General features: G+C 47.5%; 1 protein-coding gene and 1 pseudogene across 1 annotated transcript; both read right to left on the minus strand.

Annotated features, from left to right (window-relative positions):
- Nucleotides 1–30,632: 30,632 nt before the first annotated feature.
- On the minus strand, nt 30,633–36,463 carry LOC136541626 (probable cellulose synthase A catalytic subunit 6 [UDP-forming]). Its single transcript, XM_066533609.1, has 12 exons — nt 35,735–36,463; nt 35,533–35,635; nt 35,274–35,439; nt 34,356–34,622; nt 33,915–34,260; nt 33,689–33,826; nt 33,426–33,551; nt 33,114–33,326; nt 32,737–33,025; nt 32,369–32,565; nt 31,935–32,285; nt 30,633–31,844 (listed from the first exon to the last, which is right to left on the minus strand). The coding sequence occupies exons 1-12, from the start codon at nt 36,236–36,238 to the stop codon at nt 31,260–31,262; spliced, it is 3,285 nt and encodes a 1,094-aa protein (XP_066389706.1). The 5' UTR covers nt 36,239–36,463; the 3' UTR covers nt 30,633–31,259.
- A 3,739-nt stretch (nt 36,464–40,202) lies between these two features.
- Nucleotides 40,203–42,744, minus strand: LOC136543688 (probable methyltransferase PMT9; annotated as a pseudogene).
- Nucleotides 42,745–71,215: the final 28,471 nt, after the last annotated feature.

Genomic DNA, 71,215 nt, shown 5'->3' on the forward strand with positions numbered 1-71,215 from the left:
GAGAGGCAGGGGTCCCTTAGTCAACATCTTCATAGAGCTACTACATCTCAATACATTACACCAAAGACACATGACGTAGGGTATTACGTCGATCAGATGTTCCAAACCAATCTAAATCGTTGTCTCTACGCCTTGTGTCACCATCCGGTTCCTATCACGCGCACCTCCACCGATCAATCTACCTTCATGGGTGAAAGGATCAAGATGCCCAAGAGGGGGGGGGTGAATTGGGCTAATTTTAAATTTTCTTGCAATAATCAAATCCTACGGATAGCCCAATTAACCCCTTATGCCTAGAAAAGTGTTTCTATCAAACTAACGCACAAAGGACTTGTAACCTATGTTCCAAACTTACTCTAGCATGACAATTCTATGAATGTAAAGACAAGTATTGAATTGCTCAAAGTAAATACTCAAAGTAAATGCTCAAAGTAAAGAGAGAGAGGAACGCGGCGATGTTTTGCCGAGGTATCGGAGAGTCGCCACTCCCCACTAGTCCTCGTTGGAGCACCCGCGCAAGGGTGTAGCTCCCCCTTGATCCGCGCAAGGATCAAGTGCTCTCTACGGGTTGATTCTTCGACACTCCATCACGGCGAATCACCCAAAGCCGCTCACAACTTGAGTTGGGTCACCCACAAGCTCCGTCGGGTGATCACCAAGCTCCCAATCACCACCAAGCCGTCTAGGTGATGGCGATCACCAAGAGTAACAAGCACGAACTATCACTTGACCACGTGAAGCCTAATGAGAAGATGGATGCACACTTGGCTACTCTTGATTCACTAATGAGGCTACTCTCTTGGATTCTCAAATCTCAATCACCTCACTAGGACCTTGCTCTTCTTGGCACTCACAAACGTGTTTCTCAGCTGTTGGAATGAGCAAAAGTAACTCCACACACGAGTGGAGCTTCTATTTATAAGGCAGCCTGAAAAATGAACTGTTATGAGCTTCTGCGGGGTGACCGGACGCTCCGGTCATGTTGACCGGACGCTCCGGTCAGTTCAACCCATGAACCAGTAATAATGAGTTGACCGGACGCTGGCAGGGTCCGATCACCACTGATCGGACATGTCCGGTCGCATTAAACCCTTACTGGAACCTTACTGGACTCGACCGGACGCTGAACCCTTAGGGTCTGGTCAGTACTGACCGGATGCGTCCGGTCGCAGATTCCCTTCTCTAGAACCTTACTGGAGTCGACCGGACGCTGCCTTTCAGCGTCCGGTCACTTGACCTCTCCAGCGTCCGGTCGCACCGAACGCAGACTGCTAATCAAATGAACTGACTAGACCCTGCGGCCAGTGTCCGATCAGCATTTGACCCTCCATTCACTTCCAACTCTCGAACATATGTGAATGAAGTTTGCTTCAAAGGATCTTAGGCATTCATAGGAGCTACCTAGAGCTAGTTTTAACAAGTGTGCACCACACCTAACTCACTAGACTCAACTAGGTCAAGCTACCCGTCCATACCCCCCTTAATAGTACGGCCAAAGGAAAAACAAAGTCCTAAACTACTCTATGTGTCTCTCCAACTCCAATCGACACTTAGAACTAGTCATCCTTAACCTTGTCGTCTATCCTTTGAAAACCGAAATGATTTCCATCGTAGGGGCATGACCACCTTGATTTGCCCAATCGATCTCCATTACCATGACCTAACTAACTTGTCTCTGCAAAACACACGTTAGTCATAGTAATCTTGTATTGTCATTAATCACCAAAACCCAACTAGGGGCCTAGATGCTTTCAATCTCCCCCTTTTTGGTGATTGATGACAATACCACCTCGAGTATATGAAAGAGTGAGGTTTTTGACGGGCTTGGTTCATATAAGCTTTTGTCGATAAGAACAAAAGTGTTAGTCAAGCTTATATGACCCAAGCCAACACAATGTACTCAAAGGATATGAATTAAGCATGAGTATGAGTAACAAAGCTCATTTGCATCGAAGTATAAACGCGGAAGCAACGGCAAATGAGCATAACACAAGTGATATGACATATAAATAATGTAAAGTAATGAGCACACATGTCATATATCACAATCACGTAGATAGCACTATCACATAGATATAATAGTATGCATGAAAGTAACACACGAATGCATAATAGTAATAGTGTATCACACAGATAAAACTCCAAATGTATATAATAAGCTAATGCTAGATAACTAGCTCCCCCTAGATCACGCTCCCCCTGAGTCTACATACTCGAACCCTCTCCCCCTTTGGTGTCAAACACCAAAACCTAAGGGTCGGTCGGTAGGGCTGCAACAGATGAGTCGGGCGCTGAAGTACGTGGAGCAAGCTGGAACTGGGCACCATCATCATCTGACCCTAAACTCTGAACAGACTGACCCTCTGTAGCAGGAAGTGTCGCTGAAGCGGTCTGGGTCTGAGCTGGGGTAGGTGCTGCCTGTGAAGCTGCTAGTACGTCTGTCATAGGATCTGAAGAGGCGATAGACGAGGGGAGCCTCTGAGTAGTCACTGCGACTGGAGCTGTTGTACAAGGACCAGTGGTATGCATATGAGGCAGTGTAGGCATGCCAGTTAGCTCGCTGAAAGATGCTCCAAGACTCCTGGAGACTGACGTGTCAGGCACAAATAGCGAGGGTGACTGCTCCGGTGAGAAACCCATGTGATATGGAGTAAATTGTGGGGCAACCACCGGTGAGGACAACCACTAGGACACCTGAACTATAGGTGAGGCAAACTGAGCTGGAGGTTGTCCCTGACTCTGAAGCCCACTAGGCTGTATAGCTGGAGTTGCCGAAGTGGTGGTAGGCTAAGCAAGCTGGGGCGAAGGCTGTGGCAGTGGGGCCCCAAGTGCTATCACTACATGCTGCATAAAGCCCATAAGCTGCTGCTGCATGAGTGTCTACTGCTGATGCATCTGCTGCTGTTGCTGCTGGAGAAGATGTTGCTGCCTCTAGAACTCGTCCTGACGAGCCTGGAACTGTGCGAAGTTGGTAGCGGTCTCCTATGCCTGTCGTGCCTGATCCTGCTGCATCCGCTCAAGAATGGTAATCAATGTGGGGTCTGTCTATGATGCTGGTGGAGCTGAGCTGGAACTGCCGGCCTCTGCATCATGTCTGCGTGGAGGCATCTGAGGAATTGGTAGATAGTCATCATCCGAACTATCACTAGACTCGGTCATCCCCTGCTATGCCTCAAGCTGCTCCTCCTCTATAGCGGCTATGCCTCTAATGATCTTGTCCTGCTGAGCTGCTGACTCTGGAACATCTGGAGATGGCTGGGCTGAGCGAGTGCCTGTGGAGTGCTGTGTCTGATCCTCTGTGCCTTGTTATATGCGGGAAACTCTGTGGTGGCACCCTTGTACTCTGCAACCAACTCAGGGGTCCTGACGTGCACACACTGGAGCATCAAGAATGTGACCCAATGTTCATAAGGATGCTGTCTATGACCCTTGAAGCCCTCAACAATAGTATCCTCCATCTCTGATAGAAGGAGGTCCCAAATGTCGAACACGGTCTACTGCATCAGGGCATTAAGGAGCCAGAGCTATAAGCGAGTTAGACCCTCCCTGTATCCCAACCTGGGAAGCAGTGTCCTCCTAATAATGGCCTCTAACACTCACGCTGTAGGAGTCAGGTCACTGGGGTTCCTGCTCGACCCCTCACCAAAGGGCTCCTTGAAGCAATGTCGCACCAGATCTGTAGGGGGCACCAACCCTCCATGAGGACGCCTGGGAGGCTCCTACTATCCATAACATACCTCATGCAATTTGATAGGCTGATCTTGTAGTCTCAGTATCTCCTGGGCCCTGAAACTCATCACCCTATAATCTCTGTCGTTGAATGCAAAGTGAATGAAGTTGTGATGCAGATCAATGTAGAGTGAAGCATAAAACTGCCGAACCCAAGATGGTACATATACTCCTGTCCAGCCAATTAGATCTACGGGCCCTGGCAAATATGACAAGTAGGGGCAGATGTGCTCTCCAGCTACTGCCATAATAGACTCCAAACTGTAGACTCTCTGAGATCTGAACACTGCCCCACTGTTGAGATAGGCATTATAGAAATCCTCCTGGAGCGGCATGTAGAACCCCTCTGCTGCTCTCTCATCCCTCCTCGGAGGAAACCACACATCGAACTCAACCAATCTCAACTGGTGAACCTGTCTGGCTGTGGCGGCCCTCAAGTCGAGGTGTACCACTGGAGGCGGACCCTGTGGTCTGGGCGGTGGGTGTGAACCCCTGCGCTGTGTAGCTGGCCTCAGTGGAACTGTAGCACTAGTATGACCAGAGTGGCGTAGCTAGGGTGCCAGCTTGGTCTCCTCGGCCTGCTAGCCCTCCTGAGTCTCCTGAGCTGGCTGAGGCTCTGCTGGTGGGGGCGGCTGCTGTGCCTCCTGCTGGGACTCCCCCTGAGGTCGAGCCTCCTCAATAGCCAGTCGACGTCCTACCATCATGACAGTCCTAGGTGGACCACCATGACGACACTCAGCCTCCTCAACTGCTGCCCTCTGTGCTGGTGTGAGTTGTGGATCTGCTATGACAACACCACTGTGAGCGCCTCCTCTCTCGGCACGCTCTGCGGCCTCTGCGATAGCTGCTGCTCTCGCCGTCTTTGCGTTGGGGTACTTGCGCTTCTTGGATGTCACCTGCTTCATTGCTTTGCCTTTCGGTCCTGCAAGCTTGTGAGGCGGGGGCCTCTGGTCATCATCACCTGGACCACCACCAACGTTCTTGGTGCGGGCCATCTGATCTGACAAGAGGATGAACTGCCGCTGATGAAGATCAACTGTCAAACTAACACTCCCGAGGCTTGACCTCGATCCTTACTCGCGAGCTTGGCTCTGAGTTGACTGCCAACTGCCACAAGAACCTCAACGGCACCGACTCGCTGCATGATAGAATAGATGGATATACGAATAAATACAATATATCTAATAGATGCGAATGACCTAGGAAGCAAGCAATGTAGGTGCGAAATTGAGACAATGGGCAAACTACCTGACGATCAGCGATCCGGGAAAAGAAAAAACATCGCGCGGGGGAACCTTGGAACCGGCTAGGGTTAGGGATCGCGAACCACTTCGAAGATTTCGGCGGCCCTAAATGATTTAGGTCAATGCATTGAGATTTGAACTAGGTCATACGCGAAGCAATTTGAGAAAACAGATTTGCCCTTACCAACAAGGAGGAAGAGCTAGGGCACGGCAGCTGCGCTCGGTGCTTGAGGGCCGATGGTGGCACACGTGGGCGATGAAACCGTGGTGAAGTGCTCGGCTGTGGGATCGACTCCGGCGGCGCGGTGGCGAGCGAGCCTGGCGGATGAGGTGGCGCGCGAGGCTGGCGGATGCGGTGGCACGCGAGGGAGTTCGGCACAGGGCTATGGTGGCGCGGCGAGCTACGGTGGCACGGTGGCTTGGGCGCGGGAGCGGCGGTGCTAGCTAGGGCTCGGCTGAATAGGTTAGCAAGGGGTACGGCCGATTGAAATAAATAGGTCCCCCAACGCGACAAGAAAGGAAACGGAAAAGAGTCCAGAGACCACGTGAGACCCACTGACCGGACACTCTGGTGGTAGCGACCGGACGCTATCACCCAGCGTCCGGTCGATTCCAGAGAGGTCCAATTCCTCTAGAATCGGGACCGGACGCGTCCGGTGGTCCATGACCGGACGCAGGCAGGGTCCGGTCAGTACAGCCTGTTCTTCCTTCAATCGACCGGACGCTGGATCCCTTCCTGACCGGACGCACAAACGTAGCGTCCGGTCACTCCTTCACTAGCAGTTCACCTCCTGTGAACTGACCGGACGCTGGACAGCAGCATCCGGTGCACCTTTTCCAGTAAATCTTCAAAGTTCCTTCGCGCTGCCTGTTCCCAATCAAGTCCCAACTTGAGTAAGATCCAAATGAACACCAATTAGGACTGATGTGAGTGACCTCTCTCAAACCCTCATATTTTTCAAAATATTTTGCCTTAGGCTATTATTCTTTTTAAGAAAATAGGCAATAAGAGGGCAAATGGAACAAAATGACAAAACAACATTCATGCATATGCAATACTTGTAAGTAAATCTAGTTGCTTGTCAAGTTTGATCCAAGGTTAAGCTTCTTCACACGCTTTTCGGCGGTTATCTTAACCATATTAGACAAGCCCTATATGCATTGCCAAACATTAAACATGTTGTATATTACAATGAATGCAAGGGACAACACAAGCTTAATTTTTAGTGAAGTTGCTAAAGTCAAGTACATTGAGCTCATTTCGCAATTTACAAAATGTAGCCTCATCTAGCGGTTTAGTGAAGATATCCGCTAATTGATCTTCGGTTCTTACACCTTCTAGTGATATATCATTTTTAGCAACATGATCTCTTAGAAAGTGATGGCGGATATCTATGTGCTTGGTGCGAGAGTGTTGAACCAGATTATTTGCAAGTTTTACCGCACTTTTATTGTCGCACAAAAGAGGTACTTTTTCTAGAACTACACCATAGTCTAGCAAAGTTTGTTTCATGTATAATATTTGTGCACAACAAGCACCCGCGGCAATGTATTCTGCTTCGGCGGTGGACAAAGCCACACTATTTTGTTTCTTAGAGGACCAAGACACAAGTGATCTACCAAGCAAATGGCACCCTCCGGATGTGCTTTTTCTATCCACTTTGCATCCGGCATAATCCGAATCGGAATAGCCAACTAACTCAAATATAGCTCCTTTGGGATACCAAAGGCCAATGCTTGGTGTGTGCTTAAGATACCTAAGGATTCTTTTTATGGCAATTAAATGAGTTTCCTTAGGACTAGCTTGAAATCTAGCACACATACACACACTAAACATGATGTCGGGCGTATATGCGGTTAAGTATAACAAGCTACCAATCATAGAACGGTAGAGAGTTTGATCAACCGGGTTACCTCCCTCATCTAGGTCGAGATATCCATTGGTAGGCATTGGTGTCTTGATTGGCTTACATTCATCCATCTTGAATCTCTTGAGAAGATCTTTTGTGTATTTCTCTTGAGAGATGAAGATGCCTTCTTTCATTTGCTTGACTTGAAAACCAAGAAAGAATGTAAGCTCACCAATCATGGACATCTCGAACTCTTTTGACATCAATTCACCAAACTCTTTGCATGAGTCTTCATTTGATGATCCAAAGATGATATCATCAACATATACTTGACAAATGAAGATATGCCCATCAAGCTTCTTGGTGAATAGTATAGTGTCGACCTTCCCTATGGTGAAGCCCTTCTCAATGAGGAAGTCCCGAAGGCGCTCATACCAAGCTCTTGGGGCTTGCTTAAGCCCATATAATGCCTTGGACAACCTATAAATATGATTAGGATATCTAGGGTCTTCAAACCCGGGAGGTTGATCAACATAGACTAGTTCATTAATAAAACCATTTAAAAATGCACTTTTCACATCCATTTGATATAGTTTCATTTCATGATGTGATGCATATGCAAGAAGGATATGGATGGCTTCTAATCTTGCAACCGATGCAAAGGTCTCTCCAAAATCCAAACCTTCAACTTGAGAGAACCCCTTTGCAACTAGTCTTGCCTTGTTCCTCACAACAACACCTTGATCATCTTGCTTGTTGCGGAACACCCACTTTGTTCCAATGACTCTTGCACCTTTTGGTCGCTCTTCAAGAGTCCAAACTTCATTGCGAGTGAAGTTGTTTAACTCTTCATCCATGGCATTTATCCAATCTGGATCTTTAAGAGCTTCTTCTACCTTGGTAGGCTCATAGCAAGAGACAAAAGAGTGATGAGCAATAAATGAAGTAAGTTTTTGAGATCGAGTCTTTACTCCCTTTGATGGACTCCCTATGATGAGATCTTGTGGATGATCTTGTAGGAGAGGTGTCTTTCTTCTATTGACCACTTGGGGAGGAGGTTGTGGAGCATCAACATCTTGTGCTTGTACCACCATTTGCTCATGGGAGATATGAGTATCTTCATTTTCTACTCTCCCATCTTTTTCACCATCTTGTGGCACACTTGATGAAGAGGGTTGGTTAATGACTTGTACATCATCTTCATCATCTTTTGGCTTGATGTCTCCCACCGGAATATTCTTCATGGCCTCCCTCAATGGTTCATCACCTACATCATCAAGATTCTCATGTGCTCCTTAGGAGCCGTTAGATTCATCAAATTCCACATCATATGTTTCTTCAACCAAGCCGGTGGCATAATTAAATACTCTATATGCATTGGACTTCGATGAGTAACCAACAAGAAAACCAATATCACAACGTCTTTGGAATTTCCCTAGGTGTTGCCGCTTCTTGTAGATGTAGCATTTGCAACCAAACACCCTAAAGAAGGAGACGTCCGGCTTCTTCCCATTGAGCAACTCATAAGGTGTCTTGCCAAGAAACTTTTGAAGGAATAGGCGGTTTGATGCATAGCATGCGGTGTTGATTGCTTCCGCCCATAGAGCTTCGGGGGTGTTGTACTCATCTAGCATTGTCCTTGCAAGAGTGATCAAAGTCTGGTTCTTTCTCTCAACTACACCATTTTGTTGACGAGTATAGGTTGCGGATACTTCATGCTTGATCCCAACTTCATCACAATAGGCTTCAATGTTTGTGTTGTCAAATTCTTTCCCATTGTCACTTCTAATCTTCTTGAGCTTCACTTCAAATTCATTTTGAGCCCTCTTGGCAAACTTCTTGAAGCAAGATGCAACTTCGGATTTGTCATGAAGGAAGAACACCCATTATACCTTGAATAGTCATCCACAATCACAAGACAATAGAGATTCCCTCCCAAACTCTTGTATGTTGTTGGTCTAAATAAATCCATGTGTAGGAGTTCTAGCACTCTTGTGGTTGACATGAAAGCTTTGGTTGGATGAGTGTTTGCAACTTGCTTGCCGGCTTGACATGCACTACAAAGCTTGTCTTTCTCAAACTTCATATCCTTCAACCCTCTCACCAAATCATTCTTCATAAGCTTCTTGAGTGAGCTCATCCCAACATGAGCAAGTCTTCTATGCCATAGCCACCCAAGTGTTGTTTTGGTGAATAGGCAAGTCTTCAAATTTGCATCTTCGGAGGTGAAGTCAACTAGATATAAGTTGTTGTATCTAAATCCATTGAATATCACTTGATTGTCATCTACCTTGGATACAACAACCTCCTTCTCGGTGAACAAGCATTGGAAACTAAGATCACACAATTGTCTAACGGATAGCAAGTTGAAGCTCAATGAAGCAACATATAGCACATTGGAGATGGAATGATCATTTGATATTGCCACTTTGCCCAATCCTTTAACCTTGCCTTTTGAGTTATCTCCAAATGTTATTTTCTCTTGTCCATCTACCTCTTCATCTAGTGAGGTGAACATACGAGGATCACCGGTCATATGTTGAGTGCAACCACTATCAATAACCCAATGACTTCCACCGGTCTTGTAGTTCACCTACACACAAGAGATTCAAGCTTTAGGAATCCAAACTTGTTGAGGGCCCTTCACCTTCTCAACAAGTGACTTAGCCACCCAAATCTTCTTAGGCCTACTCTTGTTGGGGGGTCCTAAGAACATGACTTTCATCTTTCCACTAGAATCTTTTCTAAGCATGTAGTGAGCATTGAAAGCAAAGGGTCTAGCATGCTTGGGCAAGGGTTGTGGCGGTGGAGTTTGACACTCATGAGCAAAATGGCTTTCTTATCCACACTCAAAATATCTCTTTGGCTTTGGCTTTGGCTTTGATTGTTGATGTTGAACTTGAGCCTTCTTCTTCTCTATACTTGCCACATATCCAATGCCACTTCTATCCATCTTTATGATGGTGTTAATGAGTAGCTCACTTTGGAGATGCTTGCCTCTAGCAAACTTGCTCAATCCAATCTTGAGATGCTCTTTCTCCAACTTGAGCTTCTTATTTTCTTCTTTTAGAGCATCATCTTTCTTTTCTTTCTTGAGCTTCTTGTTTTCTTCTTTTAGCTTCTCATTCTCAAGGATCAACTCTTTGTCATGATCAAGAGTTTCTAGCACAATGATGTTGTGGCTTTTCATCTCTTCAAGATCTTTCACGAGCTTCTCATTATCACTCTTGAGCTTGACATACTCATCATAGTCATTGCACTCAACCACTTGCTTGCCTTTGCTACTAGATCCATGCTCAATGCTCTCATCAATTAAATCATCACATGAAGTAGCTATATCAATCTTGACAACATGGTTAGTAGCATCATGTGGCTCATTTGGTAAAAATTCTTGAGCAATAACAAGAGTATCATGATTAATCTTAAGAGTAGTATATTCATCTTTTAGCTTGTTGTGGCTAGTGATGAGTTCATTGTGCACCCACTCAAGTTTATCATGTTTATCTTTAAGCTCTTTCTTGGAAGATTTGAGCTCCTTGAGTTTGGATGATATAGCATCATTAGTTTCTCTAAGCTCATCATTAGCCTTTTCCAATGTATCACACTTAGCTAAGAGTGAATCATTTTTAGCATCAAGCTTTTCATTTGTAGCTCTACTCTTTCTAATGATTTTAGTGTGTTTTCTTAGTATTTTGACAAGATCATCATAGGTAGGTGAATCATCATCATCGCTATCGCTATCATCATCACTAGCTTGCTCATCATCACTACTATCATCACTCTTAGTTACCTTGCGTTCACCCTTGGCCATAAGGCATAGGTGTGTAGAGGATGATGGCGATGGAGGCGATGAAGATGCAAGATCAATAGCAATAGCGGCCACCTTCTCATTGTCACTATCATCATCGGATGATCCACTTGATGAATCAATGTCTGTGAGCCAATCATCGACAATGTAGGCCTTTCCACTCTTCTTCTTCTTGTGGAAGTCCCTCTTCTTGCCATCTCTCTTCTTGTATGGCTTGTTCTTTTTCTTCTCATCTTCATCTTCATTGCTTGAGTCATCTTTCTTGCCCTTGTTCTTGTTCTTGAACTTGTCTTTCTTGGGCTTCGTGCAATGATGAGCTAGATGGCCAAGTTCGCCACAATTGTAGCAATCCATCTCGGATATTGGCTTTCTTCTTGAGCTAGTGAAGAACTTCTTCTTCTTGCCATCACACTTGATGCCACTTTTGTTTAGCTTCTTTAGCATCTTGGCAGTTTTTCTCACCATGAGAGCAAGGCTTGCATCATCAACTTCATCATCACTTGAGCTCTCATACTCAAGCCTTGCTTTGCCCTTCTCTTGACTAGCTTTGAATGCTAAGTCCTTTTCTTTCTTCTTGTTAGAGGATGAGCCATCTTGAGGTGTGATGTGCATGTACATCTCATGAGCATTGATCTTTCCCAAGATTTGTGTCGGTGTAGCGGTGGAAAGATCACCTTGATGAAGCACGATCACAATATGCCTATATTTGTCAATGGGGAGGACACTCAAGATCTTTCTTACAACATCGGATGGTTGCATTTGAGTGAGTCCAAGCCCATTGACTTCCTCTACAAGAACATTTAAACGAGAATACATCTCATTAGCACTTTCTTTGGGAAGCATCTCAAAAGAATTTAGCTTTTTGATCACAAGATGATAGTGTTCCTCACGCTCACTCTTGGTTCCCTCATGGAGCGCACAAACGTCCGACCATAGTGCATGGGCGTCTTTGTGGTTCCTTACACGGTTAAACACATCTTTACAAAGGCCTCTAAAGATGGTGTTTCGAGCCTTTGCATTCCATTTTTCATAGTTAACCTCATCGCCTTGTAAGTTAGTAGCATCCCGAGGTTTTGGGAAGCCTTGTGAGGCGGCTCTAAGAATACCAACATCTAGAGCTTCTAAGTATGCCTCCATGCGAATTTTCCAATATGGAAAGTCATCTCCCTCAAAGATAGGAGGAGGTCCATCCCCGTGAGACATCTTGCTCTAAGCGGTTAAGCTTAAAAACGTGAGCACGAGGCTCTGATACCAATTGAAAGGATCAAGATGCCCAAGAGGGGGGTGAATTGGGCTAATTCTAAATTTTCTTGCAATAATCAAATCCTACGGATAGCCCAATTAACCCCTTGTGCCTAGAAAAGTGTTTCTATCAAACTAACGCACAAAGGACATGTAACCTATGTTCCAAACTTACTCTAGCATGGCAATTCTATGAATGTAAAGACAAGTATTGAATTGCTCAAAGTAAATACTCAAAGTAAATGCTCAAAGTAAAGAGAGAGAGGAACGCGGCGATGTTTTGCCGAGGTATCGGAGAGTCGCCACTCCCCACTAGTCCTCATTGGAGCACCCGCGCAAGGGTGTAGCTCCCCCTTGATCCGCACAAGGATCAAGTGCTCTCTACGGGTTGATTCTTCGACACTCCATCACGGCGAATCACCCAAAGCCGCTCACAACTTGAGTTGGGTCACCCACAAGCTCCGCCGGGTGATCACCAAGCTCCCAATTACCACCAAGCCATCTAGGTGATGGCGATCACCAAGAGTACCAAGCTCCGAATTATAAGGCAGCCTAAAAAATGAACTGTTATGAGCTTCTGTGGGGTGACCGGACGCTCCGGTCATATTGACCGGACGCTCCAGTCAGTTCAACCCGCGAACCAGTAATAATGAGTTGACCGGACGCTGGCAGGGTCCAGTCACCATTGACCGGACACGTCCGGTCGCATTAAACCCTTACTGGAACCTTACTGGACTCGACCAGACGCTGAACCCTTAGGGTCCGGTCAGTACTGACCGGACACGTCCGGTCGCAGATTCCCTTCTCTGGAACCTTACTGGAGTCGACCGGACGCTGCCTTTCAGCGTCCGGTCACTTGACCTCTCCAACGTCCGATCGCACCGAACGTAGACTGTTGATCAAATGAACTGACCGGACCCTGCGGCCAGCGCCCGGTCGCACTGGGGCCAGCGTCCGGTCAGCATTTGACCCTCCATTCACTTCCAACTCTCGAACATATGTGAATGAAGTTTACTCCAAAGGATCTTAGGCATTCATAGGAGCTACCTAGAGCTAGTTTTAACAAGTGTGCACCACACCTAACTCACTAGACTCAACTAGGTCAAGCTACCCGTCCATACGCCCCTTAATAGTACGGCCAAAGGAAAAACAAAGTCCTAAACTACTCTAAGTGTCTCTCCAACTCCAATCGACACTTAGAACTAGTCATCCTTAACCTTGTCGTCCATCCTTTGAAAACCGAAATGATTTCCATCGTAGGGGCATGACCACGTTGATTTGCCCAATCGATCTCCATTACCATGACCTAACTAACTTGTCTCTGCAAAACACACGTTAGTCATAGTAATCTTGTATTGTCATTAATCACCGAAACCCAACTAGGGGTCTAGATGCTTTCAGTGGGATACCCGTCGGAGGACTGCCGAACATTTTTTGTCGACATAAGAGGATTTGAGGAAAACATATCCATAGCTTTTTGAGTAAGCATCGTTCGAATCTCGGGGACAAGATTCATTTTAAGGGGGTAGAATTGTAACACCCTAAAATTTGCATGATTTTAAAATAGGAGAAATGATTTAATTATGTTTTTTGTGAGCATTTAAATTTAGGAAAATAATAACTTTGTTAAAAATAAAATCAAATATAGGTCCACAAACATGTATGTGCATTCATGTTGCTGCATATTATTTTTGTATTGTGTGGTTTGAAATCAAACTTCAAATTGATTTGAATTTGCAATTAAAATTTTCTTTGGAGAATTAGAAAAGAAAAGAAAGAAGAAATTCTCTCCCTCTCTCATTCATGGCACTGTTGGCCCAGTTGGCCCACCCTTCCTCCACAGGCCTAGCCGCTCTGCTCGGCCTTTTCTTCTCCCGCGCTCAGCAAGCCAGACCAACTTGTCGTCGAGCTGTTCGCCTCACGGAGCGCCGCGTCGTCTTCGTTCGCTCTGCACCACGGTAAACCGCCTTAGTGAGTTTGCCCTCCCTTCCACTTTCTCCCAGTGCCTTCGGTTTGCTTCCCCATGGTCCGTAGGCCATGTTCTAAGTGTGCCGCTCATCACTAGGCATGGCGCCGCCGCTAGTTCACCGTCGACAGCCTTTCCTTGCTCCCATCTATTCTGAACCGTCCATCATCGATCCAACGGCTCAGATCACGTAATACTGATTCGACCGGGAGATTTGCAAAAGAGCCCCCGCAAGATTATATGTTTTAACCTACGGTCCAAAGCGTATTCCTAAAATATGTTTTCTTCTTTTGACAACGTAGTTTCTTCGGTTTGATCCAAAATATGCTTTTCAGTTATTTATAGTTTTGCCACTAAGCTTGTTTTAGCCCTAAAATCTTCGTTTTAACTTCGATTTGATCCGTTCAAGTTGCGTTAGATTTGTAATTGCGTAATCTACATGTTCATACTACTACTGTTAGGTATGTTGTCAACTTTTAAAATTCGAGGTTAGATTTAATCTATTATTTTAATAAAGGAAATCTCGTTTAATTAATAACTTCTTTGTTTTAGCTCTGATTTTTGTGATCTTCATGTCTGTGTGTTCATAGCGAGACGTAGATTAGTTTTACAAATTTTTCATCTTGATTTTATGCTATTGGTGTACTGTTCTAATCTATAGTCATTGTTTGCTATGCATGATTGCTTCTAGATGCTTGTATGTTGCTGTGATTATCGAGTATAGACGGTGAGCAATTCGTGGGTGATCAAGAATACTACTTTGACGAGCAGGATCAGCAGGAACACTTTGTTCAAGGCAAGTATAGCATGTGATTATCCTTGTTTCCAATCAACTTTAATACATTTAGTTCATGTTGCATGTGTCACCTTGATAGGGATTCTCTAGAATTGAACTTATACCTTGTCTCTTATGGGATATGCATTGGGTAGCATTGCTAGTGCTCAATTAAACCATGATCTCATAACTTGACTAATGTTATATACAATAAACATTAAAATATGACTTTTTAGCAACTTGAAAATAGAGGGCTGGAGTGTTTAGCTACTTTCTAAATGCTTCAGATTCCTCTCCCTAAGGACTTATCTGTAAGTGATCATCCGGGACTTACAGTACAACTGTGAGGACCACATGGCTCTAGCTTTAGCTCAGTATGATGACCTTTTCTAGCTTGTTAGATGTTATCTTTATTGGCGTAAGAATGACTTAACGAATCGGGTATAGTGCGGCCTCTGTCCCCTTGTGTATAGGCTGTGCGTCATTGTGCCATCGGAAAGGGGGGCTCTATATTTGTTTGCCGGGCGAATCTAATGGTCCTAACTTGTTAGATGAACCTTTAAAAGGCTTCATAGTGAACTCTGCCTGCGCGCCTTGGAAGTGTTTTGAGAGTAATTAACCTGGGCATATGTGTCGGTGTTTCGGACAGGGGGTCCTCAACCGACTAGTGAATTTGTTCTGCGTGCTCCTAATTCCGGATGGTGATGCAAAGAGACACAAGATTTATACCGGTTCAGGCAATCGGTGCCCTACGTCCAGTCTGAGAGATCAAACTCGTATTCCTTGCACCGAAGTCCTCGTAGTAGGGGGTTACAAGCTAAGGGAGGGAGGGAACTAGTCCTAGGTCTCGGCAGGGTGTCATGTGGGCCGTCTAAGACGTTGCTCTCAAGCGGCTGGAATGTGTGCGTATGTGTGTTACCAGGTCTTCTTCTTCGTTCGTCCCCCTTCTTAGTGGCCCAAGTCCTCTCCTTTTATAGTTGAAGGGAGGACAAGGGCAGTACATGCATTACTATGCGGCATCATATCAACAGGGGTGGCATGTCCGAGTCCTGTGGCCTGTTCCTGTGGCGGCGTGGTCGTCGAAGAGGTCCGTCCTTGGAGCACTGAGGCGGCGTGGCCGTCCCATCCGATCCTGTGCGTTGTGGGAACCCCGGGATGGCCTTGGAGTGGGTGCGGCGGTGGACATGTAGACCACTGCGGACGGACTGTGCGCGAGGCCGAGGCTTGATCGGCGCCGAGATCGCACCGCAGTGGGGGGTCTCGGCGGGCACGAACCCCAAGATAGCCAAGACCTTGGTGTACCGTACCGAGGCCCCGAGTGGGCGGCTGGTCTGATGCATCGGCTCGGAGGCGGTGATGATCTAGGCCAAGTTGTCCATGTGATGTTGTTTCGAGGCGGGGATCGCAGGGCACAGTGTAGTATGGGCGCTGATCGTGGGCACAGCGGCAGGGCATAGTGGCCGGTAATCCCCGCCGTACCCTGTCCCAGCCAGAGTGGGCGGCTGATCATGGGCACAGCATTAGGACACAGTGGCAGGTAACCCCCGCCGTGCCCTGTCCTGGCCGGTATGGCGCTGATGCGACCTCGGGTCCCGTCGGCCCTTCTGTGGTGTCGAGCCATCGTCTGGCGGAGATTGCGGGAGTGGTTGGAGTATTAATGAGACGTGACGCGATATCGGGAGGGTCGGCCGAGGCGGGGGGCGACGGGCCGCGGACGAGCCGGCCTCGAGCGACATGGAGAATGAGGCCTCACGCGAGACGGAGATCAGGCTCCTTGCCAAGGCCTCACGTGAGAGGCCTCGCGCGATACAGAGAATGCTCCTCCTGCCGAGGCCTTCCGTGGAGAGCCTCGGGCGAGGCGGAGACGGCGTTCCTTGCCGAGGCCTTCCCTGGGGAGCCTCACACGAAGCGGAGTTTGCGTCAGGTTGCCAAGACCTCATGCTCGAGGCCCGAGGCGAGGAGGAAGAGGACCCAGTGGGCTCGGTCGTGGCAGGTGAGGGGCCCACGACTTACCTTCTAGCTTTTATTTTTTAGATGGGACTTTAGCGACCCATTTGATGTTTGCTTGGGGTACCCCATTCTAAGGTACGCAACAGTAGCCCCCGAGCCTCGGGGGGAGTGCATGCACTCCCCCTGAGGGTTTGCCGAGGCTTGGTTTATACCTACCCCGTAGGAATTGGGGTTTGTTTTTTGAGGTTCTGGTGGGTGCGCGCGAGCGCACCCGCCGGGTGTAGCCCCCGAGCCCCTAGAGGAGTGGAGTTACTCCTCCAGGGGCTTTCTTCATTTTCGCATCTGAACGAGTAGTTCTTATTGCATTTGCCGAGCCCCCAAGCGCAAGTTTGGGTTGCGGGGGTCTCGGCGAGGCTGTAGGAAAAAGCCCTCTAGCCTCCGCACGGAGCGAGAGGTTCGTCAGGGGTCCCCTGACTTTGGGTATGATCCTCACGCTTCCTTTCACTCGGAAGGAGGGGTGGAATGTGCCAGGCTACCCTCGATGGGCACGAGCGTGGACACTTCCGGTGAGCTGTTAGCGGGTAGTCCGAGTGGAGGCCTGAGCCCCGTTCGCTAGGGGATGGCTAGCGGTCTAGAGATGCACTCCAAGAGTACCAGGGGGTTTCTCTAGTGGGTGCCGAGGCCGTTCTCTGGCCTCGGTGGCTCGGTGCCTCCCTACGGTGGGATCCCATTCGGATACTTCCCCGCCGGTCTCGGACATGACTTAGGACGCCCTGAGTGACCGTTCGCTCGGGCCTGGGCCATTCATAGGCTCGCCCCGATGTTGTCCCTGACTCTATTGCCCTAGGGTGGCTGTCGAAACCTCTTGGAGGCCCAGCCTTCGAACCCTTGGACCGTAACGGGCTTGGTGCCCCTTATCGTGTTTGTAGCGAAACCTCTAGCGCAGTTTTAGACCCGTTTGTCTTTGTCTTGGGTGTCCTGGCCCTTTCATCTGATCTTCACATGTCCTTTTCGTTCAGACGGAGGGTTAGTTTGCCGAGCCCATTCTGGTCTCGGCAAGGTTGCAGGAAGAGCCCCTAGCCTCTGCGTGAGAGGGCCATCGGGAGTTCCCCTGGCTTTTTATACGCCCCTCACGCGTGAGGGTTTGTTTGCCGAGGCCCCTTTGGGCGCGAGCCCAGGTCGTGGGGCCTCGGCATATTTGCAGGAGGAACCCCCTAGCCTCTGCATAGAGCGAGAAGGTCGTCGGGGGTTCCCCTGACTTTTTATGCAACCCTCGCGCTTCCTTTTCGCTCGGAAGGAGGGGTGGAATGTGCCTCGCTACCCTCGATGGGCACGAGCGGTGGCACTTCCGGTGAGCTGTTATCGGGTAGTCCGAGTGGAGGCCCGAACCCCGTTCGTTAGGGGACGGCTAGCGGTCCAGAGACACACTCCAAGAGTACCAGAGGATTTCTCTAGTGGGTGCCGAGGCTGTTCATTGGGCCTCGGTGGCTCGGTGCCTCCCTACGGTGGGATCCCATTCGGATACTTTCCTACCGGTCTCGGACACGACTTTGGGCGTCCCAAGCGTTTCGCTTGCTTGGGCCTCGGCCCCATATAGGCTCGCCCGTAGTCGCCCCTGACTCTGTTATCCTGGGGCGGCTATCGAAACCCTTTGGGGTCCAGCCTTCGAACCCCTGGATCGTAATAGGCTCAGAGCCCGGTTCCTTCCTACGAAAGGAACAGGCCGTGGGGAATATCTTCCCTATTGGCTCGGCAACAGGTGGCGCGCCTTTTGAGGCGGTTTCATGGGGAGGTGAAACGATGCCTACTGCCCGTAGTGGCCGAGTGTGACGTGATGGACGGGACGTAACTGTCCTCGCATTCAATGCGGGAGACGTGGGCGCGTGGGCCGATGAAATCGGCTCGTGGTTAACTGCGCCGGACGGGGGGAAAACCTCCCCGATTTTGTCGCCCATTCGTTTCGCCTCCTCCCTACATAAATACCCGAGGGGTCTTGCCCCTCCTCGTCTTACCTTGCCTGCATTAGTGCCGCCTCCGTCGAGCCGTCGCTAGAGCAGCGGGTGCCGGGAAGAAGAGGAGACAAGAGCGAGCCTAGGAAAAAAGCGAGAAAAAAGCGAGAGCGTGGGAGGGAGAGAGAAAACTCACCGCCACACCCGATTCCTCCATCGCACCCATGGCCGGCAACATCGTCGTTGTCGAGGCGGACCCCTGGGATCCGTCGGACGTCACCGAGGAGATGCTCCAGTCGCTTGTGGACGGTGGACTCCTCCGCCCGATGACAGACCCCACTAGGCCAGAGTGGATTGCTCCGTACGGCGAGCCGGAGCCGAGGCCTCGCGACGGCTACGTCGTGAGCTTCATCTCCTTCCACGAGCGCGGCCTTGGCGTCCCGGCGGACCGGTTCATGCGGGCGCTCCCGCACTACTACGGCGTGGAGCTCCACAATTTTAATCCCAACTCCATCGCTCAGGCGGCTATCTTTGTTGCCGTCTGCGAGGGGTATTTAGGGATCGCTCCCCATTGGGAGTTGTGGCTCCATCTGTTCCGGGCGGGGCATACTACCAAGTCGATGGGCACGTCGGGTAAGAGGAAGGCGTCAAGGGCCGGAGGCTGCACTCTCCAAGTGCGCCAGGACCGCCTACACCTCTACATTCTGGCCCACCTCGCGTCCTCCAACCGCCAGTGGTACACGAGTTGGTTTTACCTCCGCAACGACGACGGAGGACTTCCCCCCTACACTGGGCGGATTGTGGGGAGTTGCCCGGAGAGATGGAAGTGGGGTGTCCCGAAGGTTGACCAGCCCAAGCTGGAGCCGCTCCTGGAGGGGCTGGCGAGGCTGCGGAGCCATGGCCTCACCGTGGCTGTGGTCGTGGCCGCTTTCCACCGCTAGAGGGTGCTGCCGCTGATGGCTCGGCGGCGGCGGCTGTTCGAGATGAAGCCGGGTGAGCCCATTGAGGGCACCCGGATGTCCTCCTCTGCCCTTTCCGACGAGGAAATTCTCCGTCGGGTGGGGGAGACGGTAGAGGCGAAGTTGAAGGGCGGCAACTTGACCCCCTTTGCGATGCGACCATCGCGGGGGTTCCTTTCGCTGGTAAGTCGTGTGTCGCTGTAGCCTTTGAGCCCTCTCAATCTCCCTTTACCCCTTGTTTCCTTATGCGCGTCCGTTGTTCCCGTAGGGGATGAGGGACGTGCGCTCCTCTCCGCCGCCCATTCCCGAGGACGCGAGGTGGCGGGCGATCAACCGCGCGCATGCCGACGCGTAGAAGAAGCGAAAGGACGCCAAGGCAGCGAAGCGCACAAAGCACATCCTCACGTGCGAGGAGCTGGATAAGCGCCGCCGTCAACAACGGAAGGATGGCCTCCCGTTGGAGGAATCCCCGTCGCCGTCACTGTCGACGGAGGCCTCGGACGGGGATGACGAGGGCGAGGGGGGCGAGGTCCCCTAGACCACCTCCCTGACGCAGTGGAGGTGGTGCCTGGGGCGCCGGCAAGCAGCCCGGCACCCCCGGGAGGGGGAGGAGAAGCGGACTCGGGGCCGGCGGTTGCCCGCTCCGGGGCTGAGGCCCACACGCCCGAGGCGCGGGCGTTAGGCAAACGCGCCGTCAGCCCGGTAAGCTCGGCGGCCGTGGCGGAGCAGGTGGTGGTGGAGGCGACGCCACCGCCCCCGCAAGGACCGAAGGGGCGCCGGGGTCCGTTGAGGACCGACCGGCGCCGATGGATACGGATGCAACGCCACTGCCGCCGCCTCCGCCGTTGCGGATGAGGTTTGCTGTGGCGAAGCGGGGACCGCCCTGTTCAAAGTAAGTGTATTTTTGGTAGGGTCATAGTGTCTTCCATTCGCTTTTTTGGTCTCGCGCTGACCCTGTAGGTTAATTTTCTTTAGTCGGAAGCGGCCTGCGGACGACCTCCCCTTGGCGCCCCTTAAGGCACTTAAGGCGAGCCCCGGCTCCTCCGCCCACTGGGTGGCGAAGGCACAAGCCGCTATCCAACGCGGCGCGGCATCGGCGAGGGTCGACCCAAAGGGACCGGCCGCCCAAGGAGGGGTTGCTGAGGCGGCCCCTACACAGTCGGATGGGGCCGTCGTGCCCTTTGTTGCCGAGGCTCCCGGGGCCTCCGAGGCTGAGGCGATGGAGGCCACGGTGCCCACGACCGCCGAGACCGTAGTGGCCGCGGTCGGCGTCTCTGCGTCTGCCGAGGCCACGATGGCGGAGGTCGGAGCCTCCAAGACCGCCGAGGCCATGATTGTAGAGGCCGGAGCCCCCGAGGTCACCAAGGCCATCGTGATGGCGGCAAGGCCATCTGTGCAGGAGGCGGGGATGTAGGCAGCGGAGGCCTCGGTCGTGCCCTTGGTTCAGGGCCCACCGTTGTTGCGGGAGAGCACCCGGGAGGCGAAGGTCTATCCGATCTCCTCCGACAATACTTCCCGGGCGCGGGAGGTGGTCGACGCCAAGGAGACCGATGCCGTGGAGCAGCTGGTGCCGCTCTGGGACGAGGGAAGCTCGGCCCTCGTGCGGGTGCGACCCGAGCCTCGCGGGTGATATCACCCGTAGGTACTGTGGCGGAGCCAGGATGACCCTGAGGGGGAGCCTCTATTTGCCCTCGAGGACGCGGCCGAGGGCGGGCGCTGGAGCACCTTCGAGCAGTACCGCGAGCTGGCGGAGCGGTCGCTACGGACGGCGCTGTCCGTGGTGGCCGATGAATTGCCCGGAGTCGCCCAGGTTTGTGTTTTCCTTTCTTGCGTGACGTTGTTCTTTTCTTGGTTTTGTCGCAATCGACGACCTCTGTTTCGCCTCCTCAAGAGCTCGAGACCCGGTCCCTCAGGAAGTCGGTCTTTCTCCAGCGGGAGAGGGGCATCTGGGACCAGCTTCAGTGGCAGAGGGGCCTTCTTGCCGATGCTAACGAGCTTCTATCGGCGCGAAGCACGGAGGTGGAGGACCTTCGCCTTCGCTGTGCCGACGCGAAGGTCGAGGCGGCTGCAGCCCAGACGTAGGTCGCCCCCTTGGCGGCGTGGGTCAAGGAGCTGGAGGAGGAGCTTACCCGTGCCGTCAGCGATTGGGATGCCTTCAGGTCCCGGGCCGAAGAAGCGATGGCCTCGGGCAAGGCCCTCGCCGGGCAGCTGGGGGCGGAGGAGAGTGCGCACTGGCTAACCAAAGGCACTCTGAACAACGCCCTTGCTGCAGTTGAGGCCTCGCAAATCGAGGCTGTGGTTTTGAGGGGGACGGTCGAGGGTGAGTTCTAGTCCCCTTGTTTTGTTTCCTTCTCCTTATGTTCGCTCCCTAACTTCCTTGTATGACACAGAGCTGGGGAGTGAAGCTTCCAGGGTGGCCGAGGCCTCTTGGGTCGAGGCCCAGCGGTTGAAGGAGAAGGCCGAGGCCTGCTAGGCCAAGACCCGACGCTAGGAGCAGAAGGCCAAGGGTGAGTTCCGTGGGCTTCCGTCCCTAACTTAGGTTGTTTTTCTCTGGCTCGACCTCATTCCATTTTCCGCGGTGCAGAGTCAGAGGCGGAGTTCACTCGGGTCACCGAGGCTTCCAGCGCGGTGCAGACAGTGCTCGACACCGAGATCAAGGAGCATGAGGCGCTGAAACGTGCCGCCCTTTCCGCCTGCGAGGCCTTGGAGGTCGAGGGGGTTCAGTCAGGCAGCTCCCTTGGGAGTCGCTTGATTGCGCTGAGCAGCCAGATGCGCGAGCGGCTCCGAGGGGCGCTGCACACGGGTGTCAAGCGGGCGATGGCCATCATCTCCTCTCACTACCTTGGCGTCGACCTTCCGGCCATCAGTGATGGCTATGTTCTGCCTGATGATGACGAGGAGGCCGACGCGGCGGTCGCGAAGCTGATGGAGGCGGCGGAAGGCCCTGGCACGGCGCTGGCGACGCTCTTCGAAGAGGAGGTGGTTCCTCCCCTACCATCTGCTGGTGCTGAAGGCCCCGAGCCTTAATCTGGGCCCCGGGGGCTATGTAAAGATAGAATAGGGGTTATTTTTGTATCATAGCATTTGTGGCCGTCGAGGCCTCTATTTCTGAAGTATTTGTGTTTCTTAGTTGTTTTTCTCATGTTTCCGAGCCTTTGCCCTCTGTTGCTTCTGATCAGATTTCGTTTGCAAAACACCCCTTTGGGGCCTAAGCCATCCCTTGAGCGAGAGGTAGTGAGGGAGTGCCATAGCCCGGGGGTGTAGGCCGTCTCGCGACTCTACCGGCCTCTTGCTTAGGAAACAGACCTTGGTCCGAGGAGTTTTTACAACTGATTCGTCAGAGCCTGCTAGAGTTTGGGCGTAGGAATTTTTGCGACAAACAACTAAAGAATGGTGCATGGGACCTAGGAGGGATTCCCCCATCTAGCCCCCGAGGGAGGCTTGGTTCTGCCGAGGCAGAGCCGAGTCTCCCTTGTCGTGTTTATTGTGCTGCCGAGACCTACGATGGGCTCGGGGGGTTTCTCGAAAAATAAGACCAACTAAAGAACGCTTTTTAATTGTATTTCGAGAAACGACATATACAATGCTTGGAAATTTAGGGATAAAAGCGACGTAGCTGTTCTATGTTCCAAGCGTTGGTGAAGATTTCGCCCTTCTCGTTGGCCAGCTTGTAGGTCCCGGGCTTCAGTACTTGGGCGATGATGTACGGCTTCTAGCGATAGCTCTTAAGATCCCAGGAGTTCCTAGGGCGCACGTATGTGCCCTGGAAGTTCCCGACGAAGATCCTAACCAAGTCGCGCTAGTCGTGGATTTGCGAGGGAGGAAGGTGCTCGAGCTAGGCTCGCGCCGAGTCCGACAGGAGCAAGGAGAGATTGCGGATGATGAGCAGGTCATCATCTGCGCCACCTAGCTAGCAGGCCAGGCGGTAATCGACAAGCCCGAGTTCGGGGTTGGTCTCGCCGCTGTACTTCGCGAGATTTGCTGGTTGCCGAAACCGGGCGGGGAAAAGAGCAGCGCGGATGGCCCTGCTGAAGACCCGAGGGCCTGGCGGTTTAGGGGAAGGACTGCGGTCCTCCCCGCTGTCGTAGCGACCGCCTCGGTGTGGGTGGTAGCCCCGAGCGGGCCCCTCGTTGTCATGGCATCGTCGCCTGCTGACCACCTCATGGTCTCCCTGCACCTCGCGTCGATTGCCGAGGCAGTCCAGAAGCACGGGGACCCTGTGGGCTATTGGCGCTCGGTCGGGCTCGGGACGAGCCGGGGCTTCCCTGTCCTACCGAGGCGGTGCGGTGGGCAGGTTCGAGGCGCCCCCGTGTCGCCGGGAGGCGGAACTCTCGGCCTGCTGAACCGCGGCGGTCTCTAGGAGATCTTGGAGCTCGCCGCGGACCCGCCGCCCCTCCGTGGTAGAAGGCTCGGGCATTGCGTGGACCAGCATTGCCGTAGCCGTGACGTTCTGGCTAGCGCGATTGAAGACTGGGGGTTGCTCACTTCCCTCGTCATCATGGATGCGGTGATGCACATCGCGGGCCCTCCGTCGGGCTCCTCCGCCTTCGCCGCGACCTCGCTATTCTTGTTCGAGAGAGTCTCGAAGCTGCTATAGAAGGAGTTGGTCTTGTTCGACCTTGGCCTGGAGCTCATGGAGCTGCTCTAGGTCTAGGCGCTGAGGTCGTGCAAGAGCGACGTTCTCATTTCGTGCGGTCGGCAGGACATTGCGTGGGGGCGTGGCGGCGCCCGCCCCTGGACGAAGCGGGGAACGGCTACCTGCCCCCTCATCCTCTTCACCGGCCCTCGGCATCCCAAGCCTGACGTGAAAACACTCGCGAGTGGGGGTCGTAAGTGCCTTCGTCATCGGAGTCGGAGTAGCCGAGGCAGTAGTCGCTTGCGGCCAAGAACTAGCGCAAAGCCCCAGGGTCGTGGAGTCCGGAGAAATCCACTCCGGGCCATGCCTCGTCCTCATCCAAGGAGTCGGCGTGGGTGCTCAGGTCGAGAGCGAAGCGCTGGCAACGTTCCGAGGGATCCTCGTGAGCGGCAGTGTAAGCGTAGGCGTAAGAGGCGGCGGCATTTCTCAACCCAAAGGGGTATGGGGATGGTGCCGTCGCCAGATTCTGCTCCGCCGGGGTCGGTTCTTCAGGGAGTGGTGGAGCGGAGCTTGATGACTGGGCATCGCCGCGTGCCACCGGCGATTTTCCTTTGTCCAAGCTCAGGCTAGACAGGTCCCCAGCCAGGGACCCTGTGCCAATAGCTGGTCGTAGGATATCGGCGGAGAGTGGCGCGCCGCCCCGGGTTCGTGTAGCGTCGGGGTGGCCTTGCTCGCGTCGTGCCTGGCGAGCGCGGCGAGAGCGGCCGCCCGGGCGCCGCCTGCGCATGGGCTACCGGTGCGTAACTTCATCGTCGGATGGTGGGGCTCGAGGAGTGAGGAGTACCATGTCGTACTCATGCCCTAGAGACATGAACTCTAGGCTCCCGAACCAAACTACGGTGCCGAGACGCAATGGTCGTACGGGGTCTGCCATCCGGAACCTGCTAGGATGACGAAACTGACACGCAGACGCCCCTACCTGGCGTGCCAACTGTCGGTGTTTCGGACCGGAGGGTCTTCAACCGACTAGTGAATTTGTTCTGCGTGCTCCCAATTCCGGATGGTGATGCAAAGAGACACATGATTTATACTGGTTCAGGCAATCGGTGCCCTACGTCCAGTCTGAGAGATCGAACTCGTATTCCTTGCACCGAAGTGCTCGTAGTAGGGGGTTACAAGCTAAGGGAGAGAGGGAACTAGTCCTAGGTCTCGGCAGGGTGTCATGTGGGCCGTCTGAGACGTTGCTCTCAAGCGGCTGGAATGTGTGCGTATGTGTGTTACCAGGTCTTCTTCTTCGTTCGTCCCCCTTCTTAGTGGCCTAAGTCCTCTCCTTTTATAGTTGAAGGGAGGACAAGGGCAGTACATGCATTACTATGCGGCGTCGTATCAACAGGGGTGGCATGTCCGAATCCTGTGGCCTGTTCCTATGGCAGCATGGTCGTCGGAGAGGTCTGTCCTTGGAGCACTGAGGCGGCGTGGCCGTCCCATCCGATCCTGTGCGTCGTGGGAACCCCGGGACGGCCTTGGAGTGGGTGCGGCAGCGGACGTGCAGGCCACTGCGGACGGACTGTGCGCGAGGCCGAGGCTTGATCGGCGCCGAGATCGCACCGCAGTGGGGGGTCTCGGTGGGCACGAACCCCAAGATAGCCGAGACCTTGGTGTACCGTACCGAGGCCCCGAGTGGGCGGCTGGTCTGATGCATCGGCTCGGAGGCGGTGATGATCCGGGCCAAGTTGTCCGCGTGATGTTGTTTCGAGGCTGGGATCGCAGGGCACAGTGTAGTATGGGCGCTGATCGTGGGCACAGCGGCAGGGCACAGTGCCCGGTAATCCCCGCCGTACCCTGTCCCAGCCGGAGTGGGCGGCTGATCGTGGGCACAGCGTTAGGACACAGTGGCAGGTAACCCCCGCCGTGCCTTGTCCCGGCCGGTATGGCGCTGATGCGACCTCGGCTCCCGTCGGCCCTTCCATGGCGTCGAGCCATCGTCCGGCTGAGATTGCGGGAGTGGTTGGAGTATTAATGAGACGTGACGCGCTGTCGGGAGGGTCGGCCGAGGCGGGGGGCGACGGGCCGCGGACGAGCCGACCTCGAGCGACACGGAGAATGAGGCCTCGCGCGAGACGGAGATCAGGCTCCTTGCCAAGGCCTCGCGTGAGAGGCCTCGTGCGATACGGAGAATGCTCCTCCTGCCGAGGCCTTCCGTGGAGAGCCTCGGGCGAGGCGGAGACGGCGTTCCTTGCCGAGGCCTTCCCTGGGGAGCCTCGCACGAAGCGGAGTTTGCGTCAGGATACCGAGACCTCATGCTCGAGGCCCGAGGCGAGGAGGAGGAGGACCCAGTGGGCTCGGTCGTGGCGGGTGAGGGGCCCACGACTTACCTTCTAGCTTTTATTTTTTAGATGGGACTTTAGCGACCCATTTGATGTTTGCTTGGGGTACCCCATTCTAAGGTACCCGACAATATGGGTATCACGACTCACAATGAAAGTGTACAATCTCTGCAGAGTGTAAAACTGGTATATCAGCCGTGCTCACGGTCACGAGCGGCCTTGGAACCCTTATGGAATAGATGATCACTATTAATTATTCGTTTATGTTATTTATTATTCATGTTTACATTGATCATGTGTTTCAATTGGGATTATGACAACTTGTTGCTACTCTTATGCTAAAATTGTGACAACTAAAAGCTAAATGCTGTTAAACCTGTGTCAAAAGCCTTTTGAGCCTCGTGAACCCCATGTTACACTTGTTGAGTACGACACGTACTTACGCTTGTTTATTTTTATTATTTAGATAAAAATCCCGGATGGCTAACAGATGGCTATGGTAATGATGACTTTCCTGAGAATTAGTAGACTTGTGATCAACCAGTTGACGTCCTTGTGTTATGGACAGGGGCGGATCCAGAACGGGGCTGCGCCCCGGGCTGAGCTGCTGATTCACGTTCAAAACAGTCTGATCTTGCTTCCTAGGCCTCCTTTTGTCTAATTAAGATCATAGTTTTTTTAGGCTAAACACCACATATGTTAAAGGGGCTACATGGACTCACCCCGGGCTGCAGCCCAGGCAGCCCGGGCCCTGGATCCGCCCCTGGTTATGGACCTTCCACGAGATATTTTTCTTTATACTTCCGCTACATTTATGTGAAGACTCTGTATTTTATATGATGTAATAAATACTTATGATGGTACTATCTATAATTTATCGGCTTATATACATGACTAATATGTGGACGCAGATAAGATTATACATCTCATTTTATCCTCAAAATCAGGTTTGACAGTAACGGACGAACGCACGCACCCCCACAAAGGCCACAACGTGCATGCGGACACCTACGAGATGTCCGGCCACTTTCTGTCGCGATCGCAACCCGAGCTAGAGCTAGAGAGGAGAGGAGTGCTGGACTGGACACCTCGGAGATGCGGACATGCCTACCCGGCTCCGGGGGCGAATGAAGCCAGGAGCCAGGGCCTCCAAATTCCTTTTCTGCGTAGGAGTTAGCGCTGCTTGTGAAGACATGCATGCGCGACAAGTTGGCACCACTTTGCATGTACTCCCTCTATCCCAAAAGTGATGTTTTAGGAATTATATATAGGACAGAGTAGTGTTCATTGTAGGTAATCCATGCTAATTAAGAAATAAGTTGTTAATTAAAAGGAATGCATGGAGTGGAGGCATGCAAACTACAATATGAAACTGATATGGGCCCAGAGCTAAAACGTCATGTTTTTTGGGGGTAAAATTTGAATCCTACAACATCAGATTTTCTAGGACGAAGGAAATCTATACATACACACCTAAAAAATAATTAGCGTCATCGTCGTCTGCGCTAATTAATCTCCTCGCATCCGCTGCATATCGCCCGCAACAGAAGGACCCGGGTTTACTTCGACACCGTGTCGGACACCCCGCACGCTCTCCTGCGTCTGGCGTCGCCGGGCCGGCTCCGATCAGCAGGGTCCGCGTCGGACGCACCTCGCCACGCAGACACCTCAACACGGTCAGCGAGGACAGGGCCTCGTGTCCTTCCGCTCGTCGGACACGCCGACGTCGTGCAGTGTCAGTGAGAAGGCCAAGGTTGACGTGTTCGCGTCGCCGCTGGGGGCATGGACATCGACATGGAGGCGGAGCAGAGCACGATGCAGCGGAAGATCATGGAGATGTAAATGAAGAGCATGCAGCAGTTCAGCAAATCGCTGGCCAAGATGTAGCTGCCGATCGAGCTCGGCAGCGGCGGCTGGCGGCGTCGTCTAGAAGGAAGAGACGCCCGACAACAAGGTGATCGAGCGGCAGCAGGCGAAGAAGGATGGGACAAAGTTGTTCTATGGGAGCAGACCTTTCTTCTGAACTGAACTGAGCAGAATTTGCAAGGACAAACGCAAGTATCTTGCACATTTGTTGAGTTCGACATAACATTCATCCCGTGAATTGTCCATCGTTATTGGGTCCTGCTTACCAATTGGTATTGTTAACTTAATTCGTTTGACAAAGTGAGATAGCTGGGTGATAACCGTGCGTGAGGGTGAGAACATGAGGAGTTGGGGACTGGACCAAATTAGATGAAGATTATTATGATGATGTACTATAGAGTGCAGACAGGGTATACCATGCTCATATATGTCTTGAGCAATCTGAAAATTTATTTAGTATTATGATCAACAAGTATTCCTCTGTCAATATTATTTGCTAATTAAGACAAAAGTTAACATGCAATTTCAGATTTGAGACAGTCACTATAGACAACCACATTCCAGTTTGGTCACAAATATTAGACGATTAACCATAACAGTACCTTAAGATTCAACATGATTGTTATTCTTTAAGATTGAACATAATTATCTCAAAATTATATTTCTCACAGTTACATATTTAGATTATCATGAGTCTTTATTATATTATTATTACAACAACAAAAAAAATCAAATATCTAGGTCTACCCGCCACGAAAAAGAGGCCTGACATCACTATCCCTGCACTGAAATTTGAATTATCGTGGTATTATTTTTTTCCGTTGCAACAAACATGCAAGATTAAATTTAAAAATATTAGAATTTGATAATAACTAATGAAAAAAGACTCAACAAATTTGAAAATAGTTAAGGGTTTCTAATACAAAACTATTTATTAATTTTGATTGTTTTCAGCAAATCTGTCATCGTAGGCATGAACAAACATTCATAGCCCTCATGCAACCCACGGGCATATATCTAGTATTACATATATGAGTGATACAGGCAAGCCCTAAAGTTTAAATATTACAAAGAACAAAAGCAACTAATTTGATCCATCAAACCCATGCTAAGCTTGGAGCCATGGGCTAGTAATTTTAAGAGACCTAATTGTTGCAATTACTATTTGTATGTTTTTTTTCATCCCATTCATAGTTTTTCCATTCTGAATCACATTTCGATGTGTTTGTCATTTGTTTATTAGTTGAAATCTTTAAACTGAGGAATGTGTTCATGGATATCGTTATACTCATCTCTTCCTGCATGCATGCTTATAGATATATACGATCAAACTGAGGAACTTCTTTACCGATATCGTTATATACTCATCTCTTCCTGCATGCATGCTTATGTATGTGGTCTATATTACTTTTTCTATATCACTCATAGCAGAGGTAGGTGATTTGCATCAAGATAATTATATACAAATTTAGTGTAATTTTAGATTACTTTTAGCAAAGGTAGACTACTTCTTAGAAAACAAAATAATGCTATATAAATTGACTATTATTATTGACGGTGATTAGTGAATCTACCAAATTAACGGTTAGATGTTTCCCACTTTTTATAGTGTTTATGATTTTTTAGCACGTCGCAAGAGAACTAACCCACGATTGGGTGCGGCATACTAAATAGGGTCACGAAGGTCGTCCTCCTGCAAAAGAAGTACCAAAAACGAAAAACCTTGCGCACTTCTACGGGAGGCCGAAAGCCCAAGGAATGCTACTCCGCCGTCCGTGTCAGTCCAGTGGGCTCCGCCGAACAATCTCCCCGGTTTCGTTCAAAAAAACACAGTCTCCCGGGTCGCAGGCTTTCTCCATCCGACTACTTTTTGCGGTTTTGCTGCCGGTGTTCCGCCGCGGCATGGCCAAAATTCGCAGCAGATGGATGGCGGGTAACTCGCTGGTCGCCTGGTCCCCTTTCCCAAATTCGCGGCCGCTGCATACCCTGCTCTCGCTGGTGCTGGTGCGCCAGCAGCGCGGCCCCGCCGTCCCCGTGACTCGAGTGCGTCCGACAGGACAGCTCCAGTCCCGACGCGTCAGTCACGGCGCCATGCCCAAACGAAGCCAGCGCCGGCCAGCCTCACATGCACATGCACGCACTTCCTTCCGCCGCGTGAACCCAGGGCCCAGGCGGCCAGGTCCCCGCGAACCAGGCGGCTTTTCACGTGCCCCCGGTCTCGCTTGGCGGTTTGGTCGGTCGCAGCGCGGCAGCGCCGATGCCGCGCTACGGCTCTAGGCTTTGGACGTTTAGGTGGCAGCCCGGTGCCTCCGGTTCGGGCGAGGCGGCCTCCTGGCTCCTGCTGTAGCTCCACTCCATTCCAGAAGAGAAAAAAAAAGGGGGAGACAGAGAGACACAAATGGGACTGATGGGAGTGGGACTCACGGTCTCACGGACCAGGTGTTCCATTCCAACCTTCCTTTCCTTCAACAAAGTTCAAAATGTCAAAGAACAACAAGGGTTTCGTTTCTATACGATCACAGAAGCAGCAAACAGCACCGCCCACCGCGGTTTTGGGCGAATGGGCGGTGGATTTTACAACACAAGGGCGGGACACATCATTGCTAAAAAGAATCAACTCCTAACCAATCTGTTCTTGTTGCTAATATACAACTGTAAATGGGGAATACAATGGGCAGGACATACTCTGGAATGTGCATGACTGTGTATAACTTAAACTTTAATTTACTCAACAAACACTTGGCACCTTTCTCCTGCCCCGCGGTGGCTGGCAGATCAATCCCTGCTGCTGCCTGAAAGATTCAATTCAACTCCAGTTTTCCACGGATAAGAATGTTGAAGAACCACCAGCAGCAGGCATGGACAGTCTTCGGTAAAAAAGCTCAGAGATGTCACAGCCCCACCATGGACACACAGAAGAAATGCCTGGGATCTGTGTTTCTATCTACAGGAAAGAATTCCAAAAAAATCAGGCATAATTCACCTGCGACAGAACTTTGAGTGACGGCCTCTTCATCTTTAGTTGCAGTCCAGACCACACTCCTCCAGAAGAGGACCATCGCTCTTGGCGAGGAACGGGTCGATGCGGACCCACAGGAGCGAGAAGATCGAGGCCAGCAGGATAGACCAGACGATCACGATCGTCGGCGTCCGGTTCTGCCTTCCCACCAGACCCTTGAGGAACGGGTACAGATGGATGATCACCCAGAACGCGAAGAAGAGCTTCCCGAAGAGAGGACCCCATGACTCGTACCCATTGTTGATGGCGTTCGAGATTCCAGCCACAACCCCGATGAAGTTCAGCAGGAGAAGAGTGGTGGGAGGTATCAACAGGGTGGTCCATTTGAATGTGTACAGCTCTGAGAACTCCTCGTCGTCCCCGGCCTTTGATGTGACGGTGAAGCTCGTGTCGATACCGGCAAGGACCTTGAGAAGACCTTGGAACACAGCGAAGAGATGTGCAGAAACACCTCCAATGACCCAGAACTGCTCGTTTCTCCACCAGTCATCGATGGCCACACCACTCCATCTCATTTCAAGGATGCCAGTGACAGCGATGCAGATGAAAAGTGCCATGAACCAGATACTGGCAACATTGGTAAGCTGCAATTTGAAGCAAAGTTGACGGTAAGATTCAAGAATAAAACCAGTTTTTTTTTCTCTTTATTTTTAATAAGGATAATATATATTTACCTCTGGTGTGATAAATTTTCCCGTGAGCAGGCAGATGGCAGGCAAGGTACAGTAAGCCAAGAGAGGAATGGATGTCCAGGGATATACAATAGAGTTGATATAAGAAAACCTTTCCAAAAATTTTAGCCCGCCACCATATCCGTACCAAAGTGGGCAGTGCTTGCTGAAGAAAATTTCAACAGATCCAAGAGCCCAACGAAGGACCTGGTGAAGACGATCAGAAAGATTCAGAGGTGCAGAACCTTTGAATGCAGGCCGCTTCGGGATGCAGTAAATAGACCGCCAACCATGGCAGTGCATCTTAAATCCAGTCAAGATATCCTCTGTAATTGATCCATAAATCCAGCCAATCTGCAAGAAACAATGATCTACTTAGTACCATATATCTTTAGTATAGTCAAAAGTCTTTGAATCAGGTTATATGGTATATAGACCTCTTTTCCCCAGTCAGTCTTGTCTTCATAGCCGCAGCTGATAACATGTATAGCTTCCTTTAGAAGAGAAGCTGGACTTGCACTCTTCAGGGTCCCACCGTTCTCAAGAAGTGTTGATGCAACAAAAACAGAAGACTGCCCAAATTTCTTTTCTAGTTTCTGTTGATTTACAATTCCAGCCTTCTCAATGTAAGCACCTGGAGAACAGTGAAATGTTATTCACAAGTGTCAAATAGAAACAGAAATGCTTTCATCCATTTACACAACAGGTAGTGAAGTGAACATGAAATGGTTGAACAGAAGAACTGTCCTGATTTTTTTAACTTTAACAGTGCTGTTTTAAGCTATGTTTGAAAGGTTGACAATACCTGGAGCACCTTCCTCAATTTCACCCAAAGCATATGCAGGAGAAGGGTTTTCTGCTTTCTTGAAAAATAATCTTTTCTTCTTCTCTGTCTTTGGTTTTGTAGTCTTCTTTTTATTCTTGTTCCTGCTGCAGCAGCAAGAGAGGCACCACTTGGGCCAGCAGTTGCAAGTTCTTGATGGTGGCTTCTTTGTTTTAGGAGCATCATAACCATACAGTGCCTGCCGTCTGAAAACACATCCAGTACCCACATAGATGGGTCCTTGAATACCGTCCAGACCTTTCATGTTGATCTGTATGAGGCAAGTGTTAGAAAACCTATGTGACATGGACAACAAAATGAAGAGCTTAAGGTGTTGGAACAGGGAAGCTGATTCTTACATCAAAAAAGACGACATTCCTGTTAGCGTATCGATCATGACGGTCAATACTATCAAACCTCTGAGGGAACTGAACATAGCACACTTTCTTCCCCACCAAAGGATCCATCATGAAACACATAGCCTCTTTTATGGCCTTGCTATTGTTGATGTAGTGATCACAGTCCAAGTTCAATAGGTATGGAGCATTTGACAAGACAGCAGAGACACGGACCTATCAATTATGAACACAAAAGAAAAACAAAGCATCAATCAAGAACTGCCATTAGGTTACAAGAAGAATGATAAAAGACATCAAGTGCAGAGATTTTACCAGTGCATTCATGGCACCAGCCTTCTTGTGATGGTTATAACCTGGCCTCTTTTCTCTCGAGACATAAACAAGGCGAGGCAACTCATTTCCTTCCACATCACGACCACCACTTTGGCCAAGGAATACCTGTTGACGGAGAAATTTGAGCATTTTGACGTTAAGTCGAACAAACTTTCAGTTCGAAGAAAACAAAGAGAAGTAGGACAATGGCAACGATAACTGTACTAGCATGTATTATAACACCAAGGACAATAAACACCTACCTGAATCATTCCAGGATGATCGCGTACGTTGTTTCCAGGCCAGGGGCTTCCATCTTGCATTGTCCATCCTTCCTCAGGAACCTTTTGGGCTTTTGCAACCAAGGCATTGATCCTTACCTTGAATTCCTCGTATTCTCTCTGAATGAAAAACAAAGCCATGTAACTAGCCAGTTCATACAAGCTAGGAAATTGCACAGAAAAGCATAACACAGGATAAACATTGTACCTTCATCGCCCTCCTCTCCCTAACAAATGAAGCGGCAACCTTGTCTTTCAGGTAGTCTATCTTCTGTTGGAAGTACCACTCAGGAGCTCGAGGCTCAATATTAAACTTTTTGCAGAAAGGAACCCATTTCTTTGCAAATTCAGATGTTTCAGACAATGCTTCAAATGTAAGCATTGCAGCACCATCATCAGAAACATAGCAGGAGACCTTCTCAACCGGATAATCCACGGAAAGGATGGAAAGGACAGTGTTCGCTGTGACCAAGGGAGGTTCCTTAGAGGGATCAACCGTACTGACAAAGAAGTCAATCGGAGCAAGCTGAGAGGGTTGACCTTCCTTGTCGAACCTGGTCAGAGAAACAATCAACTTCTTAGCTTTGGAATTTTAGAAAGAAAATAGGGCAAGCATTTATTCCATTCATCATGCAATGATGCAACTAACCTTAGCGACAAACGGTCCAGGTAAGTCTCTCTCTCAATTGGAAGCCACTTTGGGAACTGATCAAGAATCCAGGACATGGCAAACCAGATTTCACAGATAACAGATATGAGCCATAATGCAAACGCGTCTTTCGCCGGATGCATCACACGGTAGTGGAAGAAGAAACCCAAAACCACCAACCGGATAACAATAATCATCCTGTAGGGATTGATTCGGCTTGATGGTATTGGGACTTTTCTGGACAATGGCTGCCGAGCTTCATCCATTCTGCACAAGAAATTTACAGAACATTTTAGAACCACATACTAGTAATACTCTACGAAAAGAAAGGGCATAAGTTGGCCTTATCAAATACTACTTTGCAGATGACTTAAAAGATAAAGATAAGATCTTAAAATGCAATGCAAAATTATCTACACCACTATGTAGGTTTCTATGAATATACAGGCAACGACCATGATGAAAAAAATTAAGATGAAATGAAGCAACAAATACACCACATACAAAAATTCCATATAGGTGATGTATCATCTTAGTCTACAAATTCAGAATTGCATAAACAGTTGAGCTTGTATTCTGGTTTCTCTCCAACTCATATAGTTGTGCGGCATCTAGCAATGTAGCAAGTAATAACAAAGCTACAAACATACCTGCAGAATTTTAGATATACTGTGATTAAATACCATAACCCTGTACTGCCTAATGAAATTGGATGTCACTTTTATGTGTGCCTAGCTGGAGATTAGCAGTTTAATAAAAGTGTACATCGCACTCTTGTAGCTCATTAGATATCTACTAGTGCAAGCAGCTGGCATCAGGTAACTTCAGTAAGCATAGAGACTGTAGCGCACCGTCAGCACTCAGCACCCAAAGGAAAGTAATCAAAGCAGCTAGTGGTAGGAACAACTAAGGCCATACAGTGGCAGATCTGCATCGTCGCCATCCCAATCGCCGCCACCCTCGCTCCTGACATGCTGCAGGCGCTCCTGCTTCTGCTTCCAGCCCTCCATCCTCTCCTTCCAGGCCACGCTGCCGTAGCCGTAGGCGGCCAGATCCTTGGACGGGTCCATGGATCTCGGTTGCACTGCGCGAGCACCAAGACGGTCATCAGCACACGGGTAGACATTATGGCATTGGCATTGGCAGATTCCGACATCAAACAGCGTCAATCACGCACCTGGGAGGTTGGGATCTGCGAAGGGGAGCGGGTGGATCCTCTTGCCCCCGCCGCCCATGTAGGACGGCACGAGCGCGTGCTGCTCCGGCGGGATGTCATCGACCTACAGTACAGACGCAGTCAGTGAGCATTTCAGTCACGATCGAGTTCAATCTCAACCGAAAGCAAGCAGCAGAGGAAGAGGAGAGGAGCAGGAGTGTACCATCTGGCCGTTGGTGAGGAGCGGCACATTGGGCACGGGGCCGAAGCCAGCGGGGTGCGCGTCCCCGCCGCGGCCGTAGCTCATCTGCGCCCTGAGCATGGACTCGGCGACGTACTGCGGGTCGTCGTCGTGTCCCCCGGCGCCGCCGTCCTGCAGGCCGAACTCGCCCTCCAGGTCGTCGACGCCGTCCTCCTCCTCGTCGCCCGCCACGCGCGGGCACCCCTTGAGGCGCTTGTACCGGGTCCGGCACTGCGGGCAGGCCTGCGAGCCCTCCCGGCGCTCGTACTGGTAGCAGGCGCGGCAGACGGGGAACGCGCACTCGTTGCACGCCACGAAGGGCTCCCCGTCGAAGCCCACCCCGACCTCGTCCCCGCATATCTGGCACGGCGCCTCCGCCCGCCGCGCCGCGCCCCCGCCGCCCGCGCCTCCTGATGACTCGCGGCGGATCACCACCAGCTCGTTCCGGTTGTATGAGCCGGCCACCAGCCCCGCGCTCGCCTCCATCTCTGGCGCCCCCGCCGGATCTCGCGGCGGCGGCACAGGGAAATGTAGGTAGTTCTCCCCCTTCTGGCCTGGTCTCCCCGCGGCGGCCGCTCACATGCGCGCGCAGGCAGCAAGGGAGGTGGTGGGGGTGCTGCGTGCGCGCGGCGCCGCTGTGGGCTGCGCTGCGCTGCTCGGCTGCTCTGGTATGAGCTGTGGGATGGGTGGGTGGTGTGGTGGCATAAGTATGGAATGCCGCGCCGCGTTGGTGTGGTGTGGTGCTTGGAGAGCAGAGCAGCGCAACCACCGCGTTGTTACCACCTGCTGCTGATTAGCCGGGCTGGGCTTTTTTTTTTTTTTGTCTAATCTAAAGAAAAGGAGGGGGGGTTAGTGAGGGCGAGAGGGGGAGGAGAGAGAAAGTGTCGGTGTCGGTGCAGCATCAAAACGGCAACTAATGGACTGATGATGACTGACATGAGAGAGAGAGAGGGGGGAAAGGTTGGTAGAATGTCTGATCAGCTTAACTACCGTGCCTTGCTGGCCTGGACAAGGATTAAGGGAAGATAATAGCGACACCTGATGCTAACTTGGGTATGGAAGTTCTGTTGAAAAAAGAGGTTCGACTAAGGTTTTCATCAAATTACTCGACGATACAATTGCCCATATAGAGTTTTAGACCTGTTTATAACCACTAATTAACACATTGCGGGTTAAGAAAACCTTGCAAGCCCCGCATCTGTTTTTTCCCCAACAATGTATATGCCTGAGATCACAGCCGTGGATGGTGGCAATGGACTCATTGGTATGATGTTGAGATGATGACGAACCTATGGCATGTTGTCGCGTTTAGTCATATTGTTTTTTAATGCATGTTCCATTGTTCATGCTATCTTAATATGCTTCCATTTGTATATACTAATTTCATGTCGGTGTGCTAGGCTAGGGAAGATGTGTTTACCCGTATTTTCTAAAAGTAGGCTTATTCTTGTATTTATCACCTGCATTCCATTAAGGTAGATTTAGTTTGGTATTACCACAGTCACCTCAAAAATCTAGTTAGGGCTCTTTCATCTTGGTGTCAAAATGGGAGGCAACCAGCTAGTGGCCTTCCACATTGGAGTGGAGTGTCAACCTTGACTTCACAGAGGTAATTAAGACAAGATATGGTGTGGTGGATGATGGAGATAGAGTGGTAGTGATAAACAATAGAGCGCCACTTGGCAAGGCAAAATTAAAGGAGTTTCTCGAGGCACATAATTTAATTAAATATTGTGTTTTGGATCACCCATACTTTGCGGGGAATCATCTCCGCCGCTTTGACTTGAGAAGAAGTTAACTGATAGGGCTCAGTCACCGGAGCACAGGTAACAGTGAGGTGCAGCATAGGAATGGAAACGTATTTTTTGCTTCTATTCTATTATACACCGTGGCACTATCATGAGCCTAATATAATAATAAAGATATTAAAAAAGGTAACGAGAATCAAGGCATGGGGATGTGGTAGGTCAAGTGTCATTAGGTGTGGTGCATGTGAGTAATGCTCTATTTGATCCAACTTAACCACTACTCTGTCATGTGGGCTGGCTTAATGGCGTGGTGGCATGCAGCGTAGTGAATGACAAAACAAGTAGTACATCGCAAATAGATGAAAGACCGGACAATGTTAGTAATTACTAATTAGTTACCGGTAGATCATGACTACTTGTAAAATTCAGCTCGTCTGGTAGCTGTATAAAAATGAACTGAGACATGCATGACCAAGTAGGAGTACTGCGGTGATGCGTTTCAGTAGAACATTTTGTGTTATTATTAATTAGGAAGGAAGGTCACCATGGGTCCATGACCGACAGCTAGCGCAGATACATTTATTTATTTATAAGAATTCCATACTTGTACCTGCAGCACTGCAGCTTACGCATTTTTTTTTTGTCATTCAAAAAAAAAACACAGGGCCCGAAGCGAAACTGAGGAATGAAAGAGGAGGAAAGGAAACGGCCGCAGGGGTGTGGTGTGGACGGGCGTACAGTACGTGCCGCACGAGGATCCCGTGGCTCACGAGTCAGTCGTCACGACGTAAAAACGCCTCCACGTCCGTTCCTCACTTCCGCTCCACGCGCTTTCTGAATTGGCCTGCCAACCGAGCACAGCAGAGGCAGTCGCCGCCGACAGTTTCCGTGTGTTCTCCCTCCGCATCGCCCTCGGTCCCGCCGTCCCCGTCCCCGTCCCCAACAACCGCATCCATCGCGCTCGCGTCCTGGCTGTGGCTCCAGCTCCACCTTTGTTTTGCGATTTGGGCAGCTGGACCACGAGCGCCCCTGGGAGGGGGAGGGGCTAATTAAACAACGCCGCATGCAACCACTGGGGTCTTGGGGGCACCAGCCACATGAGTGACCGATGGCGCTGCGAAGTTTCTCTAATTCCCTGTCAAGGTACACATGCATGCAAGAGGAGGATGCTCATTGTTTTTTCTTATTCACCCACATGGACATGCATGGAGCCTGCCTAGTGCCTAGCACTAATTTTTTTTGTGTTTTCAGCCTTTTTTTTTTTTTGAAAGATTTTCACAAATACGTACAATATCTCTCAAAAAATAGACCCTAACCTCGGCATCGTGACAATTGGCGACGAGCTTATACGTCTTTGGCGCTGAGGTCCACGGTCATTTTCTACGTGTCAGTTGACGTGGCTGCTTGCGTGGCGCGGACGTGGCATGAGCTCGACGCCGAGCTCGACGCCGGTACGCATTTTCCCCTTGCGCCGTTCCGCGTCCACGTGCGTCAGGCCCAAGCATCGAGCGAGGTGAGCCCCACACACGCTCCCCCGCTCCGCTGCCACTACCACTCATGCCGACGCCATCCCACCAGTGAAGTAAAGACGCCACGCAGCTACCACTCATGTCCAGGGCTATCAATAAGGTAGGTAATTTATTTTTAAAAAATTGTATTAAATCTTTCATCATATACTATACTATAGTACTTAACGAATAAGTATTTGGTATGTTATTTGCAAAACATCGCATTCATAAATAATAAATTAGGTTACAGGTTCAAGGACACCATGCAGTACAAGTGGCGATTCTAATTTCAGACTTCCACCAAATCATTTGTGAAGAATATATCTCCATTTTATCTCCAGCACGAGCGATGAATGTTGTGCATTAATAGGTTATTAAGTAAACTTAGTTATTATATAGAATGGAATCGTATCAATCTGACATATATAAATGGAATCATATCAATCTGCTCCTTGCCTCGTATACTCCTCATAAGTCATACCCCACGGTGACACGTTTTTCCTTTTTCTATAGTTAATAGTTAGTGCTACTCTTTTTTTTCATTGATCGTTAAATACTTTTTGACTGTTTATGTAAATAAAAAGGTTGTCTTCTGAAATAGATTGTGGATTATTCTTGCCAAGAAGTGCTGGTCGGGCTTCCTTTGTGAGGGACTTTGTCTGGTCCTACCAAAGATCCTACCAAGAATGTGTTTTGTCGTGGTAAAGACAAAACAAAACATCTCAAATCAATTTCGTCACGTAGTGTATATGTGAAGTACTGTCTTTCATAGAGATGCAAGTGGGTTTATCTATGAACCAAAAATAAATTTAATTTTTTTGGGGTTCATGAAAAACCCACCTGCATCCCTATTTTTTCATATTGAACGCAATAGTATGTAAGGTCTCACTCTAATCATTCTTCCAAGTTTTTTTTACTTGATCTAGACCACTATAATCTTGATCAGTTAATGAAATGTGGCAACGCGAAGCGTTGGAGCAGACAGAAAAAAGAGAAATGAAAACTCTACTGCCTATGTAATATGTATATTAACAATTGAAGCCTGCATCTGATATTCTGATGCTGATGCTAATCTACTGTTAACATTTCATCACACGGGAAAACAAAAGTCGAACACTATATTACAATTAGAGGATTAGGACCTCGCCGGTGCCCAGTTAACTACAGCTAGGATCGAAACAAGAGCTACGGCTGCTACGATGGATCTTGCAACGACTGATTCCAGAGCTTTTTCCTCACGATCAAGACTCTTTCGTCACCTGTTGTGAGCGCATCTTTCTTAGGTCTGACCTCAAATGTCCAGTCATCCCACCTTAGCGCTGGTAAAAGCTTCTTGATGTAGTTAACGACAACAGCTTTGTCTCTGATGATGGCGTACCCATAAGGCCTCAGGATGCGGTCCATCTCAATCAGAAGATCCTCCAGGCTACATCCCTGCTTCTCTATCTCAGAAAATAGGAGCCAGGCGTGAAGGAGGTCGTAGGTGCGCGGGTATGTAGAGAATGATTCACACCTTCAGTTAAACAAATCGTAGATAAAGAAAATTAGCATCAGCCATATGTAACAGCAAGTAAGGAATAAACGGGACAATGCACAAGAAATTTCTTTCAGTGGTTATCACCATGTCAGGCATAAGTCAACTACGGAAGACGTTGCAAATGGAAAGAAGGGTCTTTCAAAAAAAAAGAAGGAAAGAAGCAACAGGGCAGGGCACCAGGATCAGATGCGTTGATAGGCCTAACTTTTTTTTTCATTTTTCATTTTTTTCCCCAACGAGCCTGATGTTTTTAGGTTTTGTGTAATCATAATAACAACGCAGGTAATTTTCTAATGGATAGAACTATGGCCTCAAGGCTCAAACACTACAGCCACATGTTCCAAAATATGACAGCCAAACTACCTGATTTCTGAAAACCATCTTTATAACTGCAGCCACTATGCTAGTTGCACAGATTAAGAATTACACACGGTTGCATCTTAGAAATCAAACAAGATAATATCACCCCTTCCATTTCCACACATGAAAACGAATTTATATGGACAACCATGAGAAAACAAGTTGATAATTTATATTTATGGCTAATTAATTGCAGACTATAGTCATGCAATCAAACTGTTATCTGCATGCCACAAGAGAACATAAATGTAACCGTTCTAATTTCTAGGTATGCAAATTCCACATTGAAACAATTAAATAAATAGATGGGAAGTATGTCAACAAATCTTACCAATCAGTGGGTAGTCCCCATTAAACCACGATCGTATATAACCTTCAACTTTCCAGATTCCGTGAAAGGAACTACATTCATTACCCAGACATCCTTTTTCTTCAGAGATGCTGCAAATCCTCCAAGGTTAGCACTCATATCCATAACATTTCTAAAGGAATCCTTTCGTATCTCAGACTTCATGTGCTTCCAATATTGAATTACTCTAGAATGCCAAATGTCCTGCAAATAATATTTCAAGGTTAAATAGATCACCATCAGAGAGGGTATGTGTGGTTCAGTGGTTGTGTGTCCATGTTGCAAAACACTGATGCTTCATACTGCAGCCAGCTAGTCCGACAACGAGAGCAGTGTGCCATTTCGAACGAGCGGCTTGGGTATGGCAGCCTCCTAGTGCCCAGCACACCAAGGGTTGCCGGGATCCCTCTCTCTAGGGCAAACTGAATTTGATTTTCATGCACGTCATTGGGAGCGAGAGACATCGTAAGTATATCATGCGAAAGAAGGTAAGCGCCAAAGCTGGCAACCCCACAACCGACATCAAGCACATTCCGGACGTTCCCTCCATTGTTGAGTTTGCCATTTGGAAATTGAGCATCTATCACGACAGATAAAAAACATTGGTCGCATTAGCCTACGATATCAACCATGTGTAGTAGATTAATATCAGGAATATTTTCAAACCTGCAGCGAGGTGCACAATATACTTATCAGCGCCAGTGTGGAAGTGGGTGCCCCCACCAGGGAAGTTGATCTTATCGCCATTGACGACCATCCACCGCTGGTCTGACTTCTCAGCAGCAAGGTGCGGGTGGGGTATGTTGGCCTTCCGAACCTCGTCCCTACTCCTCGTCCACCTGATGGGCACCTAATCAAGCATCGCGCGGACGCGCGCACATCACATCAGCGTGAGCATTAGAGCAACACAAACAAGGTGCAAGTGCAACACGACACTCTGCAATGTAACACACGGTGGCTTCTCCCTCACCTGGTATCCGACGGGCGATGGGATGAGGCAGTTGAGGCGGCGTGGCGCCAGTGGGCAGTGGCGCTCGTAGTGCTCCATGAGGGAGAGGTTGAGCCGGAGCCAGAGCTGGTAGTGGAGGCGCCGGTCCAAGCACGGGATCAGCTCCGAGTGCCGTGCGTCGCACACCCGGTTCGATTTCGAACCCCACGACGCACGCACGCGAGGTCAGCACTTAGCAAAGCGCAGAGTCACAGACCGCTCATCACGACTCCGTTAACGAAACATGCAGAGGGCGCAGGTGTTGGGCGGCCGCGGTGCGCACCGAGATGGAGGAGACGACGAGGTCCGTCGGGAGCGCTTCCGTCCCCTGGGCCCGGAACCGCAGCCGGAGGGGAAGGCGAGGGTGCGCGCGGCGGATGGAGGAGCCGAAGGAGGGACGCGAACGCGCGACGATAGCCGCCGCGAGGAGGGACGCGAACGTGCGACGGCCGAGCGTGCCACCCCCACCTGTTCCCCTGCCCTGCGGCGGCGGCGGCCTCATTGCCGTTCCCGCTCGCGCCGCGCGGCATGGCGTCTTTACTTGACTGGTGGGACGGCGTTGGCATGAGTGGTAGCGGCGACGGAGCGGGCCAGCGTGCGTGGGGCTCACCTCACTCGCTGCTTGGGCCTGACGCACGCGGACCGGAACGGCGCAAGGGAAAAAATGAGTACCGGCGTCGAGCTCTACCGCGCCGAGCTCACGTCACATCCACGCCATGCAAACAGCCACGTCAATGACACGCAGAAAATGACTCTGGACCTCGGCGCCAAAGGCGCCGAGACATATAAGCTCGGTGCCAATTGTCACGGCGCCAAGGTTAAGGTCTATTTTTTTTGAAAGATATTGTTAGGGGCGTATTTGTGAAAATCTTTAAAAAAAAAAGAGCTGAAAAACAAAAAAAAATTATGCCTAGCTCCTCAACAATCCTTTTGTTGACTGACTCGCGTCGGTCAGCACGACTCACAAAAGTCACAACTCGGAACCGATGGGGCTACAGGTACCAACCAAGCAAGCCTTTTTGAGTTGACCGTAGTAGATCCAGGTCCCGTCCGGGTGGTGGCCTTGGCCATCACTGTGCAATGCGACCGCCTCATCTTCTCTTCTTCTTGGCTCCTGATCCGTCCCTAGGCGTGCACCACTTGGTTTAGATATACAGATAATGCTAGGATAAATAAAACATGACAGTCACAGGCAGGTTAAGCATGACGATCGATAACAGGCTTGCAGTTTTGAAGTAAAAACTACAACAAATAGTATTTCTTCTTCTCACTAAATATGCATAACATCTGGGTACCTCGCTCATATTTGGGGAAACTGCAAATTTGCCACTGCTTCAACTCATCACCCCAAGTTCGCCACTACAAAATTGCAAAAAAATTACTATGACCTGTTATTCAAGCGCCATTCTACGAACGCAGCAAGAATTTCATAGGAATCGTACATGAATTTCACATGGATCGGTTCAATTTCACATGAAAACTTAGGAACAGAATTTTTTCGCTACGTTCCAAACAAGCCCATCTTTTCTTATATATAGGAGCATGAGCACAACGCCTTGCACACCATTTTTAGGCCTATAATGGCAACACCTTACCACACAAAGACATGAATTGTTTTCCTTATTACATAAGTAAAGGAAAAAAACAAAATTCCTTATTTTTCTCTTGGTCCACACACTACCACTATATATGGTGTATTTAATAACCCTAATTTATATTTATTTTTTAAATAGAAAGTTTTGGTGCACATATCCGATAAGTGTTTTCAGTTGAATCTAGACAAAAGTTCCTCTTTTTTTTGTTAAATATTTTTAAAGAGTTTTGTTGCAAATTTTTCTAAAAATGTTGTTTTTTATCGAATCTAGAAAAAAAATTCATGAAATGTTTTCATAAACTATTTGGTTCAAATCTTTGAGTTGATTTATTTATTAGACTAGCAGTGCCAATGAAATGAGCTGGCAGTCCATCCAATCCACATGTGAGGTGAGAGGACGGCATAGCGAAGGTATCAAGTGATGGTTTGGAGGCAGTGTCTCACGGGCTGGGTATCGTTGGAGAAGAAAGTGATTGTCAACTCATGGGAGGAGATCGGAGAGGTGGTAATCTTTGATTGTGTGGGCTTTGGTGTAGATTTAGAGAGGTACAGGTGTATAAGGTCCCGTTCGTTTAGTCTGGATTAGACCTCACTACAAAAAATACCTCTGTACATAATGGTTTACATTGGTCATAGACAAGCGAAAATGTGTCACAGTTAACTCATGATGACGATCAAGAAAAACGTCATGTATCCCACGTCATACATTTGTTGGACAAAAATGGACCGTCACAGATTGGCTTTTTTATTCGTCATGAATTAGTTGTCTGTCTCCTATAACCAGTCCATATCCAAGCCCAGATCGAAACCATAGTGACGAAAAAAAACATCACAAATTAGTGCCAAATCATCACAGCATTAGCCATACAATCAATATTAACCATGCCACACATTAAAGCACACTCATGAAACACACATAAACCGGAACAAAGCTCACAATTGATAAAATATTGCTCATCATTTTCATTGAAACTATCAATATTTGTACTTATACAATATTTCACATAAAATACTATGGCAATAACCAAGCTACACTCAAGTACCTACAAAACTAAGATGTTGGCTTGTACAGCAACAACTCATATGATTTGCTCGCACAACAAAATCTTTCGTGACTAAAGAAAATAGCCACCATGAGCACATTGATCCTCTTGCCGCAATTCACAGATAGCCTCATCAAACATCTGCAAAAAATACTTGATCAGTAATAAAACTCACATGTGCAAATGTACTATCTTTGAAAAAAGTACAAGGGTCTTTTGGCCAAGCTAAAACTTCTACATCACAACTGTTATTTATTTGAAGATTGTCAACTTAATAGGAAGAAGATAGGAGCATATTAAGGGCCTAGATAGGCCTACACGACATGAGGTGAACATAACAACATAGCACTTAGTCAAATGTTTGCACTAGATCTCTACATTTAAGACTTTTGTAAAATGATTGATGAATGAATGGATCGATGAAGATATTCACCTGAACAATTATTTGGTTTTCTCTGCATGAGGCATCATCTATAGAGGTAAAGAAAGAAAAAGAAAACACAATTAGTCTTTGAGGTACAGGACAAACAGAATGCATAGACTTGCATCAGGAAACATAGCTGAACTTAGCAGATTAGTTCGTTAACAAATCAGAAACACATAGCTGAACTAGTTATAAGACAAGCTCTGCAAATCTCCTAATTTAATTTATCCTATGCACAATAAAGTTGGACAACATAACCAAAACAATTTGGCTTGGCAAGTTGCATTTGCACTGTTAGTATAGTAATTTTTTTAACACAACTAGTATAGTAATTTGCACCCTTAGTATAGTAATTTGGAAAAGGAATACCTCACTGATGGCAGCTGCATATGTTAAAATAGCTAGTGAAAGTTGCATCACGATTCCACTAGGCCTGTGTTGACAAGTTCACATTGGCCATACGTGCCTGCAAATGTGAGGAACATATTCCATAAACACTAGAAACTCTTAAGTATTGAGTTCCTGGAACGACTATCTGGAGGTCGGCGCGGGGCAGCTGGCCGTCAGAGGAGGACCGGGCGACTCGGTGGAGTCACGACCCTACTCGTGAGGATGGGACGGTCGGCCACCCCCTGACGGCAGCTACCCCGCCACTCGCAGCTTCGGCACGAAGCTCCACGCCACAGATCCACGCTGCCCGCATCCCCGCGCCGCTCGCAGCTTTAGCCCCCAACCCCGTGCCGCAAATCCACGCCGCCACAGCCCCGCGTTGTGCGCACCTGGATGGAGAGAGGTGGATTGGGGAGGGATGGTCGGAGAGGATGACAGGGAAGGTGGAGAAAGGTTGGAGACTGGGACATGTGTGTTGCTGCGGGGAGAATGGGAGAGGATAAGAGTGAGGGAGTCACTGGAGAAAAAAATTTTTGAGTCCCATAGGCGCGCACGGACAACAAAAGTTTGCGAAATATTTTTTCTGTGCGCTCAAACACAAAACGTCACATACTAAGGATTTCAAAGTACTATAATTTGTTTTGCAGAGGACAAAATCTGAAACAGATCAGTGCTCATCGAAAACAACACTGCATCTGAGTGGTTAGTTCCCTACTCTTGAATACAAGAGGCCTGCAGTTCGAACTCCTGGTCGTGGCAATAGTTTTTGCACATTTACTTAAAAAAATGAATTTTGCACATTTAACCTCAAGGGAATATGGTGTGTGCCGACAATTAAATCAGTTGTCATAGATGTATCACCTCAGGAATGAACCATCATAGACAATAGAATTCTATGATGCTTTCTTAGAATGTCACCAGTAAACCGTCATGTAAAGCCATATTTCTTGTAGTGCCCTGGAACTATTCCAGTTCATCAACGCTATATAAATTAGTGAACCAATCGAACCAGGAATCATTCCAGGCACCCGATCTGGAGTAACCGAACAAGCCCTAATAGAGAATAATGGGGATGCATCACAAATGCGCGCGTGTGTAGGTTTCGTGTGAAATTGGTAAAATGATTGTGCTTGAGTTTCTACCAAACTTAACACAATAAACATATATGTTGGGTACAATGGAGGCAACGTACCTAGATTCATGTCCTGCCGCATGTTCCTTATCCCATCTAAGAACTTGTCTTCCTTGTGAAACTTTTTCCTCCATACATACATCCCCCCTCTCTGAGTTAGCCTCCCCCTCCATGATTGTGAGAAGCTCTAGCACGTGGGTTTATTTCATCCTACAAGGCTCCAACCATTCACAGTGCCACTTGAGCAGTAGCATCAGCGGATCATATCATACTGACCTAGAATTTGAGCCGCAAGATCTAGTGCTGAAGGACACACACTTGGGGAGGGGGATGGATGGGAAGAAAGCATCATCACCGGAGAAGGCTATTGCCATCGTGTTATCTACTAAATTGGGGGAAATGTTGTAAACCTGATAGAGAGTTTTAATTTAGGAAATTCATTGTTTTTGCCCTGATTTTACGACGTAATTGTGATTTTACCACTACTTTTCAAACTTTATAATTTTATCTTCGTGGTTTTCTTTTGAAGCTTCTGTTTGCCCCTGGTTTTTTACCTACGTTAGCTGCCACTAGATGAAACAAGAAAATCGAAAATCGAAATTAGGACCACACAAAAAGACCAAAGTACCCTTACCTTATCTCTTTCTTCCACCTAGGTCCTCTTGTGCAATTCGTCCAGATCCAAAAATCCTCACCCTAGCTGCCAACCACAGGTGCCGACGACGCATTGGCTTGCGGCGCGTAGGGAAGCTGGCTGCCAATGAGCAGGGGCCAGGTGGCGGGCGACTGCACGCAACAGCTAGGCTGTGCCTGGCGTTCAATGGCCCCGTTCGCTTGTCTGAATTCTGAAGGAATCTGAATGGTTTGGAGGAATACTGGATGAATTTGTGAGAGAAAAACACTGTTCCGGATGAAAAAATAAGCGGATCAAGCCGGGTTTAAGGGCACGCGGACGGGCGTGGCTGCGTTAAGTGGGTGACCCATCAAGCGCACGTGGCGTGTAGGCGGCTGCATGCGATGTGCAGCCATGCTGACCCACCGCCGCCGCCAGCGAGCAGTAGAAGCTCTGGCATGGCAGGTGCCATGGCGTTCTCTGCCTGTGTTTAGATTTTTTCTCAGCATTCCTGCCAAATTTGTCAAATCTCTATACTAAAATAGGGGTAAAATCACAAAGAGCTATAACAAAACAAGACCAAAATTACATAAGCAATTTTTTTGTCTTTTTATCTAAAAGTTAACACTGTTAAGATGACTTCACAAAATAGAGACAAACTCTTCCTTTAGTTTCAAGCGCACAAAGGTAAAATCGCAAAGTTTAATAAATAAAGGCAAATTCAACATTTCTCTTTAAAATGACGCCGTGAGCGCCAGAGCCCTTTAATTTAAAATGATGGAAAATTATTTAACGCAAAGTTTGATAGAATTTTTTTTGTAAATGAATAGTTTCTTAAAGTGATTCCAAAGATTTTTTTGAATCATCCTAATTTTCCCATACGGCTGAACAATTCTTAACGAAAATATGTCTAAATCAGTTTGAAAGGTATCTATTAACTGATTTAAAGTTTACTCAAAGCAACTCCAAAGTTTTTATTTCAAGCTGTTTAAACTTTTTTTGTAAGTGGTTAGTGTTAGGCATGAGAAAGGAACAGCAAGGAAAACAGAAATAAGGAGAAGAGCGGGAAAGGAGGGAGCTATTTGGTTGCTGCCTCCCAGGCTGAGAAATAGCCAGGCTTCAGAGCTTCTATAGCAGCAGGAGAAAACTCTAACCCCCAAAAACTAGTTATTGAAGGAGATACAAAACGTGTTTTGGGATTTTGAAGGTCTTCTCTCTAACAGAATAGAAAATCTAATAGAAAAATAGTAAATTAGGAGAGGAGAGATCTCCTCTTAATTTGAGAGGTGAGAGGCTATGATTCGATGGAGTTTCTCAGTCTTGTAACCAAAACAGCTAACAAGCCGGGCCCAGGTGAGACCCAGCTGGTGGCGAGGGAAGGAGGGAGGAGGGATGCAGCAGCGAGCTACCGCTGGCCATGTGCATCAGTGCATGTGTGCGTGGGCCGATGGAGTGAAAGGAAGAAAAAAAACAAACTGGGCCGAGTGAGGGTCGGGCCAGGTGGCTTCGTCGGCCGAACTCAGCCTGTTGGCCAGTTGCCCATCAAGGAAGGTTTCCCTTTTATACTGGGGTTTTCATCATTCCCTAAAAAAGCTAGGGGCAAAAGGTGGTTAACTCCAAATAAAACCAAGCAAAAGCCAAGGCACACACACATACATGCATGATGCATCTACTACACAAAAGGAAATTAGAAAAATAAAAGAAGTATAACGTGGCTTAGTTTGAAGTTGAGAGCCAACTCAAATTCAAGCTTGCACATACCTTTAACATAATCAGTATAGGAAAGCAAAAGTTAAACTTTAGCTGGAGAAATTGTGTTAAAACAAATCGTCACTTAAATAGTTTAGAAACAAACACTCATAAACTCTATTTTATTAGAGGAAAAATCGTCACTTAAATCCGTTTATATTAATTTTTATTTCGGAAGCACTCAAATATAAAACATCTCGCCACGAAAAAAATCATATATCTTGTCACGGGAGGTTATGTCACCGGCACGATCGATAAAGGAGATCAGTCTCCACCAGGCTCGCCATCACCGGAGGGGCTACGATCAATCTCCATCAACGGCACCTCTGCCACGCCGCCCCTACGCGCGTGGGCAGCCTTCGCCACCGGATATACCTACTCTCGAAGCTCAACTGAATTTTATCCGAATGAAAAAGAACACAAAACGAAAATTCGCCTTGGCGAAGCAAAAAGATAAGAAAACAACCTTTTTATGCATGGACTCCCGTAACACTATATATATATATATATATATATATATATATATATATATATATATATATATATATATATATATATATATATATATATATATATATCTTTAGTCTATCCTTGTTGGTCTTTTTATTATTATCATTTCTTCTTCATGGACTCGGGTGCAGAAATTTAGATGTGGAAGCATATGCTGCTATATATAGTAATAAGGGCTACTTGCCAACATTATGTGCAGTGCAAATTTTGCCTTGGGGGAATGTCGACCAATCAAAATAGTGTAGTTCAAGTTCACGTGCCATGCTATTTTGTGGGGAGGTAGTGTTGGGCGAGGTGTGGTTGTTGATCTCAGCCATCACCTAGGGAGGTTCACGAGAGCGATTTTTTAAATATTTTTTCTAAACTAATTTTAAATCTAACAATGTTTTTTTTTCAAAACTAACATTTTTTGCCGCGTCTATTGTCATGGCGCGGCGAAACGCCTGTGCCACGCCATGCATGTTGGCGCGTCGGGAGGATGACGTGGCGACGACCGGGGCTGCTGACCGGTGACGTGGCAGGGTCTGCCGCGCCACCGATCTTGGCGCGGCAATGACGCGTCCTGATCGGTGGCGCGGCAGAGCCGGATAAAAGGCCCGCGTCCTAGTCCCACCTGCCCGCCGCGCATTCGCTCTGTCTGCCCGCCGCGTCCACCCGCCTGGCCGCCGCACCACGCCCTCCCGCCACTCTCAAGTGTTGTCGGCGCCCGGCCCTCCGTTGCCGCCTCCCTCCCTCCCTTCCCTTCCATTCCCCGGCCGCCTCCCTCCCTCCTCGGCCTCATTCAAGGTAATGACGCACTTTTTATTTTCGTTTGAACGGTGGATTGAAATATTATGAATAGGAGTTAAGGTTAGGAGAAAAATTATGTTTGAGAACTATGAGCTATGGTTTGGAGGAAGATATTAGTTTGATTTTGTCAATGTTAAGGTTAATTGTGTAGTTAGAAGTATGTTTACCATGTATATTTTTGTTGCTATAAGTGTTGGTTATATTATTTTAGTTGCAATGCAAATGATTATATTTTACATTAATCTGCGTTGTTTTGATTGATGTTTAATTTGAACCATTTTATTAGATGGAAGACATGTTTCGGGAGCAGTTGTAGTGAAAACGGGGTCGTCCTAGAGAATTGTACCCCGACGAGTCTAGCAAAGATGCCCCCGTCCCTCCTGACCTCACTGTCCCTAACTGTGACTGTGGTCGTTCGGCCAACGTGTTTCGATCGAGACATCCGGACACAGCGGCTCATTGCTTCTACACATGCAATCGTTTTAATGTAAGTAATTGTTTCCATATTTTTTTTCTTCATTTGTATTACTAGGTTACTAATATTTTGTTGGAATTTTGTTGTGTAGGCCCATGAGATGTGTTTTTTCTTTCAGTGGATCGACGGTGCAGACAAGTTTGACCCCAGGTACCTCCTTTTCGACGATTGGTGGAGAGGGCGACATCCACAAGAGCACTTCGAGCGGTGGGTTCCACCTTCCCCTAACCCCCCTCCAATGATGGCTAAGGAGAAGCACTTAGCCGCACTTAGACGACTCGAGGAACCTCCTCTGTGCGATTGCGAAGATCGAGCTATGATAAACCCTGAGAATACGTTGGAGTTTGTGTGTCCAAACAAGCATAAAGTAAGTGCAAAGTGTATGTGTTGAAATGTTGAGCTATATGTGTTCATGTACTAATGTCACCTTATTTATGTGTTTTCAATGGTGAAGTATCGTTTCAAGGAGTGGTTGTATGGTCCTAAGAACCAATGGCCGGAAGAACCGCCAATGGCAAAGCAAAAGAAGAAAGAAAGGTTAATTTACAAAGCACCTCCAGTCAAGTGAGAATGTGGTGTTAAATCCAACTACGGTCTAGTTCATTCGGAGCTTGGAATAGGCCATTATTGCGGCTATATGGTTGACTATGATGAGGTTGGTTATTTTTGTGGTAAACATGAAATCGTATTTTGTTTCTTTTGCTAAGACATATATGATATAATTTTTAGTTTGAACAAAGCACTAGGAAATGCAAGTGGGAATGTTATAATGGTCAAGCTAAGTTCTTAGATGAATTGAAGGGGAAGCAAGTAATTACACGGAAGAGGGGATATGGACCTGACTACGTCAACCTATTCATTAAACATCACAAAGACAAGATGCGTGAGTTTGCTAGACAACGTGGTATTCGTAACCCGATCGATGTTGGGCTTGACAAATAGAGATTGGAGAGACGGAGGACGTTAGAGGAGGAGAGGGCAAGGAAGGAGGTAAGGGAGGAGACAAGAGTATAGATGCAGGTCTTGAACGAGCATGTTGTTGCATTATGTGCCAATGAGTGCTTGAAAGCCTTTTTTCGTTGCCTGATTGCATTTTATACATGATTGCATTTTAATCGTGTTGCTAACTGATTGCATTTTATACATGAAGGGATTGGATGCAGTGAGGACCATGACGGAGAGGTGGCTCATGCAAGGTATGAGGAAAAGAAGTTAGATGAGCACAGAATGCGAGCTGGTCGCACCGTTCAATCACCGATTGTGTTGTCTGATGAGAGGGACGAGGATGAGGATGACACTGCCAGACTGAGCGACCTCATCACTCTAGCAGAGGCGGGCTTGCAAGTGGAGGAGGTTGAGGATGACACTGGCAGACTCAGCGAGCTCATCGCTCTAGTAGAGGCGGGCTTGCAGGTGGAGGAGGCTGAGAACGACACTGGCAGACTGAGCGAGCTCATCGCTCTAGTAGAGGCGGGCATGAAGGCGAAGGAGGATGACGACGCATTCTTCACTCAAGCCACAGAGGCCACAGATGAAGCGGAGGCCGCTTACTACAGGCGAAAGGCAGATCAGGGCAATACAGGTGATCCTAGCCATAGCAACATAATTGTGGTAGAGGATTGGTACTCGGACGACGAGTTGCTTACTTAGTATGTTTTTGACTAAGGGTTTTTAAATTACGCCGTGTATCAGAACTTTCATTGTGTTGTCTTGTTTTCCATTTGAACTATTGATGTATTATACCCATGTATCATGTACTCGGATTACCCATGGTCGATCTTAAGTGATCCCATCCGTTTGTCACCCTTCGACCTATCCGTTTGTCGCTCTCCAAGTTTTTTAATAATAGCGAATGCGTTGAGAATTTCTAAAACGAACAAAATCGACGCGCTAACCCTAAGCCTAGGTTCTGTCCGTGTCTAGGTTCTGTCGTGCCATAGCCCATGGCGCAGCACTGACGCGCCAAGGCCCACGATGCGGTAGGACCTGGACACAGACAGAAGCTGACTAGCCTCAATTCCAACTGAACGGGAGCTGCTGTCGGTGCTGTAAACAACTACAAGTGTTGCCGCGACCATGCGCAAGTTGAAACAAATATGAGGCAAATAAATGGAGTCCGTGCGCAAGTTGACAAGTTGTCACATAACATTTCATTGGTTCACGAGTCTGCAAGTTTCGGACGACAATATTCGTTCGACATAAGTTCGACATAACCAACTAAGTCCTAGGAGTGTAAGGATCCCTCGGACGCCTCTTGGAAACCTCGTCGTCGTACTCCACCTCAAGAAGGGGGTACATCTAGTGCGGCGTGGGAGGGGCCATCCTATTACAAATTAATAAATAAAGGGTTAGAGTATTTAAATTAACAATATTTAAATTAACATTATGTAGCATTGCAAAATTTGAAATACTTGGTATGCAATACGAACATAATATGAAAGCACCTACTACCCTCGTCTTCTATGCCTGTGAGCCTTGTGACCAGGGTCTTTGCAAATGGAGCAAAGATTCCTGCCACGGGTCTCGTTGAAGTCTCTCCCTCCGTACATGTCTTTGTCGTACCCTCTCATAGCGTCTATGTCCCCCTTGAGTCGCTTCTTCATCCTTCAACCCTTCCCTACTTTCATTAGATCCGGATGCGGCATGTAGTCATAACCATTATAAGGTGGCCACTATGTCGGGTTAAGGTTTGGCTCAAAGCTCATCTCCCAAATACTAACGGTGTTCGAACGAAGATACAAGGGTGACATATATGACAGATCCTCATAGTTGTACTCGCGAACCCTGCAGGCGGTGATCATATGACAGCAAGGGGCATGCATGATCTGAGGGATGTTGCAACTGCACTCTACCTTTTCAAGATCAACTTGGTAGTTTCGTCCACCATAACGTTCGCCGCCCAAGCTTGTGCCACCCTTGCCCCGTACACTAAAGATATGGTGGAGGGGTCCATACGGCTCGACGGTGTGCTGCTTGGCCAATTCCTCAGCCTCCTTCAAATGTTCTGCTCCGTCCTTTCCAAAATGCCCCTGCTCAGCTATATTCCTCTACGCAAGTTCCCACCTCTTGACAAAATATTCATTGCACTTATGAAAGGAGAACTCAACAATTCCAGACACAAGCAACGATCGAACTCCAGTGAATACATGGTTGAAGGACTCCGAGGAGTTAGTGGTCATGATGCCATACCGGAAACCCCCTCATCATATGCTAACGCTCACTGAGCCTTCTGTTCCATCTGCGCCTCTAACCAAGCCTTTCCTGCTTTATTTACCATCTTGTCTAGCTTTCTCTTTGTCTCCTTGAACTGGTGCTCTGTACGTACACAACATAGAGTCTTTACCTTGTCACATACCTCCTGCTTCCTCTGACGCCGCCAGAAATTAGCGGCAAAGTGTCTCATGCACCATCTATGCACTAGAGGCGAAATCCCATCTATATGCTCAGCTGTAGCATTAAGAAGCCCTGGGTGACGGTCTGATATCAAACATATAGTCCGAGATGGGCCTAGCATTTATACATGTAGAAGCCGCATGAACCATGACCACGATTCATTGTTCTCTCCCTCTGCCAAAGCAAATGCCATGGGTACTATCTGGTCTTCAGGATCAATAGTAGCAGCCATCATCAAGGTGCCCTTGTACTTTTCTATCAGGAAAGTGCCATCAATAAGTACGACTGGCTGACAAAACTGGAATGCATGTTCCTTTTTCGTGAATGACCAGAACACACGATAGAGGACATGCCTCACCGGGTCCCGAAAACACATCCCTCCGGTGTCCACAAACTATTTCAAGCCAGGGTTGTAGTAATGCATTGCACATAAGATGTGAGGCACCCTGTTGTACGCTTCCTCCCAACTATCCCATCGAATCGCCAGGGCAATTTGCTTAGCACGCCAAGCCTTTCCGTACTTCACATCGTACTTAACAAATTCAGATATGGACTATTGTAAAGAAGACATCGAAATGTCGTTATTGTCATCAACGAGCCCTAATATACGACGGGCAAGGTAACATGCAGTGAGCTGCTGATGATTTTCCTTCCTCCTATTTGTTAGGCAAGTGTGGGGTTCAACAACTTTACTTATCCTCCACTTGCCATCACTCTGTCTCTTTCGTGCATTTAACCTCCACATACAACCGTTTTTGCATATCACGTGGTACCTCAACTCCTGGTCCGAATAAGTGACGCTGTACGGCCTATGGTGATACACAGCATAGTCCTAAAATAAGAGCTTCATCTCTGACATTGTATTAAATATCATCCCCTTCCTAAGGGTTTCTTTCTCATGGTCATATAATGATTTCCTACACATCTGGATACCGGTGTCACAAACTACCATATCCGTCATGCTGACATCCCTATAGTTCGGAACGCCCCTAAAAGGTATGTTCATCGACCTTAGTTGCTCAAGCTCGGTCACTGTATAAGGTGGTGGTGGAATATACTGCTGCGCTTCGCTAATTCTGGCCCATGAATCATAGGGGGTATCATCTGCTGCCAAATCTGTGACTAGTCTATCCTGAGCCTGGATACCATGCAAAACCTCAGTTGGTACTGGTAATGGCATAGTATGAACCGGTACTGGCATAGCATCAACCGGTGTTGGCATATCATCTGTACCTCCTTGGTCATCATCAGAATCGTCTGAATCACTACTAACTACATCACCGATCCTGTCCTCCTCCTGCTCCTCCTCTTCCCGTTCGAACTCATTCACATCGAAGTCATTGCTTATATAGCCTACTACAGTTGAATGAAACTACTCCTGTGTCAACTGATCGTCTAGATCCATGTTACCTTGAGTTGCTTCCCCTTCGACCCCTAATTCTTGTTCATTGCCTCCAACACCGTCAATGGACGGGCTGTCCTGGACATCCTGCATCCTGTATCCATTCTCCACCATCACCTCAGCCATGGGCACATTGTAACCTTAGAGCACCCTAGTGTAGCGGGACCAGTGAGTAGGGTCGCACAAGGGCACGAGGACATAGTGTGCCCTAGTCTTCCCAGTATCAATCCTCTCATTCAGTGTGAAATCACAGCCAAACTTTACATTCAAACAGACACAAAGGTCGTTGAAGTTAGGAGGTTCATCAAACCATTCTAATTCTTCTTCTATATCCTCAAACATACCATCTTCTCTCCTAACACTTCATCCGTATAAAACTCTAACACAACAATCCATCTATAAAAGCATTTCAAGAAACTTCATCAATTCGTTGAAATCGTCGTACATAATGTCTATAGTAATATTAATACCTATTCTAACTGTAACTATACTAACTAATCTAATATTAACATCTATACAAGGCTAACTACAAGTCTACAACAACTAATGTATAAGTAGACTCACTAGGGGAGTACCTCGCGGCAACGGCGCTCGTCCTCGCGGCGGCGGTAGTCGCGGGCGCTGCAGTGAGGGCAGTGGCGGGCGCGGCGGTGGCCGAAGGCCGCGACGGGCAACCGGAGGGGGTGGCGCGCCGGGGCAGCGTGCGGCCGCGGCAGGAGCGGCGGGTAGGCGCTGTCGGCGGCAGGCGCGGCGGGCAGGCGAGGCGGCGGGCAGGCGTGGTGGCATGGAGGTGGGCAGGCGCGGCGAACAGGCGGCTGGACGCGGCGGGCGCGGCAGGCGGGACTGGGCCGCGGGCCTTTTATCCGGCTCTGTCGCGCCACCGATCAGGGCACGTCACTGGCGCGTCAAGATCGGTGGCGCGGCAGACCTTGCCACGTCACCGGTCAGCAGCCTCGGTCGTCGCTACGTCATCCTCCCGCTGCGCCACCATGCATGGCGTGGCACAGGCGTTTCGCCGCGTCATGGCAATAGGCGCGGCCAAAAACGTTAGTTTTGAAAAAAACAGTGTTAGATTTAAAATTAATTTAAAAAAAAGTGTTGAAAAAAAAAATTCACGAGAGCCTAGCGTACGAGGCCTGATGCATGCCGCCACGCCTCGAAAGAGCAACATGATAACTAGCCTATCGATCCAATCATCACTGGGCCTAAAGCCCATTGAAGTGCCAAGCTAAGTCCCTCTTTGTCGCTCCATCCCGGCCCATCACAGCCCAAGAACCACTCCTTTCTCAGTTTCTCATAATATCGTACCTTCTTGTTGTTCCTAGTCGGAGGAGCTTCAGAGAAAGAACTGTTTTCCTTTTGTTACCAGCCGCACGTTCTGAACGCATTTGAAGCAGAGGTTCTGGCAGATGTTAGTTAGAGTATGCTTTGAGGATCATCAGGTCAATCTAGAGACGGTATGTAGGAACTGTTAGTAACACAATCCTTAGTTTCGTTTCACCTTATCAGTAGGAGAATTATGTTTCTCCAGACATTTCATTGTACCGGGCTACCGGCCCACAACTCGGAGCTTCAGAAAAGAACCAGCCTGGCCCTGACCCTGACTTGTTTAATCGCTCATCATCAGGTTCAGAGCCACAACTAGAGCAGGTCACCCAAAGCACCTTGACCTTTGCTAGCAGGTGCTTCAATTTACTTTGTACCTGCAGGGAACAGAGAAAAGAAGAATCGTTTGTGATATGGCATATGCAACGTAAAGAGGAGCAAGTCCCGTTGTTTTGTAAGGGATTAATATGAGGCTTATATATGAGAGAGAGAGAGAGAGAGAGAGAGAGAGAGAGAGAGAGAGAGGGAGAGAGAGAGAGAGAGAGAGAGAGAGGATTTGTGAGAGAGAAACAGAGTTGCACCACTCCAGATTTGTGTGAGAGAAACAGAGTCACGATCTCTGATTCTGTTGATCTTCTTGTTCTTTTCACAAGCTTCACACATCTCTGTAGGTTTTTATCACTGGTCTGATTTGGTCGTTTGGATCATCCGTACGTTCCACATTTTTGATAAATCTCTCGAATTTTTGTAATCTAGGCATGATTTTTTTGCTAGATAGATCATTTTCGCTAGGTTCTATTTTCGGTCTTCCAAAGAGGTTACATCTTACTGGAAGCTATGAGGTGTCTGTCCCTTCGACGTGTTGGATAAATCAAGGATGATGGAGCCATGTGCTACTTGGAGAGTACATGCGCTCCTAAAATTCCTGTCATATTGAATGTTTAAACACATATATGGAGTATTAAATATAGATTAATTACGAAACTAATTACACAACTTACGACTAATTTTCGAGACGAATTTTTTAAGCCTAATTAGCCATGATTTGACAACGTGATGCTACAGTAAACATGTGCTAATGACAGATTAATTAGGCTTAAAAAATCGTCTCGCAAATTAGCCTCCATCTATGTAATTGGTTTTGTAATTAATCTATATTTAATGCTCTTTATTAGTATCTAAACATTAGATGTGACATGAATTTTAGGAGCGACTAAAGAACCAAATACCTCTAGATGAGGTTAATATGAACCCTACACGGCTGTGTCAAACTGTCAACACGACACTATATTGCGAACAAATCAGCTGGGTGCCCCCTTTTTTCTTTTTATTTATAAGAGAAGCTTTATTAATTTGAAGGATTATTACACCAATATGGTACAAAGACCTTGAAATACACCCAACCTCCCTATAACTAGGATACACACATCCTTATGAAGAGATTTAAAAACCTCATATACTAATAACGCTCAGTACATAAACTAGATTGCCATCCATGTGCCTAGGTGAAACACACTTTGACCACCCACGCCAATAGTTGAGATATCACATAGACATTGGCTTATATAGGATAGCCCATGTACGAAGCCAATATATAACCGAGCAAATAATCTGCAATGGGGAAAAATTCCATTTCTTTTAGAAATTAGGTCATTCCTGTATAACCACGACTAATGTTGACACTTGTGGTGGCATGCAGAAAATCCGTAAATGCACGGATATCGAAGTAGCTTTTCGAATGAGTATTATGAGTATCGTATCCATAGGGAAACATGTGAGATTAGCAACGAACTAACTTAACCAGGGATAGCACCAAGGTTTAAGATAAATAGGAGTATAGAGAGGACTTCTAAAGTTCTTAATTTCTAACTTAAGATAGAGTTGTATTATAGTGTTCACCTGGGGATTACTTAGGAAAAGGACAACAGAGTATAACTTCTTGTGTCGTAACACAGGTCCTACTAGGCCTACAGACGAGAGGTGGACTACAGAGCATCAATGAGACTGTCACTCCCGCGATCTACCACATGTTCTGGAATGCATGGTGTATCCACGAGTAGCGGAAAGTCTAAGCACCATGATTATACTAACAATTACTATTTTAACCCCGACGTCAAAGATTAAAGCACTCAAACGAGTCATGATCCTAATGAACACTAAGAACACAATACTTACTTTGGGTTAGAAATCAATTACCAGAGATGTCGCAGACGCAGGCTCGAGCAGAACTTTAATTTGCCAAGAAGTCGAACAGAGAGCACCAACAATCCCGGTACTTTCTCCAAACTCTTCTCTCACTCTCTATCTCACTATTTTCTACTCCCTACGTCCCTAAAAAACTATCATTTTCGCTTCCCGAGAAACAACTTTGACTAAATATGTTTAAAAAATATTAATATTTATGGTATAAAATTAATATAATTAGATAGATCGGGTGAATCTATTTTCATAATAAATTTATTTGGAGATACAAATGTTGCACGTATTTTCTATAAATTCAGTCAAACTTACGGCACGGAAACCAAAAGCGACAGTTATTTAGGGACGGAGGGAGTATGGACAAAGAACAAAGCCTACTCTAGAGGACTATTCTTCTCTTCAATTGCGATCCCTTCTAGAGGGGGTCTAGGGGTCCTTTTATAGGGGTTACCCGGCATCCTGTGGGCCCGTGAATCCATGGCACAACTCCATCTAGACCCTCTGTTACAAACCAACTTTGAAGCATGGTGGAGATTGATCCTCAAGGTCGGTGGACGATCCACGTCTAACGAGAGACCGATAGGTGGTCCTCAGGGGTCGGCCGACCTAAGGGGGGGGGGGGGGTGTCGGTCGACCCCCTCTGGCCTCCTCTGCCGTCGATCTTTGGCGGTAAGTCTTGGATGGTGGATGTAAGGGCAGTGGAGTCGATTTTGTTGCGGATAATCTTGATTTGCTGACATAGTATGGCCCACTTGGTCCGCTTTCTGGATAAATCCTCCTGCATATAAATATTCACCAAGACTCGTGGAAATGCTTAGTTTAAACCTCTACACCTATGCTGGTGATTGATTTTAAGAATAAAAGCAGGTTAAATTGATAGTTTATTTTTGCTGTAGCGACCATCAACAACTAACATGTAGATGCTACTCCTAGCGAAGGTAATGATTTTAGTTCTTTACTAAGACACCATAACCAAGTCTCAAACATATTTTACACAGTATGCGATTATGACAAACTTGAAACCATGTGAATAACGGATTGAACATCATGAGCATAACGGCATTCAAAGGACATATGCTTAGTTTTCTCATCTCTATGAAAAAACAACACACGTGGAGGAGAGCTGGCAGACACGACAATACCTAGGGTTGGGAACACTCAATTTGGGCACAAAACGATGGCTAATGTAATAAAAAGGATAAAGATACTAAACCAATGCAATAGGGCGCCAAAACCTCCTATAGATCTGGCGCTACCATGGAATGCCACATCTGCTATTGGGTCGGCTTGGGACCCGTTTGGAGTTATTTGCCACCGAGGGCATGTTTCTATACCTGAAAGTAATATTTTCTAAGTCCCCGAACTAAGATGATACCGCCGTCCAAGTTTAGGGACCGACAGTGGATTTTACTCCTAGCAATGTATAAATCTGTTGCCAGAAGCTAGATATTATATAACAACAGCACACCAGAAGTTACTAGATCGATCGATCAATCAACGAGGAGCATTTCAAATAGGCTAGGAAAAAAAAGCAAAGTAGGTCGATCTCATACCAATAGAAAACCAACGAGTGGCCACAAAACCCAAACAAGCCAATGAGAAGTAAGAAATAACAGTTAAATGCACTAGAGGTCCATGTTAGGTCTATCAACTTTTAAATTTGATTTCTGGATCTGTAAACTTTTAAGTGGTTTACTGTAGGTCCACACACTGTCGTTAAACCTTTAGATTTAACTTCCTAGTCCATACGTAGGTCCATACTCCTTCGTTTGGTCCTTAGATGTGACATGGCATGTGGAGTCAGCAACCAACATGACATAAAATTTGCAATTAGCCCCTCTTCCCTCCCTTCTCCTTCTTGCTCCATCCCCTAAGCGACAGCGTGCGGCATGCAAGGTGGTGAGCACAAGCACTGGCAAGCGGCACATGGGACCACGAGCTTCACCACTCACCCGCACACCCATGGATGGTCTTAATTTGCCTGACTATTATTGCACGCATAACAAGAGGTTATTGAATAGCAAAAAACAAAGTTCCCCTACCCCTTGCTCGTTATATCACAATTCTAGCCACAATGAAAGCTATGCTAATAAAACTTGTTCCATTGCAATGGGGCGTATTACAACGAGATGACTATGTTGTAGTAGAGCCTATTGCAACTCTTTATTTTGTTGCAAGAGAAACTATTTTAGCATGGATGGTGGGTGCAGTAACAACAATAGCAACAACCACAAACAACACTCGATGTGATAGGCTATTGCACCGCAACTTCTGGCATCGGCTCGCATCAAACATGACACCAATGCGAGTACCAGCTATTGCACCAAAATTGGCCATAATGTAATTAATTTTGGCCTGTGCAATAGGGTCAAAATCTTGTAGCGAGTGGGGAGTCATGTTAAATAGGAACTAAGGGCCCCTTTGGAACGTAAGAATTCCATAGGAATTGTGTAGGAATTTCATAAGAATCATTCGTTTCCACTAGAAAAATGTAGGAAATGGGAAAACAGATCCTGCATTCCAAAGAATACCTAAAGGCTTCTAATGAAGACTAAGCCCCACTTGTGTTGGAGTGCATAGTGAATCAGAATATGTCCATGGGCTAGCACCACAGTAGGTCCCAGTCCACTAAAGCGAACAATCACCATGGTCTTAGACCTAACTTTAGTACTTCTAAACAATCACTTCTACCACGCATTAGGCCCAACTCTTCCCATCATATACATCCTTTAATCTCTAGGAAGAAGCTATCTTCTTAGGCCCAGTCCAACTCTCCCTGCCACGCGCAACCCATATGATCCTCTCCCTTATACACACAACGGGTATGATTCTTTTTGTTTGTAGGCTTCTCTATCACCCCGTGACCATCATGTGACTTTTGGTCTCTGATATTTTTATAAGGCGGTGTAGTAGTCCAAGCTAGCTCGCTATACCCCTGAGTTGGTGCCACACCTAGCCCAATTTCAACAAAGCCCACAAACAACCAACGGATCGGGCCTAAATGAACCCCAAAACTAGCCTAATATGTGAGTGATACCTCACTTTATACTTTGTGCTCCCCGGCCTCAATTTTTGATGTGAGACTAAACCTAACAACTTGTATATAGAAGGCTAAAGCATGTTTTCTACAAATTTCTAGTGAAACTTAGTTTCTAGGACAACTAATCGATAGTAATTGAGTTGTACATAATAAACTTGAGTTACATTTGTTCAACAATCAGTCCATCACTTTCAAGAAGTAGATACATTTGTATGGATGCATACATGAGCAACCTTAATTATTGCCACAATTTTTTCACATACCCACACATAAACAAACAAGTACGTACTACATAATGTTATTATTCAAACCACAATACAAGTATATGTCACACCCAATTTTAAGGATAAAATTGAATGCATAAAGCTCATGTGTGCCCAGGGATCAGTCACACACATAAGTCGACAAATTATAAGAAGTATCATCATGGTGTATCTTACATCATGATTAATAACATCACATAATCTTACACCACACAGTGGAAAATAAAAAGATAACTCTCTCATGGAAGCTCCAACACAGGGACGGTCAACTGGTTGACCACAAGCCTAAAAGTCCTCTGGGAACTCCTCATATCCGTTGTCATCTGTTACCCATCCTGTACTTAACAAGTTAACATGGGGTTATGAAAGCTCAAAAAGGATGACACTGGTTTACTGCAGTTAGCACTTTTAGTAGGTCATGATTTTATCATCAACTATTATCAAGTTATGCTTAAGCTCCCGTTTAAACCCACATAATCAGATATCAGAATCATTGGGATCATATTATCATCGTATAACATCATAAATAAACAACAATAAGTAACCAATTATTTTGTGAGTTTTCCGGGCCGCTCGTGACCGTGAGCACGGCTGTTATAACAGTTTGTAATCCTCTGCAGAGGTTGTGCACATTCACCGTGAGTCGTGATTCCCTTATGCCCGGGTTAATTACTCCCATATCACTGCCAAGGTGAGCGGGCGGGGTACACTATGAAGCCATTTTATAGGTTTCTCTAACAAGTTAGGGCCGCTAGGTTTCCTCGGCTGGCAGATGTAGGAACCCCCCCTTTCCTATGACACAAATCCTTTGTGGCTATACACATAAGAACAGGGGCAGTCCTATACCCAACGTGGCAAGCCCCTTTTGTGCCATAAAGGTAACCTCTAACAAGCTAGAAAAGGTTCTATTACTGAGCTAAAGTCAGAGCCATGTGACCCTCACGGTTGCATTGTCAGTCCCAGCTTTTGCCGACAGATAAGTCCTTATGGAGGGCCGAGAGCATCATGATCGAAAATCATTTGCTCCTTCGCCCTATAATTCAGTTGTTTAAAAGTCAATTTTACCTTTTTGCTCCATAGAAATATTATTTCATTATGTAGATCATGTATAGTTACATTGAGCACTAGCAAACTACCCATATGCATATAACCCATAGGAGAACAAGGAACAGGATAATCAAACACTAGGATGTCCTTACGGGTACCAAAATTAGACACATGCAAATGAGTAATTAATAAATGTGAATAGGCATCAAGGTAGATCCCATGCTATACTTGCCTTGGTTAGCAAACTCCTGCTGCTCCTGCTGGTCATCTAAGAACTCTTGGTCTCCAACGTTCTCCTCACCGTCTGAACGCAACCAACACGATAACATACAACATTCCAAAGGCATTCATGCAAAACAAACAATCCTATAGTTAGAACAGTACAGCAGCAGTATAGAAAGCAAGATAAAATGTTTATGAAAAAAATCTATGTCTCGCTACGATCACGTCAACGCGAAGTTCACGAAAATCAGAGCTAAAACGCGAAAGTTATGAATTAAACAGGGGTTCCTATAGCAATTTATTTAATTAAACCTAACCATGAAATTTAAAAGTTGCAAACATGGTTAACAGTGGTACTAACACGTAGATTATGCAATTACGAAACTAACGCAATTTGAACGGTCGATTCGGAGCTAAAATGACGATTTTATGAGCAAAACAGTGAAGTGGCATTTCTGTAAATAGGATGAACTATTTTAGTTTTAAAATAAATCAAATCCAAAATTAATTAAAAACAGTCGAGGACTACGGGTTCTATTTGACCAAACTCGGGGCGTCTCTATAGCAAAATGTCCCGTGAAGGGGTATCGGCCACCCTGGGCCTTTGATCGTGTGATGGACGGCTAGGATTAAATCAGGGAGGGGAGAGGGGAGGCGACTCACCGGAGACGAAACCGACGTAGAGGCGCTGCAATGGTTGGCAGCGAGGAGCTCGTCGGCATGAATGGATCAGGCCCTACGGGCCATGGTTCTCCAATCCGAGACCACGGAGAAGATGCGGGGAAGATGGCGAGTTCACCCCGGGACAAAACACGGCCAGGGGATGGCTTGCGTGGCGCTCGCCATGACCGGCAGCGAGGAGGAGCTTGCCATCGCACTTGTCTAAGGCCCTAGAGGCCACGATTCGACAAATTGAAGGCACCAAGAGAGAGAGGGGAACAAGGCAAAGCTCACCACGACTTCAATCGGGGCGGGGATGAACCAGAGATGATGAATGACAAACAATGGTAGCTCGCGAGCTCACAGTCTTCCCTGCTGCTATGGTTTGGTGCTATGGTCTCCAAAGAAGAAGAAAACTACAGTGGGGGGGGCATGATGGGGTCTGGACCTCTTTTGTAGAGGCCGAGGACGCGGACGAGGCGCCCACAACACGAAGTGGAGCGGCGGTTCCACCCTGATGGTGCGCAACGCGTTATTTCATTATGTAGATCATGTATATTTACATTGAGCGCTAGCAAACTACCCATATGCATATAACCCATAGGAGAACAAGGAACAGGATAATCAAACACTAGGATGTCCTTACGGGTACCAAAATTAGACACATGCAAATGAGTAATTAATAAATGTGAATAGGCATCAAGGTAGATCCCATGCTATACTTGCCTTGGTTAGCAAACTCCTGCTGGTCCTGCTGGTCGTCAAAGAACTCTTGGTCTCCAACGTTCTCACCGTCTGAACGCAACCAACACGGCAACATACAGCATTCCAAAGGCATTCATGCAAAGCAAATAATCCTATAGCTAGAACAGTACACCAGCAGTATAGAAAGCAAGATAAAATGTTTATGAAAAGAATCTATATCTCGCTACGATCACATCAACGCGAAGTTCACGAAAATCGGAGCTAAAACACGAAAGTTATGAATTAAACGGGGTTTCCTATAGCAATTTATTTAATTAAGCCTAACCATGAATTTTAAAAGTTGCAAACATGGTTAACAGTGGTACTAACACATAGATTATGCAATTACAAAACTAACGCAATTTGAACGGGTCAATTCGGAGCTAAAACGACGATTTTATGAGCAAAACAGTGAAGTGGCATTTCTATAAATAGGATGAACTATTTTAGATTTAAAATAAATCAAATCCGGAATTAATTAAAAACGGCCGTGGACTGCGAGTTCTATTTGACCAAACTCGGGGGTCTCTTCAGCAAAATGCCCCGTGAAGGGGTATTGGCCACCCTGGGCCTTTGATCACGTGATGGACGGCTAGGATTAAATCAGGGAGGGGAGAGGGGAGGCGACTCACCGGAGACGAAACCGATGCGGCGGCGCTGCCATGGTTGGCGGCGAGGAGCTCGCCGGCGTGAATGGATCAGGCCCTACGGGCCATGGTTCTCCAATCCGAGACCACGGGGAAGATGCGGGGAAGATGGTGAGTTCACCCCGGGACAAAACACGGCCGGGGGATGGCTTGCGCGGCGCTCGCCATGACCGGCAGCGAGGAGGAGCTCATCGGCACACTTGTCTAAGGCCCTAGAGGCCACGGTTCGACAAATTGAAGGCACTGAGAGAGAGAGAGAGAGGGGAACAAGGCGAAGCTCACCACGACTTCAATCGGGGCGGGGATGAACCGGAGATGGTGAATGACGAACAATGGCGGCTCGTGAGCTCGCGGTCTTTCCTACTACTGTGGTTCGGTGCTACGGTCTCCAAAGAAGAAGAAAACTGCAGCAGGGGGCATGATGGGGTCTGGCCCTCTTTTGTAGAGGCCGAGGACACAGACGAGGCACCCACAACGTGAAGTGGAGCGGCGGTTCCGCCCTAACGGCGCGCAACGCGGAACGGCTGGAGGTGAGAGGCAGCGCTGACGGCTGGGCCCAGGCTATCAGCGACAGGGAGAGGGAAGGGGCGCGACAACGGCCGCCTTGCCGAGTTGGGCCGGCCCAGGAAGGGAAGAGGGGAGGGCGAGCGGCCGCGGGGAAGGAAAAAGGCCAATCGGGCCGAAAGTGAGGAAAGGAGAGAGAAAAGAAAGAAATACCTTTTCTTTTTCCAAATAAATTTTCCAAACTCATTTTCAAAAGGTTTTTAAAACCTTTTAGCATTTGAAACAAAACCACCCATCACAGAAATAAATATGCAACAACATGAATGCATCAACATGTTTCTATCCTTATATTTACTTTTAATTTCATAAAAAATATTATTTCCTAAATTTGAAATGCACATATAATTGCATAAATAAATCAAATTTTACTATTTTAAAATAATGCAGATTTTAGGGTATTACAATTTTACCCCCTTAAGATAAATGTCGTCCTCGAGATTCGGATGATTGCTTACTCAAACACTTGGGGATAAGACTTTCGCAAATCCTCTTCTCTTTCCCAAGTAGCCTCATCCTCTGTATACCGATTCCACTGTACCTTGCACATTTTTATAACTTGGCTCCTTGTAACTCTTTCTGCCATCTGTAAGATCTTTATTAGATACTCTTCATATGTGAGATCTTCCTTAACAACAAGTTCTTCTAAAGGAATCTGCTCTTCTGGTACTCACAAACACTTCTTTAATTGAGAAACGTGAAACACATTGTGCACACCTGCTAAACTCTCAGGTAGTTCCAACTGATAGGCTACTTCTCCACGTCTCTCTAGGATCTTAAAAGGTCCAACATACCTCGGTGCCAACTTTCCTTTCATATTGAATCTTTTCACACTTCTCATTGGTGACACCTTCAAGTACACATAATCTCCAACTTTGAAAGTTAGCTCTCTTCTGCGATTATCAGCGTAACTCTTCTGTCGGGACTGAGCCACTCTCAAGTTGTCCCTAATCATTTTCACTTGTTCTTCTACATCTCTAAGGACATCGGGTCCAAATACTTGAGTTTCACCAGTTTGATTCCAGAACAAGGGCGTTCTACATTTACGCCCATACAGCGCCTCAAAAGGTGCCATCTTAAGACTCTTCTGATAACTATTGTTGTACGAGAACTCAGTATATGGCAGACTCTTATCCCAACTAGTACCGTACTGCAGTGCACAAGCTCTCAACATATCTTCCAAAATCTGGTTGATCCTTTCAGTCTGTCCATCAGTTTGTGGGTGGTAAGTAGAGCTGAAATTCAACCTTGTCCCCAAAGATCTATGTACTTTCTGTCAGAATTGCGACGTAAACTGAGTGCCTCTATCAGACACAATTTTCTTGGGAACACCATGTAAGCACACTATCCTTTCCATGTACAACTTTGCTAGCCTTGCACCTATATAGGTAGTCTTGACTGGTAGAAAGTGAGCAACCTTGGTGAGTCGATCCACTATTACCCATATTGAATCATAACCTCTTTGAGTACGGGGCAAACCTACGATAAAATCCATACCAACTTCTTCCCATTTCCACTCAGGAATCTTCATTGGTTGTAGTAACCCTACAGGTCTTTGATGCTCAGCTTTCACTCTTTGACAAGTGTCACACAAAGCCACATACTCTACCACATCTCTTTTCAAACCATACCACCAATACTTCTCTTTAAGATCCAAATACATCTTGGTACTTCCGGGATGTATAGAATAAGCAGACTCATGTGCCTCTTGCAGAATTGCATCACGTATAGCCTTCACTTCAGGTACAAATATCCTTTTCCTGAACCAAAGAGTACCATTCTCATCCATCCTGAATCCTAGTGCCTTTCCAAGCACTACATTCTCCGCTATCTCCTTAAGTTTTTCATCCTCCAATTGACCATTGCGTATCTCTTGCTCCAGGGTAGGCTCTATCACCAATTCCATTGCATTAGTGACGAAGCTCAAGTTGAGATACTCCATTTTAGCACACAACTCTGCTGGCATAAATGTCATCCGAAGCCCATTGGCATAACTCTTTCTGCTAAGTGCATCAGCTATGACATTTGCTTTTCTCAGATGATAATGCACTTCCAAATCATAGTCTTTGATTAATTCTAACCAACGATGTTGTCTCAGATTCAGATCTGACTGGGTAAAGATATACTTCAAACTCTTGTGATCTATATAGATATCACTCTTATTCCCAATTAGATAATGTCTCTAGATTTTCAAAGCATGAACCACAACTGCCAATTCCAAGTCATGAGTAGGGTAGTTCAACTCATGTTTCCTCAATTGTCTAGATGCATATGCCACCACTCTTCCTTCTTGCATAAGAACACATCCAAGGCCCAAACGAGATGCATCACAATATATAGAGAAGTTATTGCTTAAATCTGGCAAAATCAACACTGGAGCTGTAGTCAATCTCTTCTTTAGCTCATCAAAGTTTGCTTGGCATTTATCAAACCATACATATTTAGCATTCTTTTCCAATAGAGCTGTCATAGGCTTAGCAAGCTTAGAAAAACCTTTAATGAACCTCCTGTAGGATCCAGCCAATCCCAAAAAGCTACGAATCTCACTTACATTGGTTGGTGGTTTCCAATTCAATACATCTTGCACTTTGCCTGGATCCACTGCTATTCCACCATTGGAGACAACATGACCTAGAAAAGAGACCTCCTTCAACCAAAACTCACACTTGCTCTACTTAGCGTACAACTTATGTTCTCTAAGCTTATGCAAGACCAACCTTATATGTTCAGCATGTTCTTCTTCAGTCTTGGAGAATATCAGTATGTCATCAATGAATACCACCACAAATTTATCAAGAAACTCCATAAACACCTTATTCATCAGATACATAAAGTATGCAGGTGCATTGGTCAATCCAAAAGACATAACGGTATACTCATACAAGCCATACCATGTAGTGAATGTTGTCTTGGGTATGTCCGAGTTTTGAATCTTAAGCTGATGGTAACCTGAGCAGAGATCAATCTTGGAGAACACATAGGCTCCTCTCAACTAATCAAACAAATCATCAATCCTTGGCAAAGGGTATTTATTCTTGATAGTAACCTCATTAAGTGAACGGTAATCCACACACATCCATTGGCTACCATCCTTCTTATCCACAAAGATCACAGGTGCCCCCCATGGGGAAGAACTGGGGCGTATGAAACCTTTTTCTTGCAACTCTTTTAGTTGTTTCTTAAGTTCTTCTAATTCATTAACCCCCATTCTATATGGACGTTTAGCTACTGGTACAGTTCTAGGTAATAATTCAATAATGAATTCAATGTCACGGTCAGGTGGCATACCTGGCAAGTCATCGGGGAAGACATCCGGGAACTCCTCCACAACACGATCTTGTTTATTGGCATCACTATCTAGCTGGTTCACAGTGGCTGTTTGCTAAGCTTGCACTACCACTTCTACACAGATTCTATCTCCATTAGGTGATGTCACAACAACTGATCTCTCTTGACACTGAATCACTGCCCGGTGTTGTTTCATCCAATCCATTCCCAGAATAAGATCAATTCCTGCTATTCTCAACACAATAGGTTTCACTTTGAAGTCTACCCCCCTTAAAGAAATGCTAGCTAAGGGACTCCAATAAGAAGCTGGCATACTACCTCCCGGTGAATTTACTAGTATAGGGTTTTTTCATGGCACATAAAGGTATGCTATGCATTCTAACAAAAGCTTGGGAAATAAAAGAATGCAAAGCACCTGAATTAAAAAGTATTGTAGCAGAGATAGAGTTAACACTGAAGGTACCCAACATGACCTCGGGCGTCTCCTGAGCTGCATCAGATGACACATAGTTCACTTTTGCAGTGTGAGGTGGTTGGGCGTTGAACTTCGGATTGCCATTCTGGTTCTGAGGAGCTTGCTGGTTCTGCTTCTTTGGACACTGACGAGCATAATGACCTACTTCTCCACAGCGGTAGCATGCGTTGGGGTTATTGGGTGCACCACTCTTCACAGAAGCATTGTTGGGCATTCCCTGGCGTGTTGCCGAATTGCCGGTCTATAGTGGGGGACGCTGATTACCAAACTATTGCTGGTACTGAAGGCGTTGCTAGAACTAGTTACGCTGAGGATACTGACCACAGTTTCCTTGATTAGTTGGTCCTTGATTCCTCTGCTGAAAACCCTACTAGGGATAGGCACGCGGGCGGGTGTTGCTTCCAGAAGCTTGCCCTTGAAGCCTCGTCTTCTTGGCTTCCATCTCTTTGCGCTTATCGTCAATCACAATCAATGTTTTCCTAAACGGTAAACGGTCTTTACACGGTCGCCCTTCGTTTAGCGTTTAGGCTGTTTATACGGTGTTTAAATGAAGTTAACTGGTCTAAACGGCTTTGTACTTTTAAAAAAAATACATATAATTATATATGTGCATGTAAAAAATCAAGTATTCTAGCATTTATACATATTTATCCGAGTAAAAATCAATTATTTTGGTATATATATATTTATGCATGTGAAAAGAACCAAATAGATATTTATGCATGTAACATATCAAGTGTACACATTTATAAATATAATAAACTTAAGTATACAAATTTATCCATACAAAACTGAACTAGATTTACCTCATGTTCGCCTAAACGGCCGTTTAAACAGCTGTTTAGCCTGTTTAATGCTGTTTATCTCCGTTCCGTTTAGGCCGTTTTTCCCGTTTTTTGACCGTTTAAACGGTCAACCGTTTAATTTCCGTTTACCCCCTAAACAAAACAGTTTACCACTGTTTACCGTTTACTAGCCGTTTAAACG

This window comes from Miscanthus floridulus, chromosome 3 (assembly GCF_019320115.1).
Source record: "Miscanthus floridulus cultivar M001 chromosome 3, ASM1932011v1, whole genome shotgun sequence".
In the NCBI taxonomy this organism is placed as follows: Eukaryota; Viridiplantae; Streptophyta; class Magnoliopsida; order Poales; family Poaceae; genus Miscanthus; species Miscanthus floridulus.

What these genes read in the sequence shown, in the direction of transcription:
- LOC136541626 (XM_066533609.1), bottom strand. Translation starts at nt 36,238, where the DNA reads ATGGAGGCGAGCGCGGGGCTGGTGGCCGGCTCATACAACCGGAACGAG. An exon ending in TCCTCACCAACGGCCAGATG is followed by an intron (nt 35,636 to 35,734) that starts GTACACTCCTGC and finishes TCTGTACTGTAG; the next exon opens with GTCGATGACATCCCGCCGGA. An exon ending in CTGGTGCCATGAATGCACTG is followed by an intron (nt 33,327 to 33,425) that starts GTAAAATCTCTG and finishes CATAATTGATAG; the next exon opens with GTCCGTGTCTCTGCTGTCTT.